Source organism: Ambystoma mexicanum, chromosome 7p, assembly GCF_040938575.1.
Source record: "Ambystoma mexicanum isolate Mex_15411 chromosome 7p, UKY_AmexF1_1, whole genome shotgun sequence".
Classification (NCBI taxonomy): domain Eukaryota; kingdom Metazoa; phylum Chordata; class Amphibia; order Caudata; family Ambystomatidae; genus Ambystoma; species Ambystoma mexicanum.
Window position 1 is genome coordinate 74,711,168 of NC_090939.1, and position 72,089 is coordinate 74,783,256.

At 47.7% G+C, this 72,089-nt stretch overlaps 1 protein-coding gene across 1 annotated transcript; it reads left to right on the top strand.

The window, feature by feature from the left end:
- The first annotated feature begins 7,352 nt into the window (after window positions 1–7,352).
- On the top strand, window positions 7,353–52,169 carry LOC138525705 (cystatin-B-like). The gene is made up of 3 exons (XM_069635812.1): window positions 7,353–7,512; window positions 36,853–36,954; window positions 51,847–52,169. Exons 1-3 carry the CDS (start codon window positions 7,447–7,449, stop codon window positions 51,973–51,975), a joined length of 297 nt encoding a protein of 98 aa, XP_069491913.1. The 5' UTR covers window positions 7,353–7,446; the 3' UTR covers window positions 51,976–52,169.
- The last annotated feature ends 19,920 nt before the right edge of the window (window positions 52,170–72,089 follow it).

Sequence of the window (72,089 nt, forward strand, 5' to 3'; positions counted from 1 at the left end):
AGAATTTCAGTCTTCTCCCCATTAAGACAGAGGCCATTGATTGTCATCCAAGCTTGGATAGTGGTATAGATGTTGTGAAGGGCCATGGCGATGTCGGGGGGAAATTCTGCCGGGGTCGGTCGGGCCGTCCGCAGACCTCCGGGCAGGGAGGCCCCAACTCCTCCCGTATATCCCAAAAGAGATAGAGTATGAGACACACACAAGAAGCAAGGTGACTCTGCTGTTTATTAAACACAAACGGCAGGGATGGGTCAAGGATCATACGCGTCTGACCTGACACACACACAATCATGGGGCTCGCAGGCCCTTTTTACTGTAGTATGACGCGCTACTTGCGTCACTTTAGAAAGTTAACAAAAAACCTATTGCCACTCTTAATTGGTTGCTCGAGTGGTAGGGTTAGTATAGCATACGTATAGAGGATAATATGAGTGGACGAGGTTTAGTCAGGTGATATATCTGGGTTGTCCCTACAATTAGATACATGAGAATTGTTACATGAAGACTCCTAATGATTGGTTAATGTTACTGGCGTCAGTGATAAGAGCCCCATGTTCTGATTGGTGCGCCCGTGAGCTTCCCAGCCTGGGACCATCGCTGTTCCCAGCTCTCGGTGTACCTGTAATTTGCAACAATGTTTCACTATGGGTACATGCAGACAATGTGAAGACTTATTCATGAGCTGGATGGCCGACTACTCCTACTGTCGCAGATGTCCATTGATCCTTTCAAGTGTATCTGCCTGTGTCTCGTAACGAGGGATCCAGACGCCTCTTTCCTCCTGGGCTTGGCATCTCGTCAGGTTCGGCTTGGTCACGTGAGGTGGGACCGTGTTTGAGGCAGAATTCTGCACAATTAATATTGTTTTTCCACTGTGTGCCTGATTTAATTGCAGGTGCGACTTTGATGTTGGTGCACGGCGTGCGAGGTTGCAACATCGTGCCCTTGATGGTCTGCTTTTGGAATGTGGGTTTGCAACATTACGACCTTGGCTGTCTGCTTTCGCCAGGCTCATTCTGCAGGATCAGCAACCTGACTCTTGTTCTGTTAATGTCCACGGGAGCTCTTGCTTGCGGCCTACTTAGGCCTGGTGTATTGGTGGAACCGTTTGGTGCACAGGCGCTTTAGGTTATAGTCTCATACTGTCTTATGACCAGTATCGTGTCTTCGTTATAATTCTCATTATGGCACCTAGGTTTAGAGGAAGCGTAAGCAAGCTCTTTAGATGAGTTCATGGTGCGTCTTGCGTTTCTGCATTTTGAGAGCCTATGTGGAAAATAATAAAGATGCACGTCTGTGAGTATGCCTGTCGCCTACGTCATAGCACTGAGTATATTCTTCGTGTAGATTGGTGCGGGAGTGTCCAGTGTGTATGTTGGCACAGGTGTGCTACCCGTTGGCTAGGTCGTCATGGCATCTCTAACGACGTATAGTTTTAGTCCAGTTGATCCATGCCGCAGGCATCGGCATGGGCAGGGCGGGCTGCTGGGCAGGCAGATGGACACATCCTTATGTTCCTGTACCAGGGTATCTGGTCGTCTGGTAGATGGGCAAACTCTTCTCGTGGCGGGTGCTTGGGCCGTGTACCTTTAGGCCAGGCGCAAGAGGGGGAAGATGGGAGCCTGTTTTTCCATTTTCCCACTTCAGCGACTTGGTGATAGTAGGGGTAAAAGTACTTGAGTATCTGCATAGTTTGTATATGCAACACCCATGGGGTCAAGTAGGTCGAAGAGGGGTTTTGTGAAGAGGTTATAGAGGGTGGGGGCTGTACAAGATCCTTGGGGGACACTGCAGTTTATATTGGTAGGGTCTGCGTTAGCTGTGTCGGAGTAGACCTTCATGGCTCTTCCTTGGGTGAGGTGGGTGGTGAGTGTTTGGTGATCTACCAGGTCAAAAGCAGCTGATAGATCGAGGAGGAGGAGCAAGGCAGGTTTGCCTTGTCCATGATCTGTGAGATTTGATTTTTTAGGTCTAATAAGGCAGATTCTGTTCCATGCCCGACACGGAAGCCAGATTGTCTTTTGCCTAGTATGGAGTTAGCTTCTATGTATGATTGGATATGGATGTGAGCTGCTTTGTCCAGGATTTTTAGGAGGAACGGGACTGTCATTATCGGTCTGTAGTTGTTGGATTGCGCTGGGTCTTTTTTTAGAAGTGGCCGCACCCAGGCTTCCTTGAGATTTTTTGGGACAGTTCCTTTTTGGAAAGATGCGTTAATGAAGGCAGTAATCGGGGGTGCTAGGTCATTGACGCATTCCTTGATGATTTTGGGAGGGCAAATGTCTGCTTTGCAGAGGGATGGTTTGAGGTTTTTGATGAGATTAAGGACCTCAGGTTCAGTGACGATCCCCTAATTGCCCAAAACACTCCCTCCTCAGATCTCTTTGAACTAGCTCTATCATCACGTAACAATAAACCATGGGCTTTTATTGGGATGCCTGGTTATCTCTAAGCAGTCTTCTGAAAGGTTATGCTTTAATTATAGCTTCAAACCAGCTCCTGATTGAATAAAAATGTGCTTTTATAGCCATTATCTCGGCATTTGACAGGCACTGCTATCATAGGTCCAGACACTCCCACCATTTGCCATTTTATGGCAAGGTTCTACTATTATTGCAGTGTTTGGCCAACTTCTATCCGGTGGGACTCAAAGGCCAAAACTGTTGGCTTTGTCAATGCTTGTTGAAAATGTACCCTGGTGCTCCAATGCCCAGAATTGATCCTTTCTTTCAGCCTAAAGTTCTGTGGAAATGTCACCAGGCTTGGGAGATGTTACTGGTCTTACTTCCTGATCTCTTCTCTCCTGAGAAAGAGGGTTAGTATTGGCTAGGTGTCCGGAGGGCAGTGCTGGCATATTTGGAAGGGTCTTCCTGGGTTCTACGGTCTGACAGACTTTTCAGCACTTTTGGTCCAGTTGGTCAGGGTAACAAGCCATCAGTGCCCTCCATCAGTTGTTGGATCAAGTAAAACATTTCCTTCACCTATGAGGTTGACAGCTCCCAGATCCCTGGTCGTCTTTAAGGGAGATTGATATGGGGATGAGGCAAAAGAGGTTCCTTTACAGGACATGTGACGGGCAGCCACTTGGCAGATCCCATTAACTCTATCAGGCACTATCCTCCGAATGCGAGCTAGCACTACCCTCCGAATGTGAGCTATCTGGCTTCTTGGGTACCGATGACCTGAGCTGAGTCTCTCACTAAGAGTGTTGGATTCTGTTGTTCCTGCAGTAAATGGTGCTGGGGTGTTCTGGTAGCACACTTGTGAGCTGTGTGGTTTATGACATAGGACTCCCCCTTCACTGCTTTTGGTATTTCTCAAAAGTAGGTACTGGGACAAGTAAGACTGACATAGAGGTATTGCCTGGATCATTTATCTTAATCGTCATTACTCCTGGATCTATTCTTTCTCATCACAGTACTTATGATATGATCGGTTATTTATAACGCGCTTAATACCCAGAGGTTTCTAAGTGTGGACCCGGGGATCGAACCTGTGGTGCTCTGTGTCGTCTTGTTTCCAAGGCGAGCATGTTGCCCCTGAGCTATCCTCTCGAGACTGGCCTCTCCCGCCCTCCTCTGGATGATTTAACTGAGGGATTTTGGAAGATGGAGGTATTGTTACTCGTTAACAAATAAATAAATTGTATCTCCAGGGTCGGAGGCAGGCAGAAAGAGAATTAGCAACAGAAAAGGGTTCCTATCATGGAGAGCAATATCTCAAAAGTAAGCACAGCGATGAGAAAGAGTACAATTAGAAGTAATGAAGGAGACTGGTAAATTATCCAGGCAGAACCCTCTTATGCAGGGATTTGCAACCTTTGCCTATTCAGATCTTATGGACTACAACTCCATTCAGCCCTAGTCAACATAGTCAATGGGGAGGGATCATGGGAGTTATAGACCAAAAATGTTGGTGAGCCACAGGTTGCAGACCTTTACTCTAGTGGATGCATTGGTACACAGCGTTATAGATGCTGCTACCATGAGCGGCACCAGCCCCTGGCTAGGGAGGGCTGAAGCCCTCCCACATTAAGCAGAAGGCAGCTCTCTCCTGTGACGCCCAGACCGGGGTTCCAATGGCAAAGGGTGCGACCGCAAGAGCCTGTCAAATTTCTCCCTGCACAGAGCTGTGCCTTTACTTGCATTAAAAAAATCATTAAAGCGGTAGCAGGAGCCAGTGCCATGTCCAGGGAGTGGCACATGCTACCCCAGGTGCCAACCCAATTTCCTAAACTATGATCATTATGTGTGTGCGCTCGTACTTCTTGCCACCCCTGCATAACTCAGTGCCCCACTTGGGCCAATCCAGAGGCTGGGCACGCCGACGGCAGGAGCTTAGGTACAGAGGTATAGGACAAAAGCTTGGCCAGGTGATATCAATATACCTCCAATGATGAAGCCAAACACTTAACTGCAGGCCTCAGCTTTTACATGGCCCATCCCTGGTCGCATTCAAGGGAGATTGATCTGAAAGGTAAGAGGGTGGGGTTGGTTAGTAGGTTATCAATTGTGTATGGGCGCGCTATGAATAAAATATATCATATCATGCCTCGAATTATTAGCCTCGCTTTCCAAGATGCCTCCTGTGCTCAGAGGAAGGAAGAGCGGAGGATGGGTTGGGGGGGGCGAAAGAGCGGTTCTATGTTCTTTCATCGTCAGTCATTTTTATGACTGCCTTTTTAACGAGTAACAAATTACGAAAAAGGTCATTGAATTTTTTTTGTTGGGGCCCCCCCCACAAACTTACCTCCCCATCTCCTAGTTTTAACTATTTCTGACCCTCCAACCCCTTATCTACACTTTCCCACCCCCCAAAAAAATTCGATAACCTTTTACGTAATTTTGTACTCGTTTAAAAGGCAGTCGTAAAAATGACTGACGATGAAACAACATTATACCGTAAGAGCAATAGATTCAATGTCTCCACTCACTAGTTTTAGAACTGTCATACAGCCCCTCAAAAATATATTAGGCTGTCTCTGCCCCTGTCTGCTTGATGGATAGATTGAGTTTAGTAATGGCACAAAATTCTCTAAACAAGTGTGGTGTAATGGCAGCATTTTTGTTTTTAAAAATGGGTGTCTCCTGCCTAAATCGGGAGGGTTGGCATGTATGTTAATATTAAAGGATATTTGTACCCTTTGTGTACTTTCACCACCGGAGTGCTCCCCATGCGCTCTGGCGGATCTGAAAGGTAAGAGGGTGGGGTGGGTTAGTAGGTTATAGCGGGAAAAGGTAGAGCAATAGTTGTGATGTCCTGTTGACAGCTTTAGTTCGGTTAACACCTTTCTCTGAGCATGGATGTGATTTTCGTATCGGTAGACTCCCATGTGCTGTTGTGCGTGACTATGGGCCTCATTACACGGATGGCGGTAAGGGATTACCGGCACCGGTAAGGGCACCAGTGCCGGTAATCCCTTACTGCCCTACTACGAGGTCCCTTTGCTGGTCCCTACCTTAACGGCTGGTTTTACCAGCCGTTAAGGACGGGACCCGCAAAGGGACCTTGGAGGCAATTACGGTACCGCAATTTGCGGTACCGTAATTACCGCTTTCCCCATTCCCATTGAGCCCTATGGTGGCTCAAATGGGAATGGGGAAGGGCCAATGCTGAATGGGGAATTTTGGCCCAGCCAACCTTGGAATGGGGCGGTAATTCCGCCATTCACCATGGCGGGATCAGTACATTACCGGCGGCAACCATGGCGCTAATAGCGCCATGGTTACCGCCTTCCGTGTAATGAGGCTCTATGTGTGATTTGCCTTGTGGTGTGCTGAAGTGCATGCAGAATGCTGTGCAGAGATGTGGTTGTGTTTGTTCAATGTTTGACATGTGTATGCAGAGAAATTAGGTTTTTAGTGGGTGTGGATAATGGGCTTTCCTTGCCTTGTTGCTTCGGACTTCAGTGTTAGGTGTCTCTGCCCGTGCTATGTCCTTTTGGCCTTCCATATAGGTTACTCGCTGGGTTCTGTGCATAGTGGTGCATGACTCTGCAACTGTCCAGTGGTCTGTGTGCCAGAGGGTGGTGAGTGGCTCCCCCCTACCCCCGTGTCGGGTTTGGTTGGGTGTTCTCTCATAGGTCGTTAAAGGGGTGTGCCTGCCATTGCTACCTGGAATTCTAGGGTGGGGGAGGTCCCCTCCCTCCAAACCTTATGGTTCCCTGGTCTTGTGGGCGCTGGTTGTAGGTTGTTCTCCTTTGTCTGTAACCAGGGTGTCTGAACCTATGGCAGTGCTTAATGTGGGGGTAAAGGCTTGGGTGGGTGTGTTCTGTTCCCAGTCGTGTATTCGTGGATTTTTTTGGTGTCGTTTTCATCTGGTTCTGAGGTGAAGAGCAAGGTTTTTAGTCATTTTCTGAATTTAAGGTGTTCTTTCGTATTGCATATTTCTATTGGGAGGACGTTCCAGGTTTTTGCTGCCAGGTGGGAGAATGAGGATCCTCCAACTTTTTTTCTTGATATGATTGTTGTTGTTTTTTTGCATTAAGAAAGTGCAATGCCCAGAGAGCCGTTTTTTTAAATAGCTAATAAAACCTCTGTTAGAAAATGCTCCGATGGGAGACAGAGGACGAAATCTGCTTTATATGCAGAAGTGAAAAGCAGAACCTAACCCACCAGGCGCTAAATCCTACGCACACACTGAACACATGATTCCAGCCACACCTCAGAGAGCGTGTGATGTATGACTAACCTCCCTCAGGTTGGGGTAAACCATCCTACAGCAAGAGGAGGGGGGATTAGGATTATAACCCACTTTAAATGAAAAGCCTCTGCTGTTGCAACTCATTTTAAATAGATTGCAAACAGCTAGATTTTGAGACTCGTGTGTGTGTGTGTGTGTGTGTGTGTGTGTGTGTGTGGTGTATGTATCTGCGAGCGTGTCCGTCCTCCTAAACATTTCGACCACAGTGGAGAGGAACAGTCCGGTGCAATTCAAGTAAGAATGAAGCGCTTTACAACCGAGCCCACCCTCTGCTGAATTACCTGGATTCCACATTGTAGAAAACAACAATATCTTAAGCACGACACTAGCCCAGACGCTCGAGTAAAATACACATTCCGACGAAATGCCGTACTATTATTTTGATAATGTTAGATATGGCCTTATTATTGCACATCTTTAATATTAGACGTATATGTTTGACATATGTTTTCTAATTTGATAAAATGTGTCCGTCATTTTAAGACGCTATGTTTGCTTATTGTGCAATTGTTAATGTCAGAATCTGCCCTTTTTGTGGCGCTCACCCTTCAGATTCGTGCAGAAAGGTCTGTTCTAAGATGTCCGCCCTGCGTCCCCGCCTGCCTCCGCGCGCCACGCCTCCTAACCGTGTCCTCTTCTATGTCGACGGATGGCGTTTAAATGCCCTGATGGAGCGCTTCCTCGTTCAGTCTTAGTTTCATCTGACAGTGCTTTCTTCTCGAGGTTAACTTTCCAGTCATCATCATGCTGTGCGGAGGGACAGGACCCAGCCAGGCAGCCACCCCTGAGGTGCAGGAGATGTGCAATCAGGTGAGTAGGACATTCCTGGCTGGGCAGAGGGAGATCAGTGGAATGCGGTGGGGCAGAAGGAGATCAGAAGAGGTCTGGGCAGTGGGAGATCAGTGGAATGCGGTGGGGCAGAAGGAGATCAGAAGAGGTCTGGGCAGAGGGAGATCAGTGGAATGCGGTGGGGCAGAAGGAGATCAGAAGAGGTCTGGGCAGAGGGAGATCAGTGGAATGCGGTGGGGCCGAAGGACATCAGAAGAGGTCTGGGTACAGTGGGCAGAGGGAGATCAGAGGAATGTGGTGGGGCAGAAGGAGATCAGAAGAGGTCTGGGCAGAGGGAGATCAGTGGAATGCGGTGGGGCAGAAGGAGATCAGTGGAATGCGGTGGGGCAGAAGGAGATCAGTGGAATGTGGTGGGGCAGAAGGAGATCAGAAGAGGGCTGGGCAGAGGGAGATCAGTGGAATGCGGTGGGGCAGAAGGAGATCAGTGGAATGCGGTGGGGCAGAAGGAGATCAGAAGACGTCTGTGCAGAGGGAGATCAGTGGAATGCGGTGGGGCAGAAGGAGATCAGAAGAGGTCTGGGTACAGTGGGCAGAGGGAGATCAGTGGAATGTAGTGGGGCAGAAGGAGATCAGAAGAGGGCTGGGCAGATGGAGATCAGTGGAATTCGTTGGGGCAGAAGGAGATCAGAAGAGGTCTGGGCACAGTGGGCAGAGGGAGACCAGGGGAATGCGGTGGGGCAGAGGGAGATCAGTGGAATGCGGTGGGGCAGAAGAAGATCAGAAGAGGTCTGGGCAGAGGGAGATCAGTGGAATTCGGTGGGGCAGAAGGAGATCAGAAGAGGTCTGGGCAGAGGGAGATCAGTGGAATTCGGTGGGGCAGAAGGAGATCAGAAGAGGTCTGGGCAGAGGGAGATCAATGGAATTCTGTGGAGCAGAAGGAGATCAGAAGAGGTCTGGGCAGAGGGAGATCAGTGGAATGTGGTGGGGTAGAAGGAGATCAGAACAGGTCTGGGCAGAGGGAGATCACTGGAATTCAGTGGGGCAGATGGAGATCAGAAGAGGTCTGGGCAGAGGGAGATCAGTGGAATGTGGTGGGGTAGAAGGAGATCAGAAGAGGTCTGGGCACAGTGGGCAGAGTGAGATCAGTGGAATGCGGTGGGGCAGAAGGAGATCAGAAGAGGTCTGGGCAGAGAGAGTTCAGTGGAATGCGGTGCGGCAGAAGGAGACCAGAAGAGGTCTGGGCAGATGGACATCAGTGGAATGCGGTGGGGTAGAAGGAGATCAGAAGAGGTCTGGGCAGAGGGAGATCAGTGGAATGCGGTGGGGCAGAAGGAGATCAGAAGAGGTCTGGGCAGAGGGAGATCAGTGGAATTTGGTGGGGCAGAAGGAGATCAGAAGAGGGCTGGGCAGATGGAGATCAGTGGAATGCAGTGGGGCAGAAGGAGATCAGAAGAGGGCTGGGCAGATGGAGATCAGTGGGATGCGATGGGGTAGGAGATCAGAAGAGGGCTTGGAACAGTGGGCAGAGGGAGATCAGTGAAATGCAGTGGTGCAGAAGGAGATCAGAAGAGGGCTGGGCAGAGGGAGATCAGTGGGATGCGATGGGGTAGGAGATCAGAAGAGGGCTGGGCAGATGGACATCAGTGGTCACAGGAGCAGATGGTTGGTTGCTCGCTAGGGTTCATGGGCATCTAGTGGGGTAATTCCTGCAGCCAGCATCCCGTTTTCAGCTGCCCAGTGAGACCCATCTGGCAGGCGGAGGGCTGCGCTACTCTGTTGCAGGTTGGCCAGTGACTTCTCCTCAAGGCGTCCAGACTAGAGTCCCTGAGACAATGCTGGTCTGGGCACTTCGGAGTTGGGGAAGAAAAACATTTAATGAGAGATCCAGACGAAGTGAGGGGTGGAAGTGGTCATCGAGTCACTCCTTCAACCCCCCCCCCCTCCCACATTCTGGAGAGAGTAGTTTTGTTCACTGAAAGGACTGTCCGTTACTGTGTCCCTCTCTCTTCCCCTCATTCAAGTGAGACGTTGTTGTCTTTTCGCTTTTCCACGCAATATATTCTCTCGTTCCGCTTGGAGGCAAATGCAATCAGTAGAAGTCTTTAAGTGACTTCTAGGTGCTGCGGGCAAGACTGTTAATTTTATTGAACACACGGACCTACGGACCTAGCTCAAGAGCAGCGCAGCACTGTACAGGGTGTGGGTAGACAGCGTTTGGGCTGGCATCTTTTAACAGTAGCGCATTCTAGACTAAGGGTATTCAAAAAAATGTATGCAGAGTCCCCCCTTCCCCTTGAGTAAAAAAAAGTGTTGTGAGGGACCCCCAGATGCCATATCTGCTTATATATTCTATTGCACACAGTCACTTTACTCCATATTTAAAGAGCATCGCGACTCCCTGGTCATTCCTTGGGCACACCGTTTTAAGAACACTGGCCTAGACTGTTGGCTAGAGGGAAGATTGCATCTGAGGAGGGATGCAGGATCCCATCTTTGTCGCCAATGTTGCCATGGGCATCCGGCAGCCTCCCATGGTGCTACTGAAATCATCACGAGACAGGCCCAGTGCCTGTGGGGGTTGAGGTCTGCCCTGGCCATCCGGCAGGCCCCATGGTACTACAGGACACCAGCACCATTGGGGGTGGGGGCACAACCAGCCATGCCCCTGACCATGCGGACCTCTGCCACCGTGCTGGCACGAGGGTCCCACGCCATCAGGGCATGCAGGTCCGTGCCTCCCACATGAGATGAGACAGACTCAGTCGCTCCTCTTCTGGAGTCGGCAGCCATTCTGGTTGGCGTGTCTGCAGAGGCTCTTTGCATTAGCTTGGGCCATGACAGTCATTGCCCATGTTAAAAGGGCAACACACAGTTGAGGGACACATTCCCTTAAAGGGGCAAACACACTGGGGAGGGTCCCACACCACACTTATGTGCCCACCCATTCTACTGTCCGGGTCATTTTAGCACTTATGTGGATCCCACACAAGCCACATCCCGCAACAACCTTGCTGCCAGGTTGTGGGCTGGGTACTGGGAGTAACAGGCGTGGGGTGGGGGGTCGTCCTTTTATTCTTATTGGTGGTTTTCATATAAAATCCATGCCTTACACAACATTCCCGCCATTTGCAGCGTATCCTGCCTGAGTAGGAATGCATTGCTTTAAAAAAGGAGGGTGCAGCAAACTTTCTCATGTATCCCATTAAACTAATTAAAGTGGGTGTCTGCGCACAATACTTGTCCTGACTCCTCCCGTTTGTCAGCACCCCTCCAACATGCCCCACCCTAGGCGTTTCACGAGGTCTACAAGTCTAAAAACGCTTGATCACCCCAGTAAATGGTAACACGCCTTGACAGGATGAACGCATACACTGTGCCGCACAGGGATTCAAACGTGTGGCCCGCAGATGTAGTTCTCCTCTGCTGGAGGTGCATTAACCCACTGACCTATCTTAGTGCCCAGACTTCCATAACACCCTTTTTTGTTAGGGAGTCGCTTTGTTTCCTCGGTTGTCCAGTCCAAATCCAATGCTAGGCACGGGTCAGTGCTACCCAGTGCTGGAAATGGCGGGGGAAATGTATTGGGGGAACCCTCTACTCCTTCGAGGGGTGGGGTCACGGGGGTGGAGTGGGCGGGGCCCAAGGGCGTGCTACCAGGCCAGATCACACAATACGGTATCTCTTCATAGAACCAAATCCTCGCAATTTGCCTAACAGCAAAGAGTATTGTGGGAACATAAGTCTGTCCGGTATTGTATTTTTGAAACATGTCTCATTGTGATTTAGTAAGAACCCCTCTTGGGAGAATAATGGAAGTTGGGGTCTGCAATTATAACTGGACACTTGACTCATCCTAAGAATATACATGTCTTCACATTGCAGGGCATGTATTGTAGTCTAGTAAGCATCACCCACAAATGCATCCACCTCTCAGCCCCAGCGTACGTATCCCAGAGAATCCACCCGGCCGCCTCTACAAGACCCACCGGGACACCCTATGCCAATATGCTCTCCGTACCCAGGGTAAAAAGCGCTAGAGCAGGTGGCGCCAGCTTCCCCTACCTTGCTGCTTTACATTGGAACACCCTTCCCACTTCTCTGCGAGCTGAACCCTCATTAATTGCTTTCCGCAAAGCCATGAAAACTACCTTGTTCACCTAACCAACCCCATATGTTTTAACTCTCATGACTAACATGTATGATGTATTATGGTGTATGATACTCCTTATCGCTTAACACAGGATCTTGCCTTACTGTAACCCATGGCACAACCTGTACCTGTAACTATGTTCCCCTACAAGTAACAGCGCCACAATACCTCTGGGCTGCCTGCGCGCTATATAAATGTAATAAATAATACAAGAAGTATGCGAGGCTTGGCTGTTTCTGTATTCAGTTGCCCGTGCAGCGTTTGTCTGTTGCAACGTGGGTTGCTCGCGCATGTGATAACTCGGCTTCAGGGCGGATCTCGCTGGGAGTATCCTGTTCTGAAGCGGAGTTGACGCACACTCGCACAAGCAACCCATTCTTTATGAGCAGACTGTTTTCAGAAGACTCAGCAGTGCTGCACAGTCTTCTGAAGCCTGCTCGTTAAAGCGTGAGTGTTGTGGGCACGCCCCCGAGTCTGCGAACAAAGCGTGTTGCTGGAGCCCCACTCCACCCTGTTCAGGCACATTCCCTGCACTGGTGCTGCAGGAGCGATTGCCCCCCATTTTGGAATTCCTATGGGCTGGCGGGGTTGGGAGGTCAGTTCGAAGAGTTGGTAGGCTGTAGACAAACCTTCCATTAAATTATACTGCTCTTCAGAAAGTGCGCCCCTTATTTCCCGACGGATGTGAACGTTGTGCCAGTTGCCCTATGACTTGGCACAGGCATCTGGTGTGAGATGGCACCAGCTACCGGAGTTCAGAGTTCATGCAGAGGCTGAAGTGTTAGGGAAAACAGCAGGGATGCGTTTCAGATCGGAGGTTTGAGGTATAGCTGCCAATGCTAGGTCAGCTGCACTTGCATCTGGGACTTCTAGGTTAATGGGTAGAAGAGGTTAATGGGTAGAGGAGGAATGTTCTCTAAAGTGTGGCTGGCTGAAGCTGTGACACTGGCACTGTCTCGCCTGGACTTGCAGCTCTTCCTCCCACTGTCTGGTCACTACTTGCCCTGTAGTTCTGGTGGTTGAAGTCCATAATTCAGGGAGTTTAGTCCAAATCGTTGGTGCCCTGCACGGCCGAACTGCCCCCCTCCCCCTTTGACCTCCCTGATTGAGGCCAGATTCAATCTCGGGGGTACAAGAAAGAGTTTCTGGAGTAAAACTTGAAGGGGTGAGGGGAGTAAAAAGCCTGAGTCTAATAGTGCCTTGCCATGGATACATTTGTGGACCCCAGTGGCCCCTTTAAACTTCACCCTGGTAGAAACCAGCAGCCAATGTAGCTGATGCAGAATAGGGGTCACGTGGGCTCTGAAAGGCACATTAGCAATTAACCTGGCAGTGGTCTTTTGCAGCAGTTGGTAGTTATTGGTAGACAGGTTTAGGAAAGTCATTATAAAAGGAACAGCTCTGCTCGGGGTATAGCTTTTGCCACGTTTGTAATTGCAGAATGCTCAAGCATGGAAGGGGGGGAAGTTGAGAAATCTGGAGTGCTTTTGGGAAAAGCAAAACTGTCTTGTGCAAGGCCACTGATGCACTCTAGATGCCAAATGCAAGCGCAACAAGGTCACTGGTGCACTCTAGATGCCTAATGCAAGCGCAACAAGGCCACTGATGCACTCTAGATGCCTAATGCAAGCGCAACAAGGTCACTGATGCACTCTAGATGCCTAATGCAAGCGCAACAAGGCCACTGATGCACTCTAGATGCCTAATGCAAGCGCAGCAAGGTCACTGATGCACTCTAGATGCCAAATGCAAGCGCAACAAGGTCACTGATGCACTCTAGATGCCTAATGCAAGCGCAGCAAGGCCACTGATGCACTCTAGACGGCCAATGCAAATCGCAACAAGGCCCCTGATGCACTCTAGATGCCAAATGCAAGCGCAACAAGGTCACTGGTGCACTCTAGATGCCTAATGCAAGCGCAACAAGGCCACTGATGCACTCTAGATGCCTAATGCAAGCGCAACAAGGTCACTGATGCACTCTAGATGCCTAATGCAAGCGCAGCAAGGCCACTGATGCACTCTAGACGGCCAATGCAAATCGCAACAAGGCCACTGATGCACTCTAGATGCCCAATGCAAGCGCAACAAGGTCACTGGTGCACTCTAGATGCCTAATGCAAGCGCAACAAGGCCACTGATGCACTCTAGATGCCTAATGCAAGCGCAACAAGGTCACTGATGCACTCTAGATGCCTAATGCAAGCGCAACAAGGCCACTGATGCACTCTAGATGCCTAATGCAAGCGCAACAAGGTCACTGATGCACTCTAGATGCCTAATGCAAGCGCAGCAAGGTCACTGATGCACTCTAGATGCCAAATGCAAGCGCAACAAGGTCACTGATGCACTCTAGATGCCTAATGCAAGCGCAGCAAGGCCACTGATGCACTCTAGACGGCCAATGCAAATCGCAACAAGGCCCCTGATGCACTCTAGATGCCAAATGCAAGCGCAACAAGGTCACTGGTGCACTCTAGATGCCTAATGCAAGCGCAACAAGGCCACTGATGCACTCTAGATGCCTAATGCAAGCGCAACAAGGTCACTGATGCACTCTAGATGCCTAATGCAAGCGCAGCAAGGCCACTGATGCACTCTAGACGGCCAATGCAAATCGCAACAAGGCCACTGATGCACTCTAGATGCCCAATGCAAGCGCAACAAGGTCACTGATGCACTCCTAGATGCCTAATGCAAGCGCAAAAAGGTCATAGATGCCTAATGCAAATCTCAACAAGGCCACTGATGCACTCTAGACGGCTAAAGCAAATCGCAACAAGGTCACTGATGCACTCTAAATGCCTAATGCAAGCGCAACAAGGTCACTGATGCACTCTAGATTCCTAATGCAAGCGCAACAAGGCCACTGATGCACTCTAGATGATGCCTAATGCAAGCGCAACAAGGTCACTGATGCACTCTAGATGCCTAATGCAAGCGCAACAAGGCCACTGATGCACTCTAGATGCCTAATGCAAGCGCAACAAGGTCACTGATGCACTCTAGATGCCTAATGCAAGCGCAACAAGGCCACTGATGCACTCTAGATGCCTAATGCAAGCGCAACAAGGTCACTGATGCACTCTAGATGGCCAATGCAAATCGCAACAAGGCCCCTGATGCACTCTAGATGCCTAATGCAAGCGCAACAAGGTCACTGATGCACTCTAGATGCCTAATGCACATCGCAACAAGGCCCCATATGCATTCTAGATGGCCAATGCACATCGCAACAAGGCCCCTGATGCACTCTAGACGGCCAATGCACATCGCAACAAGGCCCCTGATGCATTCTAGACGGCCAATGCACATCGCAACAAGGCCCCTGATGCATTCTAGACGGCCAATGCACATCGCAACAAGGCCCCTGATGCATTCTAGACGGCCAATGCACATCGCAACAAGGCCCCTGATGCATTCTAGACGGCGAATGCACATCGCAACAAGGCCCCTGATGCATTCTAGACAGCCAATGCACATCGCAACAAGGCCCCTGATGCATTCTAGACGGCCAATGCACATCGCAACAAGGCCCTGATGCATTCTAGACGGCCAATGCACATCGCAACAAGGCCCCTGATGCATTCTAGACGGCCAATGCACATTGCAACAAGGCCCCATATCCATTCTAGACGGCCAATGCACATCGCAACAAGGCCGCATATCCATTCTAGACGGCCAATGCACATCGCAACAAGGCCCCATATCCATTCTAGATGGCCAATGCACATCGCAACAAGGCCCCTGATACAATCTTCTACTCAAACCACGGGCCACCCAACTCTGCTGAAATGGACCATTTGATCCATTCGTTGCCTGCATTTGGTATAATGCTGATCTGCAGGTTTTTGCTTCTTTGAAGGCCTGCATTGCAGTATGTAACCAACATTGTAATCTAGGACATGCATACGATTGACAGGGAGACACGGGGGCAGCGTGGGGGGGGGGAGGTGGCTGTGAGAAGACTACTGAGCTTGGGGTGCGAGTCGGGTCTACTTTTTAGAAGTAAAACCGGCCAGTGGGTCCATTCACTGTTTGGAAATCTGTGTAGACTGCTGTGGCTCAGCCAACTTAAAGCCCATGGATAGGTAGGGTTACAGCTACGTTTGGGGGGGCGGAGAGGGGAGAGGGTCATATGTGCTGGAGAACTAGGCGACGCTTGCTTTTCATCCAGCACGATGCCCTTTTTCTGAAGCAAGTGGACACAGGAGTATGCAGAAATCTCCTCTGCTTGTGGACGTGGCCCAGAAGGTTGTTTAGGCCGGGCACTGTAGGCCTGGTGAGGCCTCGGGGCAGCTTGGTGAAGAATTCTGTACTATCTGCGCCTCAGAAGTTCAATAGAAAGCAGTATAGAGCTGTGGCTGCCCCGTCTGAAGTGAGGCGTTGACGGGCTGATGTTTAAGACTAGTCGAATCCCCGTCCCCCTTTATATTTAGCACTGCTGAGTGACTTTCACCATAGCCTCTCTCTCTCTCGAGTCTACGACCAGGCCACACCCTTGATGCGCAGAACTCGCTGTGGCTGTTCAGTGCGGTCCCACACGCTCCATAATGTGTGTATTTGGCTCACGACTTCCCTATAAAGCTTGGCGATGTGGCGGGCGCATTCGCTCTCCCGGCGGGCTGAGGACTGGCTTCTTTATCTGGCGTGGCGCTGCTGCTTTGGAGGGTGGCCGGGGAGGGAGGGGGGCGGTTGGTTCGTGGAGGCTTTTCGGTCCACTTGCCGCAGTTGTCCACTTGGTTTAGTTTGAGCTGCCATACTGCCATGTTTGGGCCTTGATGGCAGGCTTTCTGTACCTCGAATCGGCACCATACTGCCATGTTTGGGCCTTGATGGCAGGCTTTCTGTACCTCGAATCGGCACCATACTGCCATGTTTGGGCCTTGATGGCAGGCTTTCTGTACCTCGAATCGGCACCATACTGCCATGTTTGGGCCTTGATGGCAGGCTTTCTGTACCTTGAATGGGCACTTGGAATGTTCCAAAGAAGATGGAACTTTGTACAGCTCCGTGTAGTGGGCATGTGGTGTTTGTCTTAAATATGCCGCCATCTACTGCATTTATTAGTTATTAGGATGACCTATTTAAGCAACCCGCAATATCCTGGTGTGGGTAGATCCGTCTCCGCCGGGATATTACTGTCGGAAGTGCTGCTATCCCTGCACAAATAGCGCGCCCCGTTGGCCGTGTCCTCGTGGTGCGGCGCCACAACAGCCAGCGCCAAATCGGCTGCACCCGAATGTCTGGATTTGGCCACGATTAGCTTGTGCACTCCTCCTAATTCCGAAGTCTCCTCACATGTAGCCTGGGTGAGACCTGCTGGTTTAAAGGGGGTGTTGACATTTCGGTTGTGAATGTCATGGACTTTCTTGTGGGGTGGGGGTGGGGTGGGGGGCCAATGGCTCGTTTGTGTGGAGTTTGCCCCTCATCATTGGCTTTCCCCATATTGATAGACTTCACCTGCACAGCTGTCTAGCCTAATGGTTCACCACCTGCCTGTTTCCTGAAGCCACTGTTGCTTGTTTGCAGTGCCCATCGAGTAGGGATCTTTTGCTGAATAGCCTCCTGAGCTCATTGTGTTGGCTTGGATGCAGCACCCTTGACTTGTGGCCACTGGACTGAATGTTATTCAGAGTGGGGTCGCCTTTGCTCATGGTGTGTTGACATGCAATGCAGTGCACGTGTGTATTTTTGGCTAAGTACATTTTTGCGATGAGCATGAGGGATGGGTGTTGGGGAAAGATTTCATCAATGTGTAATTTTGCCTCCATTTGTGTACTCCCCACCCCCCAAAACTTTTTGCTTTTGTGTGGCTATCCTATCCAATTTTTTTCAGGGGAGTTCAGCCTTCTGCTGCGCTCCCCTGGGATTTTGCTTGTTATGGGGAAATGGCACGTCCTTAAGACTGTAGTACTGGGAAACTGTTTCCCTTAGTCGTCGACTATGTTGCCATTTCTTGGTAACTTTTTAACAGTGCACAATGTACCTTCCAGTACCATGTGCTGGGGTCTTTTTGTTTTATGGCAGTAGACTCCCTCCAAGGATATATATTTGTTTGGGGTGGGGGGTTGTACAATTGTGCATAGGACGAACTGGTGCCAGCAGTTGGTGTTTTACTTCTTTTCAAGGAATCACATACTCTTGGCCGCGTTTGGTAAAGACTGTGGCCAGGTCCGAAAATGGCAGAGTCACAGTTTTTTGTCCCTTGCCTTCAGCCAGGTCGAGTAACCAAAGTTTTCCTTAGTTGGCCATGCAACCTGCCGTGTAAAATCTTTCACAGACTTCTGCATGTCACGTGTGTTCCCAGGAAGCGGGTTGGGACTGTGGTCCCAATCCACACTACTGGTGCCAGGATGTCTGGAGTGCCTCAGTGACTGAGACCACTGTGGGCCGTGATTGGTCCACGACTGGGATGCCTGCATGAGAGCAGATCTTCGATTGGAAGTCCTCGCTTTTTGGCTTGAAGCTAATCTTGGATAAGAGAAGGGGCTCTGCATCCTTTCCAGGTTGATTACCTGAGTTCATCCTGAACTACAGAAGGAGCCAAGTATCCTACAATGAAGAAACAGACTCGTGAATCTGCCGGAGACCCGGCACACTTCACCCTATGTTGTCTTTTTTTTTTTAATGTTTATTTAATTGTATTTGGTTAGAAAAACCTTTTTACAATATCTCTTCAAAACTGTAGAATTAATAAAACAAGAAATACAATCCACACTAGATTCACATAAAACATACAAGGTCAAATAAGCCATAAAAGAAAACTCAAGGCCATCATCACCCATTGAATCACAGCCCCAAGAGGCAGAATAAATAAAAAAAAAAGGAAAGGGGAGGGGGTAGAGATGAGGATGGTAGAGGTCAAGCAAAAGGCTAATAAAGATCACAACTGGTAGAAGAAAACAAATCTATTTCCAAGCTCTACAAGATCATAACACTCAACCCTGGTAATGACTACCAATAGGGCCAGTCCCCGATTTGGATTGCTAATAGATTTCTAGAACACAATATTACTTTTTTCCAACACCTGGACCCCTGCTATTGTTGGGTTCTGATAGTACCCAGAGATCAAACTGTCCCAAAACATGTCCGGGACATATTTCTCGGTCCCCACACCAAATCTTGCAAACAATACTGATCTTGCTGGCCACTTACCCTCACAGTCCATTAATAGATGTTTCAGGGATTGTTTCTCTGGGTTTTTGTACACATTACAAAGGATAATAGAGTTACCTTCCATCCCTCATTGAGACAGAATTTCCCCAGTGTGGACAACATTTAGGTGCATTGTGAGAACGTTTTTCCTAATTGTACTGTCCGGAAACTTCACCAGATAGTTAGCAATACACCCTTGCTTTTTGTTGACTTTCAAAAATAGGTTTTCACATGCCAGACTGAGAAGTAGTTCTATAGTTGTTGTCCAGGCCATTTCAACCCAAGCCTTTTTTGCCTTGGTTGGATTCTCAAATAGAGTTTTACAGTCTGAATCTGCTGTATTTAATCCTTCTGTTGCCCAGGCTTCCAGATTTAAGAGCATCTTGGAGCTGCTTTTTTTCCAAATGGGATTTTATATCTGCAAACAAGGACCCCTCATTAGATGTCATTATGAGCCGATAAAGGGAAATCAATTTCCAACCAGCGTGGGCTTTAAGTGATCGAAGGCCTAGTTCGAATCTGAGGCTTGATAGCGGGAGGCCAAGAACACTCTTCCAAATGAGCCCTTCCCATCTGTGCCAATCTCCACTCCACAGAAGGGGCTTTGCCTCCAACCCATATAGGACTACCGGAACCACCATTGCCTTGTAATATTTAATCAAAGAGATGAGCGAGAAACCGCAGCATTTCGTTAATACCTTTTTCATCTGAGGGATGAGCTGAATGATCTTACTATGGATATCCCGCTCCACCTTGCAGATTGCTAGAGAGGCCAAGATTTTGTAGCCTAAGTGTGTCAGATCTTCGACTCTTGGAATGAGCTGATCTCCCAGTGTGAATAGATGACCCTTTTGTTCCTGTGCCTAAACACCAGGATTCTTGACTTTTTGGGGTTCAATTTAAGTCCATTCTCTTTGGCATAACAGTCAAGGCTAATCAAAAGGCATTGAAGCCCAACTGCCGTATTGTCCAAGAGGACCAAGTCGTCGGCATAGGCAAGCCGGTGAACTCTAGATCCGTTGATCTCTGGGCTTGCCAATGCCGACGACTTGAGGAACTCCCCCACATCTGCCAGATATAAATTGAAAAAAAGGCGGGCTCCCAAACAGCCCTGTCGGACCCCTCTCTCTACTCTATTGTGATCAGAAAGGTACCCCTCCTGATCTAGTCAAACTCTGATTGTGGTTTCTCTATGAAGCTCAACCAACATGGCCAGTAGCCCTTCTGGGATCCCCCAGGATCTTAACTTCGACCACAGGCAGTTTCTATCTACCTGGTCAAATGCCCTCGAGAAATCCATCCAAGCCCCAAAAAGTGAGCGTACACCCTTCTTTCCTGTCTGTTCACTCACAATGTTTAATGCTACATCATTAAGAGCATTCGAGAGCCCTTTTCTAAACCCTGTCTGGTACTTTGATAATATTTTAGCCTCCTTCACCCAATCTTCCAGTTCCCTCAGGAGAATTCTCATAAATATCTTACTATCAATGTCAAGGAGGGCGATCCGACGGTAATTCATTGGTGCTGTCCGGTCGCCCCCCTTGAACAGTGGTATTATAATTGCTGATTTCCACGACAAAGGAAACCTCTGTCTTACCAGAATATCTTGAAACAACCAAGTCAATAGTTTTGCCCAAAGGTGGGAGTTGTTTCTCAAAACCTGGTACGTTAGTCCACTAGGACCCGCAGCCTTTGATGTTGAGCTATTCATGATCATGTCCGTTATGATCTGTTCATTAAAGGAGAGACCCCATTTCGTTGGCTCAATAGTGGGAGGAGGGGACTTAATGGCAGCTTTAAAGACCTCCGACAGGTATTCAATCCACCCTTTCTCCGGTACTAAGTTGCACTATGTGCTACTTGAGTTGCCCAACAATTGTTGTATAACTGGCCAAAAGTTTCTCGAGTCCCCTTTCCCAATTAACTTTAACATGAGTTCCCCATCCTGTTGAAGACGCAACATCTTTCTGCTCTTTGACCAATGCTTATATTTTTGCCGGACGCATCTTGATTCTGTTTTGTAATCTTCCTCTTTCTGACCCAATCTTTTGAGCTGTCTCAGACTCCAATTTAATTGCTTTTTTCTCTGTCGTGTTTCTTCATCAAATGAGGGACGATGGACCTGTTTTTTCCCACCCCCTCCAACACTTGGTGGGCAAGTGGTCCAAACAAACCTGGTGAAGAAATGAGATTTACAATGATCCTGTTGGACCCTTTTAGCAATTTCCATAAGGCAACCATTTAATGCTCTCCCCTCCGACTTGTACTTAATTAGGCGTATTCTACCTCTCCTGTTGTCTATATCATGACACTGTCTATCCTGTGTTCTGTAGATAATATCGGCGATTGAGCGCTCTCACCGCGAGTGCTCCCTCCCCCGTCTTGCATGATGTTATGTAATGTAGGCTGTGTAAAAAGATCGGACATGAAGATGTAGTCGAGAGTAGATTCAGATGAACCTTTTTGGGTTCGCAGGGATGTTTCCCGGCAGCCTTCCATTTGCCATCTTCAACCCCCATCCCATTAGGAACTCCACCCATGATCTACCCTTCCCAGTTACCCTGCGTGGACAATAATTGGCCATTTCTTTCAATAAAGGGGTACATTGTGAATTCAGGTCTCCTCCCAAAATTATCTGTGTGTTCCCCCCAAAGCAACTTAATCCTTTCCAGTGACGATGCAAGTTCTACTAGAAAATCCTGCAAGCTGGAACGGACAGGGTTCCAATATACATTGATGAAAATCATCACCTCTAAAGATTGTTTCTGGTGCTGAAAGAGCACTTTGCATACTTGAATTCCCATTTTGTGTTTAAGCAACAATATGGAATTTCCAATTGTTGCATTTTTAAGTGCCATCAGTAGCCCACCTGACGGCCTACCTTTGGCTTTTTTGGCAGGCTGGTTGTGAGAAGTCTGTATAACCTTCTATTTCGGTCGAATTGACCAGCCACGTTTCTTGTAACATTAAAACATCACATTTGCCAAATAGATGTTCTTTCATTTTTCGTGAGTTGAATGTATTTGGACCCTGCGTGTTCCAGCATACCACGGATAGCTCATTTTGTTTAAAGATGCTGTGTGCCCACCCCCAGTTTCTCGAAGACCTGCCTCAGCATATCTGGCAGTATAGATAATGTCTTTTCCTGCTGATTCTCTTCAGCAGTCTCTTTACCATTCTTGGCGAGTTATCAAGGGGCTGACTGATCCCTGAGCCTTCCCCCTGATCTCGATCGCCATTTTGGAGCGGGGCAGCTTGGCTTGGAAGGTTCCAATGGATAGGAGGTGGAGACAGCCAGCCCCTGACCCTCCAGTTCTCTTGCTGCCTTCATGATTGCTTCTTGACCGTCTCTTGTTGTTAGACCCACTTCCACCATATATGGGTTCTTTAAGTCTGGAAACCGAACAGATTTGATGTCTTATGAGTTCAAGAGGTAAAGGCTTGTTTTTTCTTTTTTTTTTTTTAAGAAGTGAAAGAATTTCACCTCTGCAAAGAGACTTTATTTTGTATTTATTTACAGTCAAAGTGAGCCAAATGCTTGGCATTTCAAAGATTGACTCCAATTCTTTCCGGGTTTCTTGTTCCTGCACCTGAGCTAGGACTTCTCCGGTTAAGGCAGGGGCAGGTTCTTTTCCCCTCTACTCCTGCTGCTTTCCCGCTCCATTGCAGAACATTTCCAGCATGCGCTGCTCGCCTTGTCCCAGTCTCACCTCTTCCACAGTTGATGTCAATTCAGGCTTTTTAGATGCAGAATTCATGAAAATTGGGGCAATTTTCATTTTCAGCGCAGTTGATGGTGCTGTGGCTCCGATGGAGCAGGACCATTCTTTTCCTTTTTTTGGCATTTATTCTTCAGGAAGATCGGCGCCCAAGCTGTTGACTGGCTATTAGTGACCGAGCGGACTTCGGAAAACTCCGCCGTGCATGCATCTTTCTGTGCCACAGTGGAACCGGTTATCTTATTTCCTTTTTAACTGCTCATTTGTGTTCTTGTCCTCCAAACCTAGCCCACACTTACATTGACAATTTTGATTCCATCCCTTTGCAACTCCTTCAAAAATTCCAGCTTGCCTTGAGAGTTCTTCTTCCTTTGCTGTGCCTCTTTTACTGTTTTTTCCCCTTGGTGTTTCTTTGCGACAATGGTGGAATTTAGGAAGTCCTCCTCTTCTCCAATAACTACTGAGGAGGATTTGCTTACTGACTTCAGAAAGCTTCGTATCTGTTTTTTAAAATGTATATATATATTTTTTTTTCATGTTCTTCCCGAGATGGGATAGAGATTTTATTCCTCCTCCTCCTCCTTTTCGCATCTCTCTTCCTCATTCTTCTTCCGCCTTTAGAGATGCAATGACCATTTTCAGCGCAGATTTGCTTGGTTGGGCCGAGATTTTGTTGTGATGGTTCTCCTGTCATCTGTATCTCCAGGATATCTCCCTCCTGAATTCCCTCCACCACATTGGCCATTCTTCGAAACTCTTCAAGAACTGATTCTGAGAGAGGTGTATCGTCAAAGTGGGAGTTTACTTCTACCACCTTGGCCCAATCTCCACTTTCCCCTTCACCACGAGTTACTGTTTTGAGTTGGGTTAGGAGATCCTGCATGAGTGTGTTTACTGAGGCTTCTTCTGACTTTTTTGTAGAGAGCAAAATGTGTACAGCTGACGGGTCCAACCCTTGTTTGGTTATGTCCACCCGGAGATCCTTCAGAACCAGGACTAGTGAGGAGTTTATAGCATTGCTACATCTCACTACCGAAGATTCAAGTCGTCCTATTTCCTTCGTAAGTTCCAACATGATCCCGGCCTGAGACTGGACCTCTGTTCTTAAGGTTTCAAACTCAGACACCAGGGAATTCAAGACAAATTCAAGTGCGGATAGGCCGTTCTCGTTAATCTGAGGGCAAACGGGGGTCTGTGAGGATCCCAATAAGGGGTTGCTTGCCTCATGTTCTTCAGTGTGACTCGATGTATCCATGGAATCTAGTTGGAAAAGATTCCCAGAAACCAGGTCCCTGTCGGGCATATTCACACCTTGTTCTTCCAAAAAAAAGGGATAATTCAGAAGAACAATCTCTTTCCTCACCAGTTGATCTTCTTTCTTCCCTTTGCTGCACCATGGTTTCAGAGTTAGCGAGTAACACCTCTTCCTCGTTCACACTCTTAACTTCTTTTTTTTCTCTTCCAAAGTGATCTGTTTTCCTTTGGATCTTTTTAGTTGTTAATGTGTATTCCAACCCACGTTTCCAGGAATGTAGGATGGTTTGCTGCCCTTGATCCATTCCCGACCCCGCTACAGGTGTTGGAGGGGATGGAATCAAATGCACTTGGGCCTGAATGAGTTTAATGGAAGGGACAATTAAGTTGGTATCTGCCGCCTGAGATTCCATTATAGTTTGCTGGCCTCCAACTACTAATGATCCTGTAACGGCATTTCCAGCACCATCATGTTCTAGAGATCTAAGGTCATCCTGTAATAATGTGCTGCAAAGCTTCATTCCTCTTGATGTCTCGGATATACTGGTCAATTGGCCCTTTTTACATTCCAATTAAATGGGGAATGGATTGGGCGAATAAGGGCGGTCAAAATCGGTGGTGAGAGGCAACCTAACTAATCTCAGAACCAGCCAATTAAACCAACTCCCCCAATACGTTAGTCTCAAAAGTGGCTTTATCCATAACCGTTCGCTACCAGTCGTGAGTTGCAAGTATTTCAATATGTGGCAGAGGAAAGGACCAGGGCGTTTAAGTGACGGAGCTTCACACACCCTCCTTTCCTCTTGGTGGACGAACGATCTTCCTCTCACAATGAGTGAGACGGCTCCACTTGCTGTATTTCTTTTGCTCCACACTGCTTTCCAACGACAGATGCAAAGTAGAGTCTAGGTTGAAGCAATCCCCAAGCGGGATCAAAGGGGATCTACCCCGACAGTCTCCCGCTCAAGCAACTGGCAATCCACAATTCACTCGCTAACTGCCGAGTAACACTGCTGGCTTGTTGCCAATTCTGTTAACGGTTTTAAAAGGGGCAAAACCATGAGGTTTTACGACCGGGATCCAGGGGGAGTTGCCCCAACAGTCTCCCGCTTGCACACCTAGAAGCCCACAGTCCACTCGTTCACAGGAATTCACAGGTGTTAGCTTTTAACTTCTTACCAGTTCTGTTTGGCAGAGGCTGCGGTCGGGACTGCTACGCTGACTCCACAAGGTTTTCCTTTTTTTTTCAATTGGGACGGTCCTATGCTCCAGCTGCTGACAGACCACGACAGACCATTACTCCTCCACTTCACCTCTGTACGCGCTGTCACTGGCGATCAGTATAGTCGAGCAGGCACAGCAGATGATAGCTCCGCCTCTTCACAGTTGACACCGATGAAAGACTCTGGTCTGACCACGACAGACCACTTACTCCTCCACTTCCCCTCTGCCCTCTGTTGTCCCGTCGGACCCCTGTTTTCTTCAGTGATCAAGAAGGCCTGCAAGGGCGCGTCGCCCCTTGAGTAGTGGGAACAACTACCTTTGGCGCCCCCTGCTTACCCACTCAAGGAGCCCTTTTTGGAAGTGTTCCTGGGCCATCCAGGGAACTGTCCAGCTCTACCTCTGTGTATCCCACAGAACCGCTACCGCCTCGAGTTGAAACTCTGGACATTGCTTGCTTGTGCTCCCGTGCCCTCCCACCAAATGTTTGTAGGCCTAGCTCCTCTGGGGTCCCAAATTAGGAGAGTGCTTAACGGTGTGGTGCACTCATCTGTGATTCCCACGTCACTACCTGTTGGTGACGGTCACTGTAGATGTCTTGCTGACCTGCTCTCCTGTGCCCTGAAACCTGCTGCACTGGAATTTTCTTGGTATCTCCTTCGGAAGCTAAGAAAAGGCAACTGTCATGGACGATCATTCTATCCTGCGGCCACTGAGAGCTGGAGCGTTGTGAAACTGCAGGACTCGAACCTACTACTAGCGACATCGACTAAACTGGCAATGTTTGGTCCAGACAATGCCGAGGGTCGGTGAGTACTTGCATAACTTATCAGTTGTGACAGGGGGCCACCGGTATTAGATTTTTAATTATTTTTTTATAAACGCACGAAGATCCCTAAAAAGGTATTTGCTTTGGGCAGGGATAGCCTGCGCTCCCTAGCTATTCTCACCTTTTGGAAACTGCTCAGGTGCCAAGGGCAGACCCTATTGGAATAGTGAGAACCAATTATTCATCACCTCCCAGCCCTTTCCTGACTTCCTACAGCCCTCTAAAGAAGACTTGCTTTTTATTCCATCTGCACAATCGTATGTTTTTATGCACAACTGTACTGTTGAGCACAAGTCTCCCCAGTTCTTAGGGCTGGACTTGAAAGAATTTTCTAGTGTTCCTTGTGTGTTAACCCACCCTTCTCTTTACAGGTTGTGGCTGTTTTTTACTCCTTTGTCGCATTAGAAAACCTACTTTTATATGTACTATCTATTATAGGAATTGGGTGGTAACTTTTAAAGTATACTTGTGTCAATTGGTAGATCCGTTTTGGTTCGTTACTGTGTGTGCTCATTGTGGACTTCCAATCACTCTTATCCTTCCTTGTATGATTGTTTATTTATAACACGCTTAATACCCACAGGTTTCTAAGCGTGGACCCAGGGATCTAACCTGTGTCTTGCTTCCAAGGCGAGCACGTTGCCCCTGATAACTTATCCTATTATACTAGAAAGGTTTGCCTTTGGGTTTCACTACCTGTGTAAGTGGGGGAGAGAGACCCGTCCTCCTGCTCCATCCTGACATGAGACGAGAATGAAAAACTCTTAAGACGCTCCTTGGCTCACCTACCCATGTTTTTCTTGTGTGGAAATAACTCTTGTGCTCGCTGCTCTAGTGCCTCGAGCTCCGCCTTCCATATGACTGTATGTCCGACAACCATATAGCCTGCAGCGTACCAGTTTGTCAACGGGGGAACACTTATGGCCTGATGTAACCAAGAGCTCGAACTGTGCGAAGTTGGCGGGAGTGCGGCTTTTACACACTTTGGAAAGTGTACTGACGTGACCCTGCCCTGATCATTGTTGTCATTAAACAAACTACCATAATTGCTGAGATTCTAAGGACTGTTTACAGCGAACACTGAGCAGTAGCGTGGTCACATCTCTTGTAATCATAGCCTATATTGGCAAGTACCTGCACTACTTTTTTTTTTTTTTTTTTTTTTGTCTTTCAATCCATGACTCTGCCCCTATCCCTTCTGTATAGCACCAAGCCCCCTGTCCCTGTAGAATCCCAAAGTATGTTTATTGTATTTCCAACACTGATTAAGTTTAATGGCACATAAAATAAACAAGCATTGCAATGCCTACAGTTTTGGCTTTTGCATAGGCATGGGAAATGCATTTTGCCAGCCACTGCCGTAGTGATATTAACTTGCTATTAATGGTAGCAGGTGCAAAATGGTGCGAGTACCTGAGCATATAACTGCAGTACCTGGCAAGTGCCCAATGCTTACACACGCCAAAAGTGTTGGCTTTGCCAATGCTCGTTTTTTGCTAATGGGTCAATAGCCCTTTTTAAAAAAACTGAAAAAATGATTTAGAAAGACCGCTCTGCACAGAGTGGTCTTTTTTTCTAAATCGAACTGTCAGCCCTTGCGACGCCCACGAATGTGCGCAGGGGCTGACCGGCACGGCAGGACCCAGAAGCGGCCAAGAGGGAGAACTGGTAAGTTGTGTGTTGGGTGTAACTGTTTGTGTGTGCATTTTTTGGGGGGCGGAGGGTGTGTTGGGAAGGGAGGGAGTAAGCAGGGCTGATGGCGGGGGGGGGGGGGGTTGGGGAGTGAATCCACCTCCCACCCCATTGAAGTAAAACTGGGAAGGGAGGGTCGGAGTTGGGTGGGGAAGAGGGGCAAAGAAATGTAATCATTCCCTTTTTGTAGGCTGCCTAAAATCTGTCTTTCTGTTAGGCGACCTACACAAATCGGATTAACGACATAGAACCAGTTTTTAACAGGACCTCCGTGAAGGACACGTATAATGCTTATAAAAGGAGTGGCTGAAGGCAGACCTGAAATGTTTTACATCAGTAAGGCGTGTACAGCCCTAAATATGTCATTTAATTCTCCTAAGACCAATAAAAAAAGAAGGCAGGCACTTCCAGCACAAAGTTGGATGGCAAGGCTGATATAGGTAGGCCAAAGGATCCCAGGCGGATGTGTTCTAGACTGGGAGGGTCTAGAAGTGGGAGGGAATGGCCATATGGATAAGCATGGCCGTTGCCATGGCCAGGCATTAAGTAAATGACCGAACGATGCCTGCACGCTTGTGTCCTTCCTCAGATGCCATTTCTCCCGAGCTGCACTCTGGCTTCTAGTTAAAACTGTAATTAGACTAGAAGGTTCATTTAAAACATGTCAGAGAGCAAGATCTCTCTTTCAGAGTGTAGGCACATAACAGCCAGCACTGCTGTGATTTGTGACTATTTCTGAAAGGTCTGTAGGCAATGGGCGTTGTTACTGGTGTGCATTATATGAACTCAAGAATGTCCCGGGATGATCCCATGCACGCTTGTCCTCTGCAGTCACTATAACTATAGGCACGTGCCAGTATAACCTTAAAAGAGAATGGCCCTAGTAGCATAGTTCTGCTGTTACATAAAAAAAGTATGAGCCCTATTGAGATGTGACAGAGTATCCTTGCAGAATGGCACTCAGAATGGGGCCGATTCGGTGTTGGTAATTCATTTTGTGCCAATGGGCACAATCTTGCTGCGAAAAACACTCAAACCGCCCACAGAAGTTACAGGCATGTTAGCTAGTCTGATTGACTGAAACATCCCATGAAAACTACTGCAATCCATTGAAGCAAATGGATTGCTTACCCGATGAGAACTAATGCACTATCCTATTGAAACTACTGTTCTGGGTCTGTCTACCATAACAAACATCTTGGTTATCGATATTCCAGTTAAGCCGCAACTCTCCCATCTGCAGTCGGGGATGGCTATGGTGGCGTTCAGGTCGTTCCGATTTCCCACCCTGTAAAGCTGGGAAAAACTGGAATATTTACAGCAGGGCTGAGCACAGATGACACAAGTTCAGAAGAATTCCTAGTGAGAGTAGACTTGGACAGACCACTGGCTCGGAGCTCTCCCAGCATGATGAGGCAGACAGCTCCGAGAGGCACGGGATGGCAGGCGTCCTGCTGACGTTCTGACACTGCTTGGACCTCAAGGTGCCCAGGGCAAAGTAGAGTGTCTGTTTCATGCCAGGCAGCACATCATGTCATCAAAGTGAAAGGGCTGTTAACACGCCCAACTTGGAGGATGCCACTCTGGGCCTCAGGCAGCCAGGCGTACTAAATCGGTAGGTTTGACAGGAAAATCCATAGGCAGCAGGACTGCTTAAAAAGCAGTAGCCTACTGCCTGGATCGTAGGTTTGGCAAGTATGCAGTAATGCTTGGGACAAGAGACTCGCTGTCTCGCTCAGTACCTTGATGGCGTGAGGTTCTTTGTTGGCCTTGGTCTGCGAGGTGGTTTGATGAACTCGTCCAGGGCAATCATGTATTTGAAGCAGTTGGCTTATTCCGATTGGTGCAGCTTGAAGTCTCAGTGATTGGTCCATTGAATGGAGACTTGTTGGTGCTGCTCAATGGAGCAAATTTCACTTTGGTTCTGACCCACTGCAGCGGTCATGCCACTGCTTGGATGCAGTGTTTTCCCCCTTCAAGACCTCCTGAATTACAAGTGGTGTGAGTCTTCCTACATGATTAGGTTTTTGGAGACTCCTCCAGCCCAAACTGCTAGGTCACATCCCTTCTGCATGAGACCACAAGCATCCACAGACATGTTTTGGCATCATTGGGTGTCATCAGTGAGGGCTAGCTTGGGTCTCGGCACAGAACCCACGTCTGGGCATACCCGTCCCACTTGGGGCGACTTCTGCAAACTGAAAGGGGTGATGGCTGGAAGGCTTAGAATTAATCTTAAACCTCTGGCAATTGCTTTGGGCCTCCACTAGTTTCTGAGTCCTTCATGGCTAATGGTGACAAAGCATGGCCTAGGGGAGCTAACCATTTATCCTCCTTCTCTGGAGACGCCTTCTTTGGCATGTGGCACAAATATCCTGTTAAATTCAAAACCTGAAAACCAAGAAATATTGCTTCTTATATCTGAATGTGCTTCTGTATGCACGATTCCCACCCATCCTCTGCTAGGAGGCAGTGGTCGTCTGACCAGGCCACTGGGATTCCTGCAGGGCAAGTGGACCATTTCTCTAGGCTAGGTACACCCCACTTCTGTTAGGGCACATGGTGTGTGTCCTTTAACTTTACAGATGTTTCAAACGACACCGCCCAATACTACTAGTCTGCGTAGTTGGTTGTGACGGATCATGGCAGTTCAAACCCTCAGAATAGACTGTTTGCAGAACCCTCTAGTGGTGGAATCCCAATTCTCCAGCATTGGATCTTTCATGGATTTGCATGCTTTGAATATTCCCCGCCGATAGGCTGGGAATCCTCCGTGACATTTTATTATAGCTTATAACATGGAGGAAAAACGGAAAGCTCTTTTAAAAGCATGCCACTCAAGTGGAATTAAAAATGTATATGAGGGAGACAAGTATTCTGAATGCATTTACTGTCTATTTCCAAATCGCATCCAGGAGGATTGTGAAATGTGAGCCACTTTTAGCACAAAACCCCTCAAGGATAGAGAAAGGAGACAAGCCCTTTAGCTGAATGAGGGGAGGTACCCCCCCCTCTTCGTAGGCTGAATCCTCTAGAAGTGTGGTGGAGGCCAAATCAGGCAGCCCAAAAACCATAAAGGGGCCAGGTTGGAGGAGAGAATGTCTTCTGTTACCTTTTAAAGGAAAGTCTGTCCGAGACCTGTGTCGAGGGCAAAAGCTGCAACGGAATCCATGGTAAGCACTCTGTCAACGGACGCAACAATCTCCCCCCCTCACCCCACCGTTGCCTGAAAACTACTTTGACGGCACCTCTTCGTCCACGACACACTCATCGTTAATGCCTGTCAAAGCATCGTCATCGTCGGTCAAGTGGCACAGCGAGTAGAGCGCTCGCTTTGACATCAGTGCAGAGCTTGCTAACGCAGGTTCGAATCCCGGCAGGGCCAAACTCAGCCTTTCATCCTTCCGAGGTCGATAAATGAGCACCACATACCGTGGGTAATAATAAGCAGCGCTCAGATACCTGAGGGTTTGTAGCTCTATATAAATGCGAAATTATTATTCTCGTTGACAAACATTAAACCGTTGATGGGAAACCAAGCAAAATCATTGTTGCAAATCATTGTTGCTTGACAATATCGTCTACACACCTGTTGACGACAACCATGCCCTTGAAGGCCTTGGAGCCAGCTGCTTCCCCCGACAACGGTTCCGTCCACGGAAAGTCACACAACGTCGACGGCAGCATTGACGGTACATGGAAAGTCGCCAAAACTTTTTCTGTCTGCGCTGTCAACCATGGGGGCGAAAAGGAAATTGCCACGTACTCGTCCACAGGAATGCAGAAAATATCAAATATCAGGAAAACTGAAGGAAAATTGGAAAAAAGACACAAGGCCTGGAAGTAAACACACACCAAGCAAAGCCAATAGAGTCTGCACCTGTACAACAAGGCCGAATGGTCATTAAAATACCTGTCCGGCCCCTGTACTCGCCCAATGTCGTAGATAACCAGGCCATAATAGCAGGAAGTGGGGGGGGGGTACTATGTTTGCCTCAACCACCAGAGGGAGGCACTGATCACCCTAGTGTCCAAAGGTCCAGCCCTCTCTCCAATCTTTTCAATTCTTCAAGACCGGATAGTGGAGCACCATATTGATTCATAATTTGAACAGGGGTGCACCCCTCCCCAGCACCCCCATTCATCTGAGGGAGACCCATCTTCGCCAGTGGACGAAACTGTGGAACCAAGGTTACATGAGTTGCCGGAACCGACACCAATGGCCCCGATTGCCTCTTCAAAGCCAATAGAACCTTTACTTGACCCACAATCCCTGTTATCAATACAGGGTTTATCTACTCTCCAGTTTCAACAACTGGATAATAGGCTACCAGTGAACCAACCACACCCCCAGGCATTCAGTGATGTACCAGGCCCTCCGGGGGAGCCCTGCAGGTCTGAAAGAACAGTGATGGTACAGGTCAATGAACCTAATGATAATATTCCCACCAGGCGTACAACCTCACCGCAAAGGCTGCCTATCCAGCCCATGAGGCACACGCGACTGCACAGGATCTGCAGCCCCACTAGAACACGAGGGTCTTCTGCAAGGCCACAACATTCCCCATACAGTCAGTAGAGAGAACTCAATCCTCTCCCTGTTGTTTCCCCCCATTGTTTGTGGTACTCGCCAAAGCTAGATAACTGAGAGGACACAGACTTGGGTCTTATCCAAGACTCTGAAGAACTGTCGCATCCTGGACTACATAACAGCATTCCACAATACAGTCCAGAAGGTTTGTGAAGAATTTGGCCTAATACCATCTGAGCAGAAAAAAGATTTTTCCTGTTCGATTTTAATGCACAAGCACAGAAAGTTGACAATGTCAACTCCCATTCTAGACCATGTTTGGGAAGAGGGGCTATTGAAACCCTTCTTGGAACCGGCATTAAAAGGACGCTTGGAGAAGAAATTTAAAGCGCCAACGGTGTGCCCCAAAATGCCTTGCATCCCAACTGACCACTGACACTATTGGCAGCAGCATGCTGGAAAGTTAATGTGCAAAGCCAAAAATGTGCCGTAACAATGACCATGACAGCAGGAAACAAGACTCATTTGCCAAGAAAGTTCTTGCCATAGGAGCAATGACAGTAAAAGCGGCAAATTCACTGGCAATACTCTCGAGATACGACTGGGAGATGTGGAACTGGATGGCTTTGCTTTAAGAGTACTTGCCAGAAGATAAAAGAAAGCAGGCCCTAGATAAGAAGGAGAAGGAGAAGGAGAAGGTGAAGTCAAAGACTCCTCCCATCATGCAATCGACATTGCAGAGACCAGGTTTAAACAAATCAATAACCGCACCGTCTGACGCAGACAGGAAAGGTTAAAGTGAGTGCACAGATTTCAGGGCAGATGTTCAGTCAAAGGTACTAACATGCCTTTCGAGGGAGTTTAATTGTCCGGTCCCAAAATTGACGATGCCCTAAAAGCAATAAAAACAGACACTGATACGGCGAGATTGCTTACCACACTAATGGTGAGACGCACTTTTCACTCCTTCTGAGGAGCCTCGGGTTGTTCCACAGCAACAAACAGAGCTGGAAAGGGATACCTTACAGGGAACCTCATATCCACAAATGTACTACCAGGGCTATCACCTGGTGTACCCCTACAAGAAGGTGACAATCAACATCCGCTTCTAGGGGCGGCAGCAAAAACCAGCGTGACTGTCATCAACCAGTTGCACCCATGGTCAAATTGCAGCAAGTGGGGGGGGTAATATGCAATACAGTGGTGACAATTAACTACAGATAAATGGGTGTTGGAGAAACCCCCCCCCCCCCACCCCTCCACTCCTTCGACACCAGCCGCATTTAAACATCTTAAAGATGCGAAGTGGAAAAACTTCTCCTAAAGAACGCAATCAAAGTTTCGAAACATCAGAGGGGCAAGAGCACCTACTCATGATTTTTCGTGGTAAACAAAATGACAAGCAGCGGAAATAGCAATCCAGCAGGTGTCCAACACCCTCCTACGTCTTGGCTTCACATTAAATTCAATCAAATTCTTCTTCAAATCAAAGCCACGGTATAACACAGAGGGCTGGTTACGTCCCTCCATAGAGAGGGCAGCATCCACACCCTGCCTAGTCAAGAAACTCTACCTGTGTACCAGGATCATTCAGAACCGTCATGCAACTCTTCGTCCTGCATTCCCCTAATACAACATTGCAGGTTGCAAAGGAGACCGCTACAAGAATTCCTAGGGGATCGGTGGTCACAGCTAACGGGATCATGGAACGACAAGCTAACAGTAACAAAGTAATTTAGACACCTTGCGGTGGTGGCTCACGCCATCTTACATCACCAAAAGAGGCCTTTTCAGGAAACTCTAATTGCGGAAGCCCCACTTACAGGGTGGGGGGGTGCACACACAAACCAGTTATCAGTAAAAGGCCATTAGTTCCTGACAGAAACACAATTCCACATCAACATACTGGAGCTAAAGGCAGTACCACATGGCGTTCACTCATTCCAACCAATGCTCTGAGAAAAAGTGGTGGTACACCTGTTCAGTCAACCTGACTACAATGTATTCTGTGTGAAAACTGGGAGTTAGGGCACATGGGTCAAGGGCACTCTCCAGAGAAGCCCATCAGCTGTGGCACTGGGCCATTGAAACCAACATGCAACTACAAGGTTTTCACCTTCCAGGGAAGGAAAACTAAACTACAGAGCCAATGACCAGTCACACGAATGGCAACTGGTGGACAGGAAGCTTCAACAAGTGGTGAAGGTGTCTGTGTGGTCTGTGCCCCACATGGCAGAATAAGAAATGCCTGTTCACAAGCCAATATCTGCAGCATCGATCACTAGGCGATAGTTCGCAATTTCATGGGAAGGAATATTCAGCTAGACGTTCTCTGAAAACACCAGATCCTATGAATAATTGTGACATACAAGTGCACGGTCATCCTCCTAGTGCCAACATGGGCGAGGCAACTGTGGTGCTTGGAGCTTCTTCACCTATCCCAGGACAGTCCAATCCCTCTGGGTCAAGACCCTGACCTGCTGACTATGTGCAACCAGCAGGTGCAACACCACAACCCAGGAGTGCTCAATTTAAAGCCCTGGCTCCTGACTTCGAGCTCGGACCAGTCCCACTCAAGCAGGAATGCAAAAAACGTCCCAAGGCCGCCAAGGCGGAGTCCACACACAAACAAAAAATATGCATACAAGTGGAATTGGTTTTGCACTTGGTGTTCTCAACAATTCGATCTGTTAGGTGTGGAAACTCTCCAAATCCTACCATACCTTTTACAATTAGCAAAAGATGTTTTTTCTCACTCGTGTATTTAGCGGCAATTTCCTAGGTACACTAGAAATCAAGGAAAGGCTCCCATTTTTGGAGCCTGCATTGTAAACCAATTAATGGGAGGTCTATTCCGCACCTATTCACCCCGCCCCAAAGAAAGTACCACCTCAGTGGAGCTTAAACACTTGCTGTCAGCCCTAACAAAAACTTTGTTGGCACTTACGGTGACTGCAGACAAAGTTTGTGTCCTGGAAGACTGCTTTTCTAGTTGCAATCACACCTTTCAGACGGGTGTCAGAAATACATGCGCTATCGGTTAAACCTCCATATCTATGGTTTCAAAATAACAAGGTCATCTTAAAAACTTACCCTACGTTACGTTTCCAAGGTGGTGTTCTACTTACACCTGCAGACTGAAGTAACCTTACCGGTTTTCTTTGCACATCTGTCCAAACCAAATGAACAAGCGCTACATTCACTAGACCTTCAAAGAGTCCTGAAATTCGACATAGACGGAACCAAAGTCTTTCGATGAATGTCTCAACTATTTGTAGCTTTGCCCCCCCCCCCAACAAAGGTTGGCCGATTTCAAAGCAAGATATTGCCAGACTGGTCTCCACAGCGCACACCCAGGCCAAGCGACAGCTACAAGGACCGGTCCATGCTCTTTCCACTAGAGCAATGGGGTCTTCGGCAGCACTATGAGCAGTGATCCTACTCCCCCCCCCCCCCCCCCCCCCGCCCCCTCTCCCAGACATATGGGGCAACCTGGGCAGTTCCGCACACCTTCGTCAAGCATTACTGCGTGGAGGGACAAGGAGAGGTTGAAGCAAGGGTCGGAAGAGCTGTCCTACAATGCTTGTTTCAATAAGGTATGCCTTCTCCCTTTACACCTATGACAAAATGTTAACTGCTGTGGCAATCTATTCAAGGCATGAGAATCCATGAAAGATCCAATGCTGGAGAAGGAGTATGTTGCTTACCTGTTACTCCTGTTCTCCAGCATTGGTATCTGTCATGGATTCACATGCGCCCACCTACCACCCCTAAGGGAGCAAGGCTACATTGTACCAACCCTCATCCTGCTGGGGTTAGACTCTGAAGATGGCCTCCTGGGTGTGGCTTGCCACTCGCTGTCCCATTGGCTGGGGTAGAATGCACCCAAAACGGCATGGATGGGCTACTAAAGTGAGCTTAATAGTTCTGTCATAAAATGTTACCAAGGATTCCCAGCCTGTCAGTGGGGAATATTCAAAGCATGTGAACCCATGAAAAATACCAATGCTGGAGAACAGACGTTACAGGTAAGCAACATACTCCTTCACTTCTTGTGAATGATGCACCAATCTGTGCCTGTGCTCCTCCCGTGCCTCTCTGTATCCATGCACTGGATTTTTGTAAACATGATTAAGGCTTGTGAGTGCAAAAGGGGCAATTACTCGAGTGAGAGTCCACTTTCATTTACAGAGTACAACACGCATGTTGCGACTTGCATCTTGTGTGCCCTGGTGCTGAAGGCTGGATGTGCCCATGTCTTGCCTTGCCCTTGCATGTATAAATGGCTTTTATCTTCAGACTACCAAACAAATGCTGGTGTTAACCCCCCCTCCACAGCTCTAAATCTGCTAGAATGGCAGTATATGGCCATCACCACATGGAACAAAGTTTGGCATGTGTGGGGGGAAGGGGTGGAAGCATGCTGTTAGCACTGTTGCCCGGTGTGCATTCATTTGATACAGGGTTGGACCTAAAGTGACATTTGCTGTTAATATTGGAAACTGCAGCCACATTTGAGGGTTTAGAGGATTAAAACGTGGTCCATATCCCATGTTGGTTGCCAGAAGGACTCCATTGGTGGTCTGGATGCGCTTCCTGTTTGATCGGAGTAACCTGCAGGCATAGATGTATGGCTCCAGGGGTTGGGAACTTACCACGCCAGCCTACTCCGCTACTGGGGTGCTCTGATCACCTGCCTGCTAGCGCTGCCTGGACTGCCCCGCTGTTGCCTGGTTAGTTGTGTTCCGTAACCCTTATCAACTTCTCATCATCCTGCTCTTTTTCTCCCCCCTTCCCCCTCTATTAGCTAAAGGCTGACATGGAGAAGAGCTGCGGGAAGTCCTTCACTGTGTTTGAGGTCATTGAGGTCAGGTCTCAAGTTGTTGCTGGGACAAACTATTTCATTAAGGTAAGCTCGAATGGGGGTTTATTGATGAGGCGGGGCGGGGGTGTGTTTTCGCTCGCGCCCCAAGGTAAAGTGGCACAGGCAATCATTGTGAACACTGTGGCATGGTTGGACCAGTTAATTTTGGGAATGTGGGTTGGGGGGTGGGGTGGCGGATGTAGACGGCCATTGGACACCGCATGTTGCCGGAGAGCCGCTTCATTACAGGAATGTAGTCTTGAAAGGCATCTGCTGAAGATCAACTGCTACTTCAGGGAAGCGGTTACCGGAAGTGGGGGGGAGACAGACAGGGGCCCAAGAACACTGCATTTTGTGGTACAGCTGCCCCATCTAGGACGATGAGAGGAAAAGGTATCCATTGTGGACCACATGTCCCTGCCGTGTAGCCGGCATATTGCAGGAAGTAGTAGGGCAAGCATCCATGATATGTCTCTACATGTATAGTACACGCTGCCTAGTGAAGTCCTCTGGAGACTGAGGGCGGTGCTGGCGTGGCAATGCAACCTGGGCATGGGCACGTTAGTGATTTGTAGACTACATTCATCGATCCGGGTTCAGGTCAGCCTTGGCAACTGGTACCTTAGGGCGCCCAAGTATACAAATAACTTTGACCCTCCTGCCAACCCTGTAACCTTTCCACCATGGCTGTGTTGGGAATATCTGAAAGTGGAAAAACCAGTTTGAATTGATTTTTGCCTAGGAATTGGGCGATGCAGTTGACACAATACCACTGCCCAACGCAAGATTTTTCGGACGTGGGCCAGCTTGGATGCTGTTCTGTGGGTCACCTTGATTAGACCAGCTAGAATTGTCATTGCGTTTGCAATCCCTGCAGAGATGCCCAACCGCCACTGTTCCACCTGATGTCAGAGTACACACAGTAGCCTGCAGTTTACAGTGGGGGAGGGCAGGACAATGTAGGTTAGGGAGGGCAAGAAAGCAGAATTGTGTAACAAAGTATCACCATTAGCTCAAATATCGACTCCAAGCCGGTTCTAACCAGATCTCGTCTCCTCGACCCACAGTCCAAATCTGTGAATCACCCAGGGAATACCTGTAACCTGTATTGGGCTGACCCAGAGCATTTGGCCCCAGACCAGCCCCGCAGCCCACCACCTCAGTGAGCCAAACCTAGTTGGCCTTCCAGCGGTCCTGCAGGAATAAGCTCTCGGGTACCAGACACTGCTCTCCAGTAACTCCCTCCACCCACAGGCTGGGTTTAGAGTCCAGTGAGTTCTCACGTGCCCCACATGTATGTTTTACTGACTGCTTTATACCTTGACCAACATGCACCCTCTTCTAAAAATGCCAAGCAAGCTGTATACAAAAAAAAAATCAAAGATAGGAGTAACTTAAGATACAGATACTTTAAAAGACCCACAATGTTTAGTTTCATCTGCATGGTGCTGGTTTGATATATGGCATTCAGAACGCGCCTGTACAGGGGTGATCCAGACTCCAGTATAGAGCCAGGGTAATGAGGTCTGTGCTAGATCGGTCACCCTCCTCATTAACCGGCCTCCCAGAACTTGTGAGCCAAGGGCAACTGCGTATCAAGCACGCCCACCCCCCCTGCCAACACATGCAAATAACTAGGGTTCCTCTCCGCTGTTCAGACGTGCCCCCTTACCACCACCCCTTCAGTTCACTCTACATCCTGGCATCTGTGGCGGGCATCATCCAGGCCTGGGGAGCGTCAGATGTAGGGCAAAGGGAGCCAGACTGACTGAGGCTGTGGAGTAGGTAGGTTGTGTAGGCGCAGATTAGGATTTAATCCTGTACACAATAAATATATGATAACGGCTCCACTCGTAGCTATTGATGGCAGGAATTGCTTTCCTTTGTTTTCTGCATCTTAGTCCCCATTTCGATTATGTCTTAGATAATTATCCCCTTTAGTGTCTCTGTCCAAATGTTTTAAATGTAGAGTATACATTAGTTTACGTATTTTAGTACTTGGTGTGCTATGCTTAGGCAACATGTGATTTGCACGCTTTTTTTGTTGTTGATGGGACTCGAATGAAAAACCAAATTGAACCATCACAAAAAAATTACATTTTTCGATCAGCCCCCCCCCCCCACGCCCCTTACCAGTTGCGTAGATCGAACATTTCTTAATACCCTTTTCATGGGATTGTAAATCTCTCACTCCAGGATCAAAAACCTCTTCCTGCCTGTTGGTGCAATTGCTGTACAGTCTTCCTGGCTAACATTCTGACCCAGATGGAAACCTACTTTGAGAGCCATTTAGTGGCTCATTTGAACTGTACTTCTTTGTATCTGCCAATTATCTTTCTCCACTTAGGCCGCTGAACCTATGCCTCATCTGTCTTGTCTTATCTCTGGGCTCTGAGACAAGCTGAGCGGAAATGGTGGTCTGCCTTTTGCTCCGTGGCTAAGCTGACCCAGTTTCAAATCTCCTCTCGTGATCCTAAAGCTGTCCACGAAGCCAAGTGTGCTCATCTTAGGCACCAGGTTGTAGTCTCTGTTAATCAACCTAAAGAACTCTTTAGAGTTGTACACTGTCTCATCTTCACCGTTTGACGTTATCCTGTCTTCTCAATCGCTGTGATTCCTTGTCTCAGTATTTTGTAGACAAAATTGAAACCATTCAGGCAACCTGTCCCGCTGGACTGCAGAGTCTTCCAGTGTGGCCCCCTATGTTCAATACTTCTCATGCGTGGTCTTCCTTTCTTGTTTTTACTTAACACGTTATCATTTCAGCCACTGCAATGTTTAATCTGTGAACCACCCCGATCGATCCTATCCTGATCACACCTCTGGTAACGCGGGCGTTCATTCAGTTTTGGCCATAGCCCTGCCATTCTAAAACATGTCCTGATCTTCCCACTGCTAAGAAACCTTCCCTGGATCCTTCATTCGCTCCATCTCTTTGCCCCGTTTTCTGATGAAGCTTTTGGAGTCAGTAGAACCCCCCCCCCCTGGTTTACTTCTGCAGACTTCCTCTTTCTTTGATCCTTCTTAGTTCAGTTTTCGTCCAGGTCGCGGCACCGAGCGAGTGCTGGCCTCAGTTGTTGATGACCTTGTGTGGCTGTAGGATCAGGGTGGTGTGGGAGCACTGCTTCTACTTGATCTCTCTGCCGCATTTGATTCCATTTGATCATGCCGTTGAGCATTTTGCCGGCCTCTCTGGAACCGTGTTAACCTGGTGCAGCACTTTTCTATCTGACTGGATTCAGAACTATTTGTCCCCCCCCCTGTTCCTTTCTTCTGTTCCTTTTTCCCTTACTTGTGGAGACCCACAAGGGGTCTGTGTTACAATGTGAGTGGAGGTCTTACCTGGAATGCTCGCTTTTGCATTCTACCCTTGCTGCTCACTTGTCTCTTCGTTTACTTGTGGAGCAGGTTCCACATTCAATGTATCAGCAGTTGGTTGGAGTTTGTTGGAGAGTCCTGTTGGGCTCAGGGTTTGCTGCAATAAAGGTTCTGCTCTATCCACCCAGTGTCTCTGTTATTACACTGGCGATGAGGGCAGCTTACCCTGGTTGGCCCATGTGTGCAGTGCCCAGGTTTGAAGCAGCCCAGCAGGCCCACAACCTCCTCGGATCCGCAACGCACCTTTCGCCTTTGCCTTCCCAAGAGCGAGGATCGGGAGGCCCACAGTGAACGAACAAACAGCCCAGCTTCTTGTGCGGACCCTGATCAGCTTTCAACGAGCCTGCGCTCCCCTGATGCTGAAGGGGTTGAGCGCGGCACCAGCTGCTGCAGCTCCGTGGGCTGCAGACCTGAGGGCAGAGCTGAACTGTCCCCCATCGCCTTGCGCAGCCTGCGCTTCCCCGATCTGGAGGGGGTCAAACGCGGCGGCGACGAAGAAGCAACAGTCTCCAGCTGCTGCGTTGAAGAGGACCGTGCCGCGCCCCCAGTGTTTCCAGGACAGGAAGGGATCCGAACGAGGCGGCAGCAGGAAGAAGAGCCGAGACGAGGACCGTGCTGCGCCCCAGTGTTTCCAGGACGGGAAGGGAGCTGAACGAGGCGGCGGCAGGAAGAAGAGCCGAGAAGAGCGGAGACCGCCTTTTGCTCCAGCCGCATGTTGGCCTGTGCTCCCCAGTTAGCATTTGGGTCGAGCCCGGCCGACACGCTGTGGAGGCAAGTGATCTCCTCCCTGTTGCCTCCATTCAGAGATTGTTTCCCCGTCATCTCCGGATCCAACTGGGCGGAGTCACAGCGTTCACGTGACTCCGCACCACACCTCCCACCTCCCCCCCCTCCTTCCAAATAGAACCTCACGTATTATGTAAGTGGCAAAGAGGTTGGACAAGGGGCGGAGCAGTGGAGGATACAAGATTTAAAGTGGAAAAGCATGGCAAGTCAGAAAGGGTGCAGAGAGTGACATTAATGCAATACCAGAAAGGGTGCAAACCGTGTTATTGTAGTGGCTTGGGGATGAACAAGCAGCCATAGAAATAGAAATTCGACCAGGGAAGGCTGTTTCTGTCCTAAGTGTGAGTGCTGATGGAAAACAGGACGAGGGACAAGTGTTGTCCACAGCGTACCTCAGAGGCTTGTCCCACGGTATTTACTTCGACTGTGGGAAAACTAAAGGGGTTTTTGCATAAGATAGTGCTCAAGAGGGGTGCTATGCCGAGTGTACACAAAGTGAGGAGAGTCCCATTGTTAGCCCGTGAAGGGCTTAAGGAAGAATTGGCAAAGCTCCAGGAAGCTGGCATAATTGAGGAGGTGGAGAGCTTTTGGCACGGAAGGCGGATGAGGATGTGGGTTGACCTGAGAGATCTGAATGCCAGCATATGGGTGGACAGACATCCCCTGCCCAACATAAACGAGTTACTTGCATTGGTAGGGAGGGCTTCATGTTTTCCCACCTTCGACTTATCTTCGGCGTATCACCAAATTGATCTTCACTTAGAATCCCGTCCCTTAACTTTCATTCGTGACCCCTTTCGGGGCTTTCTGGTTTTGTCGGATGCCATTTGGTTTAGCGTCAGCAGTGTTCCAAAGGATTATGCAGAAGTTTAGTGGCATTCCGGGAGTTGAGTATTTTCAGGATGACATTCTGGTGTGGGGGAGGAGCTGTAGTGAACATGATAGAAGAGTACTGGAGGTGATGGAAGTATTGAAGAGAAGTGGTCTCACTGTGAAATTGAGCAAATGCCACGTGGGTGTGTCCAGTGTCACCTACCTCGGGCACACTTTGGATGAGAATGGAATTCATCCCAAAGAGGATCTAGTTAGAGTGTTGAAAGATGCCCCTGCCCCACGAACAAAGAGCAACGTCTGGTCCGAGGAATGTCAAAGGGAATTTGATTGGAGGTTTACCAGGCTCCTCCTTTGGGTTCTTTCTCTCCCAGGAAAAAAACAGTGCTAACAGTTGATGCCAGCGAGGTAGGTTTCAAAGCAGTTCTAGAACAATGGGACGAAGGAAAGTACCACCCGATAGCATTTGCATCTAGGGTATTGAGGGAGGCGGAACAAAGGTATGCTGTCCTCGAGAGGGAGGCCTTAGCTGCTGTCTGGGCGTCAAAACATTTTAGAACCTTTTTGTAGGGCGTGCAGTACACTTTGCGCACTGATCACAAGCCGTTGGTTCACGTTCTGACCACCAAGGGTTTGTCCCATGCGTCGTCCAGGATTTTGAGATGGATGGCTGACATGCACGAGTTCAACTTTAAAGTGTAGTACATTCCAGGTAGAAAGAATGCTGTGGCCAACTGTTGTCGCGCTTTCCCTATGGTGAAGGAGTGATTGAGAAAGAGGAAGTTGATATGGACCAGTGCACCATGGTAGCCAATATAGTTCTGGCTATCGATGAGGAAGTGTGGAGCAAGGTGAAATTCCACCCTAATGTTCCAGACCGGCCTCGGGCGAGGCTGGTCTGGTGTCCACCTTGGCGGTCGTGCATTTTCTGTAGCAACTGCTAGACTTTAGAATTCCTTTCCTTCGACACTACGTTCTAAGGAGAACGATTTGCTATGTAGGCGATCTCTGAAGACCCATTACGTTTTTCTTCTTGGCTACCCCTCTACCTGCTTGCTGTTAGCGGCAAGGTGCCCTTTGGGCGAATGTTGCGCTTTATACATTTTTACAACACAATTGTTTTGAACTTATTTTATTATAGCATCAATTGATTTAAAGCAAAACCTTAGATGCAAGAAACAGACGCATAAAAATTCAAGTTTAAAAACCATCAAATCAATTAAATTATTAAAAAAGAAAGAAAAAAGAGTTGGTTAAGAAGTAGAATTTCACAATTCCGGAGTTTAGGAGATTAGAAAATTCAGAGTCTAGAGCTGTCGATGTTGAGTCCATTTGCTCCAGAATACCAAAGATCACCTTCACCAAATTCAGGAGCGCCAACGTCGGAGACAGGCGTCCACCCCACCTTAAGATTGGCCACCATTCTTCCACGGATCTGGTGGTTGATTCTTCAAAGAATTTTCCCAGGAACCTAGCTCTCATGTCTGTTAGTGGGTCACAGAACATGATTAGGTGCTTCAAAGTTTCCACACCTTTTCCGCAGATACAGCACATAAGGAACCTGACCTTTCTTCTTTCGACGATCTCCCTAGTAGGGAATAGATTTAAGCGGAGTCTCAAAGTTCTGCCTATCCACCTGTGATGGAAACCTCTCCAAATATGGTGGAACCGTTCCTCTTTTAAAGTGTTCTTCCAAACTTCCTGAACTTCCTGAACTTGTACAAAGCAATAAAAAAATTCTAGATATGAACTTGGTTGAAAAGGGTGCCTAAAACGTCTATTACCACTATCGCTCCTGCGGTTTCTCCCAACGCTTTCAAGGCACTGCACCCAATTTGAGGACTCTGTGCAGGTGCAACCCATCATGCCGGTCTCTCCAACCAGACCTTAGCCTTTTTAACTCTAAACACTTTGGCAAGTGTGTGACGTTCTATGATGTGTATTGGAACACAATGAAATGGGCCGCTAAAGAAAATGAATTCAATCGGCACAACACATCTACCTACATAAGAATGAAATCCTAGATCTTTTAGGATTGTTTGGGACCAAGCCAGGACTTCAGTCAGTTCCTAATATCAACACTTGGTGTCTGACAGCCTGTTACAGTTCCAAGTTAGATCAAGATCAATACTACCAGTGCTTGTCTGATTTTAAAAAAATTATAATAATAATTATATTGATATCGTGCATCATGCCGGAAACCAGCCTCTTTGCGCAGAGCGGGATTCCTACGGTGCCCTGCTTCCAAAACGTGTTGTCCCCGAGCTATCCTCTGACCCTAAGGCCTCATTTCTGAGTGCGGATTAAAACAAATATTAAATTCAAATGTTTGGAGTTTCTTACAATGCACCAATTGGGCTTGAGAGTGTACTAACTCAGAAAAAGAATGTTACTTCCAATTTCACAAATTAAGGAGTGCAATACTCTACTGAAAGTCCAGATCGGGTGCCCTGATGGTTGGATTAAAAGCAAGCATTGGCAATGCCAATAGTTTTGCCGTGTACTGATGTTATGTGCATGTTGCATGGCACCTGCAGAGTTTGATTTGATAAGGGCTGCAGAATGAGAAGGGTACTAGAGGAAGCCATTTTGATAGAGGGTGCCATTGATGACGAGTAAGAGGAAATCTGAGGGAGAATGGGCCAGAGAGAGGATACTAAATAAAGAGTTTATCAGAGGGCACAGGGATGGGGAGTTGGAGGGGGGGGGGGTCATGGGGCTGGAGGAATAGAGGGGGGAGGTAGAGTGGTTTAAGGTGGGGGAATAAACAAAGGGTTTAGGGTGGGTGGAGCCAGAGCAAGGGGGTACGGTACATGGTGAGGGGGGGTTAAATAGATGGGGTAAAATTGAGTATAGAAAGGGGTAGGATGGGTGGTGGCACAGACGGGCCGGGGGGTGCTGTGTTTCGCGTGGAATACTTGTACTTGTTTTTCTAAATTACAAATAAAAAAACAAGCCCGAATTGAAAGGTGCAAGAAACAGGACTGGGTGGCCGTCTCACTTGGGAGCCCTGTGTAGTTTCGAATTCAAAAAAGTGGGACAGAGCAATAAAAGTCCCCTTCATTTAAGGCTCTGCAGTGCCAAGTTATGTAGGAAGCATCTGAGCACTGTACAAACACGGGGGTGCAACAGAGCTGGGGGGTGGGGTGAGGGTCACAATAGTGGTTTAACTGGGCAAGGCTCGGTGGTAGAGCCTTCTCTGTTACCGCGACCATACTTTGGAACAGCCTCCCTGAACCTCTTAGGGCCACTGTTAACCATCTCGGATTCAGAAGAGCGTTGAAAACCAACCTGTTCTAAGCCGGACCACTCCACTGGTGTTCTCCGACTGGGTAGCTTCCTTCCAGCGCCATGATGCCTTTGGGCGAACGCGCGCTTTACAAATTTTAATAACATAACATAACAATAGGGGAGTTATGACACAATCGTTTTTGACATTATTTAAGATTGCACTTATAGTGACAGAGCCTTTCATATGCATGATGGGACATTTGCAACTGAAAGAGCTCGCAAACCACCAGTTGTTACCTTTCAAATCTGTGATGGTTAAAGTGAACAACAGGAAGCGCCCATTTACAGATGTGTTTATATCCATGATGTCCACTATCCTGACATGCAAAAAAATAAAGTCGGTTACTAATCAAATGTTTTCAACATCATGAATAAGGAGCTGGAAGTTTAACACAGAATCTGCACATCTGTTTGTTTATTACATTACATTTGTTATGTGCACTGTTGGCCCTCAGGCATAAAGGTGCAGACTAGACACTAAAGGACACAAACAAGAACCCCCAAGAGGTATTAACTGGGTCCCCCGCAGGACATCGTATCAAAACTGACTAAGAGTCGGCGTGGTGTTGAGTCCTGGTGAGTACCAGATTGAAAAGGTCTCAGGAAAAAAGAAGAGTTTTCAATTCTTTCGTTAAGACTTGAAGAGAATTTAGGCTCCTTAGTTTGACAGGCAGTTTATTGCAAAGGGAAGGCGCCTTCACATTCTGCCTTTGAGGTCTTACATCTGGGCTGAATTATCAGGTTTTGATTTCCTGATCTGAGAGTTCTTAGATTACATTTCTCTTTTATATGGTTTTGTAAATAAGCGGGCATTACTTGTAGCCTGCATTTGAATGCAATAACCGACACTCTAAAAGAGATCCGAGATCAATGGGAAGTGATGGGGTCGCCTGGCCTCTGTTACATGACTGTGCCTGGGAAGTCTCAGGACTACTCTGACCGCCAAGTTTCGAGCAACCTGCAGCCTATGCAGTTCTTGCTGACTAACGCCTAGCAGTAGACTGCAGCAATAATCCAGTTTAGCACGGATTATTGCCCTGGCAATTGTCTCAGCACTTTCTTGAGAAATCATGGGCCTCAAGTGAGCCAATAGTTTAAACATAATATGCTACACCCGCCACTACTGTTGAGACATGTGCCTTCATGCTCAGCGTCGGGTCCAGAGTTACCCCCAACATTTTTGTTTTGGGTAGAGGAGAGATAATGTCATCTCCCAATTTGAAAGAGCTGTAGGCTTGATTTAGTTTATTTAATGCCTTAGAGCTACGTACAATCAGCAGCTCTGTCTTGCTTCGGTTCAGGGCTAGGAAATTATCCAACTTTCAATCAATGAGAAGATTCTATTGGCCTCCAACTCCTTCTCATGATGTCCAGTTAATGAGATGCCACATTGGGTGTCATCTGCATAGTTTGAGAATCCGACCCTCTCCTCCTCTAACATAAAGAAGAAGGGCGCCATAAACAAGTTATAAAGGCAAGGCGACATGCTTGGCCCTTGTGGGACCCCATACAGCACTGATAATGGAGTGGCTTCAACAGACGCTGAGCAGACTCTGCTACTTCTGTGCAACCCACTGGGCTGCCGAGTCAGAGAGGATAGTTACCTCCTGCAATCTTACACACCTTATTTTATTAAATGTCTTAAATCACTGACGGTACAGAGTGGGGGGGTAGCTAGATTGTTCAGGTTGCCATTATCTTGCATTCTTGGACATAGTTTTGTTTGGCATAACATGTTGCTATAAGGATTTACATGTCATGTGGCTTTCTTATGCACTTTGTGTGTAAGTAAACTCTATAAGACAATATTGCTGTAGACCAAGAAATCCAAAGGTTTTGTGATCCTGGTCGCCCCCAACCTGTCCGACCACCCCCGTCCCTCCTTTATGGATGCAGCCAGAGTACCACTAGTTCCTTTTGTCCACTTCCACCACTGCTCACAGCACACCATTGTAGCCGTTGCCATGGCCTACAGTTATTTGGTAATATGGAGCGTGCTGTACGTTTTGCACTTTGTGGCTCTGTGGGCGTTCAGTGTTATAAGCAACCGAAAGCACTGGCTTTCTTGACATGCTGAAAGCGCTGTGTTGATAAAAGCACGTAATCTGGGGGTTACTCTGCAGCAGGTGCATTAACCTGCTGACATAGATACGTGCTTGACTGGGATGTGGGAGATGGGCAATGCAGTTATGCGAGTCCTTTGGAGGGCTAACCCCATTTCCAATTAGGCTGTTGGTTAGACAGGCTCTCAACCATGGCCCTGTTTATTTATGCGGCTATCAGACAACATACATGTCTGCCATTCTGCGAGATACAGCACGTTGGTATGTTTAGCAATTGCCTCATGTACACAGGTTTGGATTGGCCATTCGGCATTTCGGGCGTGGCTGGGCTGAAATCGTCCCTTGGGAGTGGGGGCCGGTTTCTGGCCATGCCTGGGCCAGTTTTTAAAACAATGTAGTATTCTTCCCATTTTTATTTTCAAAAAGCCTTTCATCCTTCTTAGGTCGCTAAATGAGTACCAGCACAGGTGGGGTGATATTGTATGCATATTTGCTCTATAAAAAAGAGCTTAAGCGTTGGACTCACAGTAATTTAGTGTACATAGGAACAATGCTATTTCATGCCACTTCCTGTTTTGTCAAGGGGTGAAAGGTCGTGTTTCATCGCTTCCCGGGATGTCACTTTGGGGTGGGGGTTATCACTTCGGGTAATGTCATCAGAGGTCAAGGGTCGTGGGGCGGGCCACTTTTTTTTTGGGTGACCGGGCCGATTTCTTGTCCCAGTCCGACCCTGCATGTACATGTGATGTGATGTGAGCACACCTAGACACCAGGTCCACAAGCTGTAAAGTCCAGAGCACAGTCAGCTGCCCAGCCCCCTCGGCAATAACCCTCTCCCCACTAATCGCACATTATATTATGTACTGTGTAGCATAAGGATAGAGCAGGGGTTGGCTCCTCCTACATCAGATTTCTCCCCCAGCCCCTCCAAAGGTTGCTTTTCTTATAGTACTTGAAGCTGAGGCGGGGAAGCAGCTCCTTCAGGGACGCTGCAAGTCTTGCCAGGCACAGAGCGTGTGTAGAGCCAGGAACAGCCAGCCCCCAGTCAGCACCAGAAGAGGCCCCGAGCTGCAGGAACTCCCGGACATAGTCTCCTGGTGGTAGGGGGGGGGGGCGGGGGGTCTAAATCACTGAAGATTCACTCAAAATATATCCTGAGTGAAAGTCGTGCAACCTCGAGGGCAGTCGTAACGCCTGTCGCCTTCCCCTCTCCACCGGTTGCCGGTCACAGGCAGCCCCCTTACCGTGCCCACGTCCGCCAGCAGCGCAGTGACCAGCAGGCTCCAGGCAGTCTGGTGCAGCCCCATATCACGGTTTGCCGATGTCTTGGCGCAGTCACAGATTAGTACTGATCTTCGTCCTATAACAAACACGTTATTTCTACTAGTGGCCACTGGTCAATTGCAATCCAACATGCTGGACCGTGGTAAGTGCGGCTTGCTTATTCTTTTAGATCTATAGGCGGCCTTCGATTTTAATTGATCACTAAAGGATTCTAATTATGTTGGAATCAGCTAGCAAATGTTCCCCTTGTGCCATCCATGGATTCACTCCTTCCTAATGGATCTGATATCCGCTAGTCACTGGGGCGATAAAACCTCATTGCATGTGGGGGTCCCTCAGGGAGCTTGCTTATCTCCCAACACTGTTTATGAAACCATAACATACTGTATTAACATCACTATCACCAATTATGCAGATGATACGCAGGTGCTCATTGAAGCAACTGGAGACTGTGGCCATGATACCCGTAACATCAATTCTATCTATGGGACTATAAAGCAATGGATGCAAGAGCACTGGATGTGCTTAAATGGGACCAGAATTGCCCTTCCCATTAAGAGCCAAATTAGACCCAAGATATGTCCGTTTGTGTATCGATGATTGCATAGTTGAAACCCAAACCAGAGTAAAACTCTGGGCACCCACTTGGACTATTCCATCAGTAGCGTGACTCAAGTAAAAGCTCCAATCATCTAAAACTCTTTAGAAAAATCTCGGATAAGAATTGTGAAACCCTCACAAGGGCTATTCTACTATCCAGAATGGTTTACTGCAACTCTGCGGAGCCCAAAAGAACGAACTGCAGACCTTGTAGACTGTCATGAAGAAGGTACCTCGTGGCGAACACATCACCGACCACAGGAGGAATCTACATTGGTTACCCCCTAAAGCTAGAATTATATTTAAGATTCACCCATAAGGTTATTTTTGCTAATGCCCCAGTCTACCTTAAAGAGAGAACTACCCTCTATTGGCCAAACAGGGAATTAAGATCTTTCAATTCCATGCCCCTTAATGTCCTCGCCCACACAAAATGAAAGGCAGTGGTAGAGCCATCGGGCATCGAATGCATGGAACTCTCTTCCAATGGATTTACGGCTCAAACAGCCTGCTCTCCTTCTCATAAAAGTTTTAAAACATAACTATTTGAATAAGTACCTGAACCTTATTTTGTGTCTCCCATCCTAGCTTTTCTATCTCATGATCTTTTCTTAGTTTCTGCAGGTGAACCATGCCATGATGCCCGTAGGGTTATCGGCGTGTATCAAAACACATAGAATCTAGGAAGGATGCTGCACGTTGCACCGCTGTGAAAACAAAATGGAGGCGCGCCTCCGTCTCCTTTCAGATCACTCTGCAGCTCCAGCGAAGTCACAGAGACGCGTGACATGTGACCGTACTCCTGATTGGTCCAAAATATGTTAAACAAGCCACTATTGGATTCCATCCATCTACTTCTACGTAAATGAGCGCTTTGTGCCTCGGTGATTGTATGGAACTGCATTTCCAGTTGTCATGCCAAGCAGCAAGACTGCTTCTTGGAACCCCCTCTATTCTTGTAGAAATGTTTGGGTGAAATTCGGTGGCTTATGTCACCAAAAAAGCGGGGGCGGCGGCGCAGTCCTCCTGGCTGAAGCAGGTGCACAAGGATGGGCGCCTCCTTTGCGTAACCTTCTGATGTGCGAATGGACGTTTGCTCTACGTGGGGGAAACTCCAGAGCAAGTTGCGCTTTTGGACAGAGTGCACACTGCATGTTTGCTGTGCAATCAAAGCAAGAGTGTAAATAGTCGTCGGCTGCAGTAAGGAAAGGGTTGGTACCTTTCTGGGGTATGAAACTGCATCAAAGCATTTTTGTTGTTTGCCTGCTGTGCAGAGTATCACTTTGTGACAGTTGTACCCTTCGCACTGGCCGCATAGTCGTGTGTTTTTTTTTCCCCTTTGAACATCGCTCTGTATTGCATGCGTTCCTTTTGCATTTTCATGGCATGCCAGCTTAACTCTGTGCTCTGCACTACGCATTCTCTTGGGTTCCTTGGGCGACATCTTACATTGGTACCCGCATTTGCACACGATGCCATCCATTTCCTCAAAGCAGTTTAACATTTAGAAATGAAATGCTTGGCAGTATTGAGTGATGCAGGAAAGGAGCTCTGAAGAAGTTTACATGTTTAGGCTTGGAGTGTTCCGGCTGAAACGTATCAACCACACTAGCACCGCCCTTGGCCAATTGCGTATCTGCACAACGCTTGTCCATTTCTTTCGCGTGGAATGTCGCAAAAGCCAATTTCTCCCAAATTATACACAAAACGACGCATAGCAGATGAAGGTACTTAGGTGGGAGTATTTTACACTTTACTTTTTTACTGCCAACTATAAAATACAGTAAATCCTGTACCCACTGGGCGTATTCTCTACGTGAGTAAAAATATTGTAAAACTATTTTTTTTATGCTAAATATTTCTTTACATCAACCTATTGATGCACATAAAAAGAAAAGCTTTTTACCTGCGATCCGGCAATAGTTTCTTCCTCTGCCATTATGTGTACTACTGGTCTAAGCATATCAGCGGAGCTAGCTGTGTACTACTGGTCTAAGCATATCCGTGGAGCTAGCTGTGTACGACTGGACTAAGCATATCCGTGGAGCTAGCTGTGTACGACTGGTCTAAACATATCCATGGAGCTAGCTGTGTACGACTGAACATATCCATGGAGCTAGCTGTGTACTACTGGTCTAAACATATCCGTGGAGCTAGCTGTGTACTACTGGACTAAGCATATCAGTGGAGCTAGCTGTGTACTACTGGTCTAAACATATCCATGGAGCTAGCTGTGTACGACTGGTCTAAGCATATCCATGCAGCTAGCTGTGTACTACTGGTCTAAGCATATCCATGGAGCTAGCTGTGTGGGTGAAAGCAGGGGCACAAGCTCCTATGTCTCTCTCTTGTGTTTTGTTGGGGGTATTTTTACTCCCTATGTTCTTAGGGAGTTAAGGTGGCTGATAATTATCTGTGGGGCTGGGTACTGTAGCATGCTGTATTTTTCCTTTGCACCCTGTATTGGTTCCCCATAAGCTCGAGCCACTAAAACCTACAACCTCCTTCTGATCCACTCGCCAACCCATGTCTGTTCCCTACCTACCTTGGGAGTGGCTAGCCTAAGATAAATGGTGTGGAGTGGGGTGCCCTCTTTTGGAGCATTGCTCTTTGTTTTGCTGGAATTACTGTTATTTGACTGTAAATTGTTAAGAGGTGATCTGTTAATTAACTTGTCTCCCTTCTGCCCCCCTTTCTTTTATAGATCCGTTGCGGCGACGAAGAGTTTGTGCATGCACGCGTGTTTAAACCCCTTCCTCACACAAATCAGCCGCCCCAACTGCACAGCTGCCAAGCCCCAAAATCCAAGCATGATGAGCTGGCCTACTTCTAAAGCTCTGCCCCCTCTAAACCTGTAGTTCCTGTGCGTCCCCTGGGGGTGATGATTGCTACTGCAGTTAGTCCATTCGTAGAATGGAAGGTTCACGCCCGCCGTCCTTTATCCTGTGCCTCGAATCAAGTGGAACCAAATCATGCATTTTGCACGCTTTTATTTTGTATTGTATTAAAAGCTCATTTTGAAAAGTGTCTTTTATTGTGGTGTGTAGCTGTTCCCAGATGAAAGTAGCCTTTGTTCTGCGTTGGTGGGGTGGGGGGAGAGAACTGCAGTTCTGCTGGGTTCTGGATCCAGCGAGCGGGTTACCCAACCCTTCTGATGCAGAGTACAAGCACTCAAGTGAGTTTCCGTGGCAGTTTATGGTACAGCCCCAATGATCAGAGGTGGGCAAGGGGTGGAGTGCAGTGGGGAGGGGTGGGGAGGGGTTGTGCCCCGTGTTTGTAACCTAGTAACAAAAGATCTGGGCCTAGGTCAGCATGATTTGTCTAATGCCACCCCTTCACCCCCCAATTCAGCACAACTTTGAATGTTGTGAGCTAATAATCTCTAACGTACTACCCTTGCAAGCAACTTCTGTAACAAACTTTATTAAAAAAAGCGCCTAGATGACTCTGGGTTATGTGTGCTATACAAAGGACAAAAAGCGCCGATGTGTGCTGCGTTCCTATGGCATCTATGCCGAGGCTTGCTGCGTACCCCCAAACCTCCCCCATCCCCCCACCCAGAGTCTATGCAGAATTGCCTTGCTGCTGAAAACCTGAAAACCAAGTGGATTAATACCTGGAGGCTTTTGCCTGGGTAAATGTAGAAGGTGCTTTCCACGCCATTGTTGTGGATTTACGCGTTGGATCGAATACACGCGGGCGACTGTGAAGAACTAATCACTTTCTGGTATATGTAGTCCTGCATTTATAAAATGTACAGGCATGGCATGGGATGGGGTGCAACGGTGCCCAGTTATCCCCAACCACACCGTATGAGTCTAAAGAGCCCTGCAGTGCTAAGCCCACCTCCGAAACTCGTACCGCAACTTACTCCGCCCTCAGGCCGAGTAATTCCGCCTTGCTAACTCCACAATAAACTGGTCCCATGTTCCCGCCACGCCTCTCATTGGATTGCATGTGCCCTGTGTACCATCATGACAGAATGCCTGCTGATGGTAATGCCTGGGAACTGCTCTTGATGACGCCTTTGATTACGTTGCCAGAGTACCGCCACAATCACAGCTATGTACCCACTCAAACTAGCTCCTCATCTATGGTAATATCACACTGCTAATACTGTTATTGCCATATTAACATTACCACTTTCATCGAAAAACTATTTGCATACACTGTGAAAGTGCACACAGGCAGACTATGTAAATGATACTCGCCTTTACTGTTACATATGCACATAACTGCTTCACATAGCATTGTAGCCTATACTGTGAAAATCGAATTTTGGTATACCATAAAGTGACCTATTTCCTACTGTTGAAATTGCATTCAGCCACCTGCATACTGCATCTTAGCTTATATTGTGATGGCTGAATCTAGGCGAACCCCTACTGTTGAAATTGCATTCAGCCACCTGCACACTGCATCTTAGCTTATATTGTGATGGCTGAATCTAGGTGAACTCATACTGCTGAAATTGCATTCAGCCACCTGCACACTGCATTTTAGCTTATATTGTGATAGCTGAATCTAGGTGAACCCTTACTGTTGAAATTGCTTTCTGCCACCAGTATATAACATTTCAACCTACACAGCGAAATTGAACCTAGGTACAGTACACAAATGGCCATGCCTCCTACTATTGAAAATGCATCTAGCACATAACCTCTTAGACACTACTGCGGAGATTGAACCTAGACATAGCCCCTTAGCGACACCCTACTGCTAATTGCAACTAACCGATAGCTCTAGCTAAAGCACCTGCTGTTCACAACCAACCTGACTAACATGAGTGAAAACCAAATTACCCAGACCCTCCTACTCACGCTTGGCCTGCTCACAATCATGGCCCTTGCTATTTCTAGAACAAGCCCACCCAAAGACAGAAACCTGAGACTCAGGTCAAGACTACCTTGCATTCATGAACTTAAAAGAAACAAAATAAGTAGTACCATTGGACTATTCTCCACCCAACACAATGACCTCCTGGCTAAGAGAGCACAGGCAACCAAAATAGATACCCTAAACTCCGTTCCTGCCCATACCTACACGAAGAAGCACATGAACCAAAATATACACGCAACTAAACCTCCTCACAATTCTAAACCCAAGAGTACCCTGATGTTAACTGGGTCGCTCATCAATGCTAGATCTACGGTAGCCCATGCCACTGAAATTGCAGACATCCTAAGTAACGACAGCCTGGACCTACTCGCCATAACGGATACCTGGATCCACGAGGATAGCAGGACCTACCCTGATATCTGTACCTGACAGCCACCAGATTCTCACAGTAGATCGACCCAACGCCAAAGGCGGTGAACTAGCCATCATCTCTAAAACTACCCTGCCCATTAGGCTTGTCAACTCGCCTCCGTTCTCATCCTGTGAAATCCATCTATACTGCTCGCTATCCAACAAGTGCACGCTGACCATCCACCTGATCTACAGGACCACTAGGAACATTCGAAGACAATACTAAAGACCACTCGCAAACCCTGTTGATGGGTAATTTCAATATTGGCTTCAACGATACAGACAACAAACATGCCCAATCCATAGAAGCCCTACTTAATGATCACGGGCTCACCCAAAAAGTCCTCTCCCCCACCCATATCAAGGGCAGGACCCTCGACTGGATATCCGATCTTAACTGCAACATCGCCATCACCGACACCACTCCGCAACTCTGGACAGACCACTACTTAATAACCTTCACTGTTACACTTGATCTCCTCAGCCCTAAAACCATCAGTATGGTACCCCCCCTCCCTACCAGAAGCAACAAAGACATTACTGCTGAAAAACTCGCCCCCCTCCTCTTTCACGCTATCAATGGCTTGGAAAATAACGCCAATCCAGACACTCTAGTAGACACCTTCAACAACGCCATGACCACAGCACTAGACGCTATCGCAGCAATTAAACTGCGCAAAGGTAAGCAGGAAGCACACTTGAATGCCTGGTTCACACCAACTCAAGGATCTAAGAAAACAGAAAAGAAAGCTTCAAGCTATCTGGCGCAACTCCCCTACTGACAATAACAAAGATAAATTAGCCCAACTCTATCATCAGCACTAAAAAAATATATTCAATGACAGAATCACAAAAGCCAAATCAAACCCTAAGGAACTCTTCTCCATCCTCCGGGAAATGGAATCCCCCATCCAACTGTTAGACACTGTCCCCAAGGACAAGATATGGTGCACTAACATACAAAATGCCCTATCGAATAAAATCTCCACTCTCCAACTCAAAATAGCCAACAAAAAGGACTTGCTGCCCCTCTCTGATCAACAACTACCACTGCCCACCAAGTCCAAAACCATACCGCCCTTCAGTTTCAAGACTATCTAAATCATTGACACAGAAAAAGTAATTCTCTCCCTCAAACCATCCAATTGTAAGGGTGACAGCTGCGCAGCGCAAATAATAAAGGATGCAGCTAGGGACTTGGCCCCCTTCATCTCAAAGCTCAAACTCCTCCTTTAAATCAAACACAGTACCCACCAACTTGAAAGAATCCTGGGTCCTTCCCTTACTTAAAAAACAAACCCTCGATCCATCCATCCCAGCCAACTATAGACCTATCACCACCATGCCTTTCCTACTCAAAATTATCGACCGTGTTGCCTACTTACAAATTCAGGACTACCTGGAAGCCAATCACCTGCTTGGCCCGCGGCAATCGGGCTTCCGCCTCCTCCATGGTACCGAAACAGCCTTGCTAGACCTCAAGACACAAATTGAGGAGCTAAAGGATAGCGGAAAAACAGCTTTGCTACTCCTACTGGACTTGTTAGCAGCCTTCGACCTGGTGGATCATGCAGTTTTATTCAGCCATCTCAGGCTTGCTGCCAACTTCACAGGGGAAGCTATAGCCTGGGTCCAATCGTTTCTAGCTAACCGAACCATGAGTTTTTTTTTTTTCTTTTTTTTTTTTCCATTTCAGCCTTCGCTGATCCCATCCAAATAACATGCAGAGTCCCAAAGGGGTCCTGTGTCTCACCTACCATGTATAACATTTTCATCAAGCCGTTGTTCGACAAGTTGGACAAACTGGGCGTCACCTATCTAATTATGCAGATGACACCCAGATCCTCATACCCCTTTCGGCCAACTACGAAGCGGACTTGGCCTTGGTGAACAAGATATACATCCTCATTCAGGCATGGATGGCGACCCATGGCCTCTGCCTGAACGACGATAAAACTGAGGGACTGCTCCTCGGCTCTGACAGCAATCTAAAAAAACAAACGCCAAACTACGCATCCTTCAACATTGATAATAATATCATCAAGGTTTTGCCTGTGGTAAAAACTTTGATTCTATCTGGACTCCTCTCACCCTTAAGAAGCAAGTCAACTCCCCTGCCTCCACAACAGCCTACACTTGCAAACTAATCCAAGCCTACAGACCATTCCTCTCCAGTGCCAGCTGCGTCACCCTGGCCAATGGTCTTATTATGTCCAGACTAGACTATTGCAACACTCTGTACTCAGGAGCCAAAAAGTATGCCACTGACAAACTCCAAAGATTGCAAAACAATGCCTAAGAGCAGCGCTGAACATCCCCTATAGAGAGCACATCACTAAATTCAGAAAAGAGACTCACTGGCTAAAAATAAAGGCTAAAATCTTCCTCAAAACAATCTCTCACCTCTAAATGTCTTAACTCCCTACTTGTCGGAATAAATCTCTAGGAGAACCACTACCTGACTCACAAGATCTGCCAATACTTCTATGCTTGAAATTCCCAGATTTAAACTGACCACGGCGGGAAGAACTAGTTTCCCAGTTAAAGCTGCGCAATCGTGGAATACACTCCCACTTGACCTCAGACAACTCCAACCTTATGCCAAATTTAGACACAATGCTCTCAAATGACTCATAACCGCCTCCACCCCTCCCTACTGCCGCTCTACCCTCCTGACATAACCTCGACAACCACCTGACCTTGTACTCCTTGGCTGCGTAATGTTGAGCACAGTTATGTCATAAACTCATCCATATCCTCTATGCTCCTTGACCTGCAAATATCTACATTGTATTATATGTATGTATGCACATGTATGTACCCGCCTGCGACGCACTGTAACCAAGCTTCGAGATTTCTTGTACTTCTGCGCCCAGCTACCCAAGGGTTTGCTGCGCATTATCAAATCAATCAATAAACGAACAAACCAGCATGCGCATGTAAGCGCTGCTCTTGAGGTAAGTAAGCCATGTGGCGGGCGTGTGTCTGCATTACCCTCAGCAGACTTCAGAATTGTTATATCCAACAGTTACTGCAAAGATTGTAATGTCCTGTGGAACAGGAGGACAACATTGCATACGCTTGAATTCGGGCAGGGCGGACTCTCATAATTCTGTAGTGGGAGACAGGTAGCACATCTTGCCATGCATTTACAATATTGGCGGGCGACTGGTACTTGATGTGATTGCCCGTGACAAGTCTTCCCAGTAAGGGGGAATGTTAAAGTGTTTCTCAGAGCAGTGGATGCAGCTGCACGCGTGCCATTTAGCAAGCTAATTTGTCAAAACCACCAATGTAGTCATAACATGAAACCCCCCATCTCTTTTTATCTAATTATTTTATTTTCATAATATCTGCTTATTAGACATTTAAAAGTACAGTTTTTTTTCCCCCGCAAGCTGCCTTATCAATACAACAAGCAGGTTCCCTTGGTGCACAGTTTCTTTTGATGTGTGTCTTGAATGTACAGTAGTAAAACTCCCTTTGCCCCCAAAAGTATTTCCGCCCCCACCCGTACAAGGAAAGTAGACATTTAGTGGAATTGTATTTTTAGCCAGTTAAGTTGGGTGCGCTCTAAACAAAATGCTCTCCTAAATGATAATGTATCATGTTTTGTTTTGGGGGATCACTGGTACTAATCCCACATGTATAACGTGCAGGCCCACCCTTGCAAGGAGTCTTGGCTATGCCGCTATCTATATGAACATGTGACATTTTTAATGAAGACTTTCGGGCCTAGTAAAACGCCCATTGATGTTTTAGACTGCACGTTAGCAGTGAAGTGGAGCTTTCTAATTCTGTTATAATTAACCATTTCTGTCAGGATTGGTGATCCGTATGACCAATAAAATCAACGGGACACTAACATTTAGGTAGGACTGCAATTAGAACCTCTGCGTTTTGGTTCGTGGGCGGTGGAGGGGCAGATTTTGGGGGCTTTCCTGAAGGCCAGGTGATCCTTTGAGGCGGAGCGCAGCAGTTCCAGAAGGTGGGTGCGGGGACAGAGAAACGGGCACCTCTTAATCTGGATAACTTGAGGGGAGGGACTACCAGGAGGTGTGCGGAACCTGATCTGAGGATAGGATTCTGGGGGGGCGATAGAATGTGAGCTTGTTGAGGAGGAATTCTGAGCCTTTCTTGTGAATTGGCGGGGGAAATTCTGCCGGGGTCGGCCGGGCCGTCCGCAGACCTCCGGGCAGGGAGGCCCCAACTCCTCCCGTATATCCCAAAAGAGATGGAGTATGAGACACACGCAAGAAGCAAGGTGACTGCTGTTTATTAGACAAAACGGCAGGGATGGGTCAAGGATCGTACGCGTCCGTCCTGACACACACACAATCGTGGGGCTCGCAGGCCCTTTTTACCTTAGTATGACGCGCTACTTGCGTCACCTTGGAAAGTTAGCCAAAAACCTATCGCCACTCTTAATTGGTTGCTCGAGTGGTAGGGTTAGTATAGCATACGTATAGAGAACAGTGTTAGTGGTCGAGGGTTAGTCAGGTGATATACCTGGGTTGTCCCTACAATTAGATACATGAGAATTGTTACATGAAGACCCCTGATGATTGGTTAATGTTAATGGCGTCAGTGATAAGAGCCCCATGTTCTGATTGGTGCGCTTGCGAGCCTCCCAGTCTGGGACCATCGCTGTTCCCAGCTCGGGGTGCACCTGTCATTTGCAACAATGTTTCACTATGAGTACGTGCAGACAATGTGAGGACTTACTCATAAGCTGGAAGGCCGACTACTCCCATTGTCGCAGATGTCCATTGAGCCTTTTAGTTGTATCTACCTGTGTCTTGTAACGAGGGATCCAGACGCCTCTTCTGGCCTTGGCATGGTTCGGCTTGGTCACGTGAGGTGGGACCGTGTTTGAGGCAGAATTCTGCACAATTAATATTGTTTTTCCACTGTGTCTGGTTTAATTTGCAGGTGTGACTTTGACGTTGGTGTGCGGCGTGCGAGGTTGCAACATCGTGCCCTTGATTGTCTGCTTTCGGAATGTGGGTTTGCAACATTGCGACCTTGGCTGTCTGCTTTCGCCGGGCTCATTCTGCAGGATCAGCAACCTGACTCTTGTTCTTTTAACGTCCATGGAAGCTCTTGCTTGCGGCCTACTTGGGCCTGGTGTATAGGTGGAACCGTTTGGTGCACAGGCGCTTTAGGTTATAGTATCATATTGTCTTATCCCCAGTATCGTGTCTTCGTTATATTTCTCATTATGGCACCTGGTTTTAGGAGAAGCGTAAGCAAGCTCTTTAGATGAGTTCATGATGCGTCTTGCGTTTCTGCATTTTGAGAGCCTATGTGGAAAATAATAAAGATGCACGTCCGTGAGTATATCTGTCGCCTACGTCATAGCACTGAGTATATTCTTTGTGTAGATTGGTGCGGGAGTGTCCGGTGTGTATATTTGCACAGGTGTGCTGACCGTTGGCTAGGTCGTCATGGCATCTTTAACGACGTGTAGGTTTTAGTCTAGTTGATCCGTGCCGCAGGTGTCGGCATGGACAGGGCGGGCTGCTGGGCAGGCAGATGGACAGATCCATATGTTCCTGTACCAGGGTATTTGGTCGTCTGGTAGATGGGCAAACTCTTCTCGTGGCGGGTTCCTGGGCCGTGATCCTTTAGGCCAAGCGCGAGAGGGGAAGGGCGGGAGCCTGGTCTTCCATTCTCCCACTTCAGTCCAGGCTCTGGTCGACTTGTCGACCACAAACATATCCTTTTCGTTATCTCCTCTTACTCTCCATATCTTAGTTATTCCTCCTAAATGTCCATAGTGGTTAACATGATCTTCAAATGACCAATACATATATTCACAGGTTCCTCCAGGAGTACAGTATACCCATTTCCCTATGTAGCTCCTGGGGTTTCTTGGGTTCTCGATCTTCACAGATGGTGGGTCCAGGTGGTTGGTGATGATCTGGTTGCGCAACTTCTCTCTCTCTTGTATGATTGTGCCTGTGTGTTGGCCGTCATCTGCTGGCATCAAGGGGTGCATACCGGCCATTTCAAGCAACTCGTCTGTGGTGCGTGCCTTCCGGGCCTTCCAAAATCTTATTATGATCAGTGTAGCTCCAGCCAAAATAGTACAACCAACTATAATTTTCAGTCCATCTGACAGCCAAGATGGCATCCATGACCATAATATTGAAAACCAGCTCTCATCCTTTTTCACACCTTTACTTTCATCCATCATTTTGGAGTGCATCTGGGCCAATTGTGAAACTGCTTCTGTCAGTGTACCATTGTCAGCATCGTTGGCAGGAATGAACGTGCAGCATGATTGTCCTATCTTTGCGCAGACTCCTCCTTCCATGGCTGTGAGGAGGTCCAATACATATCTGTTCTGAAGTGCTACCATCCTTACAGCTCGCAGCTCCTCTTTTATTGCGTTAAATCCATTTACTGTAGAATTGATGGTCATCATTAGTTCCCATCTAGTTATCTGGAGCCATTTGGCGTTTGCGTAAGCCTGCAGTCCGGATGTATTATTGAGGAGAAGAACATTGCTGCTCTGCTGAATAGTCTGTGTTCTGGCGGAATTGAAGTGAGTGCCGTTTCCGACCTTCCCCATAGGTAATTTCCTGTCAGAGGTTCTCCTTGTCTTTTCCTTCTATTTAGGACAGTATTATTGCCGTTGTTCCTGTTCCCTGGCCCCTTCTGAGGTTGTGCAGATCTCTTCTTCCTCTTGTCCCCTTCATCCATTTTGGGGAAGTTCGCCACATTCACATGTTTCTGGCGTACCACTAGTGATGGTACATTGACGTGCACCATCGTGCATACACCATTCCACAGAGGGGGCAGTGTGTGGTATGCCTTTTCTCCACAGGCTCAGTAATGGTCCATTATCACTGCTGTTCCTGCTCCCCCCTCAGGTAACTCCATCACGCTTGCACAGTTGGTGTTGTATCCTACGGCCACCTCTCCTTTATGTTGGTAGCATACCTTAGGCGCAGTCAGCGGCAGTATTGTTATTGGGTCTTCATCCTTCTCTATCCACGTGAGCATGGGTACGTACTTGATCCAAGTCGTCCAACATGTGTGGTTGTGTGCATCGATAGTTGAAATAGTTTCTTTTGTTACCATGTTGCTGCCAACCACTCCTATCTCCCATTTGTTGTCCATGTACACCTTCCCCGTTATCGTCACCAGTGGCCTCTCCCAACATCCTGTTTTACCAGGAACTTCAGTGGCGTACCAATCACATGGTAAATACTGCAGTGTTACTTTCTTTGTTTCCCCTTTTTCAGGACCACTTGTTATGTATCTGAATGCTTCAGCATGTAAACTGCTCTTGTGGTAACTCAAATAAGTCTTGAGGAAGTTGTTTTCATATGGATATGTGTCTCGTGTTTTCCACACCAGTTGCACCACTGTCCCTTGAAATCTTACTTTCGTTTGGAACAGTGCCAAGTATATTATGCATCGTGCTGTCTTTTCATCTATTTCTGTGGCAACGAATGTTCGAGAAGCGCTCATGGCGTATGGTATTAATGAGCAAACGTAGCAGCTGTCTTCTGTTGTCTGCTTACCGATGGGGGTCATGTGTTGGTACCATATGTTGTTTGAGATGTGTGCTGAATCTTGTATATAATTGTCAATACCTTTTATTATCCGAGTATGTGCTGCGTTGGACTCTATTTTGCTTGTGTGCAATTTTACTAGTATCACCTGACGTAACACCTGTTGCAGCTGGGGGTGGGGGCGTGTTAGGTTTGGGTACAGCAATAAGATTGATAGCATAGCTGTACTGCCATACAGAGGCAGCCAAGAACCCGGTGATCATCAAAATCCCTATCATTTTTATTACAAATGCTAATTTCACTGGCATTTTGCTCTTACCTTGCTGCAGTCTGGCAGCGTATTATTGCGACGTTAAAGTTGCCCGCCTGAAAATTCTCAATATGCTGGTTATTAATGTTAGTTGTTGTTTTTTAAGCTCTCCCTATCAAATAGTCATTCAGTGCCCAGGCGAAGAGCTGTTCCCATGCTAATCTAAGTGATCTATCTCTTAGGACAGGCAAGTATGGGTGGAGGTGGGGCATTGAATATTCTATGGCCAAGAGGAATGCTGTGTAGTAGACACGTACCCTCCTTCTTTTCAGGTACGTTGGCTTTTTTATTTCATGTACAAATTGGTGTGACAATTCTTCTGGGTAGTTATCGTCTGAGGGTACCATCTACTCCTGGGCAGTGAATTTGTTAGTTATCTATTTTCTTAGCAGTACAATAATACACAGTTCGTGGATGTGCGAGAGAAAAGAAAAGAGAGCATTCACGTGTTTACATGTGTACGTGTGCAAGACAATGTCCTTCAGTTCAGTTATTACTGCAGTGGGGGTAGGGTCAATGGGCAGGGGGTTTGGGGCTCAACTGGCGGAAGTATCTTTACTCTTTGAGCGTGTGACCATGGGGTGGGCAGTATGGGGATCACCCCTTTCTTCTTCAGTTATTGTCTCTGGGGAATCTGGGGAGTGACAGGGTATGGAAACACTTAGGCCGTTAGCTGTGGTAGAACTCTCTTCCTCCGTTGGTGATGTTGTTGTTGTTCTCCCAATGGACCTGTCGGTGGCGCTGGGGCGGGTCTGGAGTTTGTAGATCTTTACGTCGTGTAGGTGGTTCCAGGCACGCTTGTCCTGTAGCTTTACTGCTCTTGTTGATACCTCCTCTACCAGATGGGGGCCAGTGAATCGTGGACTGTTCCACTTCCTGTTGAAATTGCGAAGTAGTACGTGGTCACCTTTAGCAACTTTACACAGTCTTTCCTTTTCCAATTCTTTATCCACGTCTTCTTGTTGGTTGCTGTTAGACCCGCCCCGCGTGCGCTCGAGCTGTTGAGACACAAACACTACACTAGTAATCAAAGAAGACACATATTGGTACATTTCATCACCAAGAACACTCGCAGTACTCTCGTGGTCGGTAAATGCTCTTGATGTTGGCGTTAGGGGAAGGCGCATTTGACGTCCGGTAACCACCTCGTGAGGGGTGAGGTGGTGGTCGGACCCTGGTCTATTCCTTAGCTCAAATAGGGCTAATGGAAGGCAATATAACCAACTCTTCTTTGTCGTTTGCTGTATCTTTGCAATTGCCTCCTTTAATAGGCCATTCAGGCGTTCACATACCGTTGGCCTGTGGGTGGTATGCACATGCAAATTTATGCTTGATGTTCAGCAAGGATGTGATGTGCTGGAACATTTCGTTTGCGAAATGTGGGCCATTGTCTGACCTTAACACCTCGCACACTCCCCAACTGGGGAAGACCTCCCTCACTAGGAATTTAGCTGCTCTAAATGCATCTGGGTGTGAACAGGGCCCTGCTTCAATCCACCTCGAGAATGGGCATACTACTACAATCATATACCTATTTCCTTGACATACGTTGATCATATCAACATAGTCAATATGGAGATGCCGGAAAGGTCCCTCTGGCCGGGGTATAGTACCTCTTATCACCTTCAGAGTGTGGCCGGCCGTATACTGTTGACATGTGAGACAATTGCTGATAAAATTTGACACATGAGAATTTAACTCGGGGCAGAACCAGTCTTCCCTAATTCGTGCTGCAATTACTTCCTTGCCTGTGTGGGCTGGGTAATGTAGTTGGCTCAGGGCGGTGTTCAAAAGTGCCAATGGTATTACAACCTTTCCAGTGTCACCCTGGCGCCATAGTGTGTCGGTTGGTGACATTGTGCATCCTCTTTTTACCCATATTTCTTTTTCGGCCATTGGTGCAGCCGCTTGTAGCTCCATAATCTGTGTGGCTGGGAGATGGGTGTACCCTTCTCTTATCAACATCTCCTTAGCCATTCCCCTCCCTCTCCCTCTCTGTGACTCTGGGGAGTTCCATATCTCACCAAAGTATGCAGCATACTTCGCATGTGCGTCTGCTGCTGCATTCCCTTTTGAGATGTGGTCTTCACCATTGGTGTGTGCGGTGCATTTTACTAAAGCTAATTCTTGGGGGTCATTTATTACTTCAATTAGTTCAGCCAATAGGAGGGCATGTTGCACTGGAGTGCCATCAGCTCTCCTAAACCCTCTTCTTCTCCATTTCGACAGCCCTGAGTGGACAGTGGATGTAACATACGCGCTGTCGGAGTATATGGTCACTCGTTTGTCAAAGCTTTCCTTCAACGCCAAGATCAGTGCAACTAATTCCGCTGTTTGAGCGGAGTAATGCTGTGGTAATTGTACACATTTCATGGCCACACACCGGTACCTCCATCATTTTTACCACTGCTGCCCCAGTCCTCCTTATACCATCCCTTTGGTCGATGGTTGATGACCCATCAATGAACAGGAGCTCACCTCCCTCTAGTGCGTTTTCTTCAACCTTTCTAGTACATGAGTACATTTCAGTTATTTGCGTACAATCGTGGGCATAATCTCCTTCCTCAAGTACTTCTGCCAGGAACCTTGCAGGGTTGACCGTGCTACATCTAACAATTGATAGTTCAGCTCTGGATAGGATGATCTCATAACCTGATGCCCTCTGCGTGGTTAGGGTGGACTTAGGTTTATTCAATATTGCAAATAGTGCATGCTCCACAAACAGTGTAGTTGGGCACCCCATGGTTATTGCTGATGCTTTTTCTACCGCAAAAGCAGCTGCGGCGAGACTTTGTTCGCAAAGGAAATGACCTAACATCACAGGATCTAAGTGGCCACTGTAAAATGCTACTGGTTTGTAGCCCATGCTTGTTTTTTGAGCCAACACTGCTTTCATTACTGCTGAGTCGCAATGTGAAAATATAAAAAATTGTCGCTCATAGTCTGGGGATGCCAGTACCGGAGCAGTTGATATCGCATCTTTCAATTCATCAAAAACCTCTTTCATTTCCATCGTCCACCCCAGCTTTTTCTCCCCTTTATTAGCTTCCCTTAAAGCCTCAAGCAGGGGTCCTATGTATGAACTGTAATCAAATACCCATGCTCTACAGTAGTTGCACAGTCCCAGGAACTGCTGCAGTTCCCTCACTGTTTGTGGCATTGGAGTGTTTGAAATGGCCTGTGCTCTTTGTGGTGCAATCTTTCTTCCATGTTGGGATATAAGCTGACCAATGTAAAGTACCTGTTCTTGACAGTACTGTAGCTTTTCCATGTCTACCTTGTAACCTTTCTGAGCCAATATTGTCAACATCTTTAAGGAGTCCTCTCTGCATGTTCTTTCGTTTGTACTGCAAATTATTATGTCATCCACATACTGCAACACTGTGCTTTCCACTTCAATGTTACCCAAATCCATCTGTATTACTCTGTTGAAAATTGAGGGTGATTCGCAATACCCTTGTGGCAATCTGGTGTGCTTCCACTTTGTGTTTCTGTAAGTGAAGCTTGTCAGATCTTGTGAGTCTGGGTGCAATGGTATTGAGAAAAAAGCATTTTTAAGGTCGATCACTGTAAATCGTGATGCTTCTGCTGGAATGCCACACAATATTGTGGCCGGGTTTGCTGCTATGGGATATTCTGCTTCTACTATGTTGTTCAAGGGCCTGAGATCCTGTATGAAGCGCCAAGACCCCCCTTTAGCCTTGCGCACTGGGTATACAGCCGTGTTACATGGTGATTCTGAGGGGACCAATATGCCATTATTTATAAGGCCTGTTATGGTTTCATATATGCCCTCATCTGCCTCTTTTGATAGTGGGTACTGTTTCACTCTGGGGAGTATTGCACCTTTTTTCAATTTTATCCTTACGACCCCTATACTTTTTATACACCCCACGTCATAGGGGCTAGTAGTCCACAATGATGTGGGTACCTTTGACATATCCTCCTTAAAGAAGGGGACTGGGGTGCATGCGGGTGCCTCAAGTGCCATTGCAATTTTCTGTGCTACTTGTTTGTAAGCTACTCTTAGCCATATTTCCACACTCATCATAAACACCATTTCACCTTCCTCCTTTTCTTCTGAGAACAGCTCCTCATCTGACACCTGGGTGAGCCTACATCCTTCTGCTAGTGCTATCACTGCCCTCCATGCTCTTCCTTCTCTGTCTTGGGCATGTACAGCAATGTAATCAGCTGTTGCAATAATGCTCTCAATGTCCACTGGAACCACCTTTCCTTCTGGTTCATTAACAGGTGTTTCTGGTCTGAACAGATAGGCTGCTGGCCTCCTCCATATTTTTCCTTCTATCCCTGGCATCCATGCAAATGCCATATCTGTCCCGTACTGGAATAGTTCGCCATCTACTGACTCCGCCCTAATCGCTGTCTGTCCGCAGTATGCTTGCATAATCTGTCGTGCTGTGAGCATGTTAATCCCTGGAGTAGAGCAAATTATGCCGTCCTCAGTAAAGGAGATCGTCATATTCAACCTGTTCATTATGTCTCTCCCCAGTATATTTACTGGTGAGGCACTATAATATAGAAGTGGAACTGACAGGTCATAATCTCCAATAGATAAGGGAATGTTATCAGTAAAAGGAACCAACCCTCTAGCCCCAGAGAATCCTTGGGTGTTCATGGCTTCGCCTGACATCTTAAATTTACCTTCCCTTATGCAAGACCGGGTCGCTCCGGTGTCAACAAGGAATGATAATTTTTTTGTCACCTATCGTTACCTCTATGCGTGGTTCCTCCGCACTATTAGGTGTTACTGACAGGATGGGACACACCAAGGCCGTCTGTGGGCTGTCCTATTGAGGGTACAACGATTGGCCATTTCCTGTGTAAGGGTTGTGTCCCAAGACCGTCACCCTACCCAGTTGTGTTTGTTGTGCTTGGGGCTGTTGTGTTATCGCTACCTGTTGTTGTGGCAGTGAATATGTCTGTGGTTGTTGTTGCGTTATTAGTTGTTGTTCATTTCCCTGTTGCAACGTCTGCTGTTGCTGTATGCCTTGCTGTTCCTGTGAGGGCCTTGGTTGTCCCTGTTCACTCCATGATGGTGTTCCTGGTCTAACTCTACACGTGCGTGACATGTGCCCTAATAATCCACAACTCCAACACACCGGTGGTTCCCTACTCTGCCATGGAAAGCTCCCTGTGTTGTCCTGGTATACTGGTTGCCCTGTGGGGTAGGAATTTCTAAGTCCTCCCACCTGCTGTTGGGTGTTATATCCGCATCCTCTCCCTCTCATAATTCCTCCTCTCCCCCTGTTATAATTATAATACCCAGCTCCTGGCATTGGGTGTCCTCCTCCCATGTTGGTCGTGTATGGTTGGAGTGGCGGCACCTGTTGTGTTATAGTCTGTGAAGGTGGTATTTGGGAGGAATCTTGTGCAGCCACTACTTGTGTGGGGCTTTGGGTCATTGTTGTAGGAGTAGTTATTAGTGCCCCTTCCATTGTGTATTTAGTAAGCTTTTTCTGTACTAGTTTAGCCTCTTCCGTTTTCCTGTCCTCTTCCTTTTGTTTCATTTTTCCTTGCCATGTCCTGCAATGATGCACTATAGTCAGTTGTATTTCTGGCCATGCTTTTGCTTCCATTCCCACTACTTTCTTTAGTTGTTTCTGAACTCCTTCTGGGAGCCCTTGTACTAGTATATGATAAAATATTGCTGGTGTTTTATCCCATTGTTCTCTAGTTTCCATGCGCCACTTCTCTTGGATTTCCTGGATATAATCAACAGGATCTTCGTTCTCGCGCATCTTGCGGGAGGTAATTGCTCCTATGTCTGATGTGTCTGGGTACTGTACCCTCAGTGCCTGCCATAGTGCATGTCTGCAGTTTGCGAATGGTGCCCCATCATGCGATGTGTTTGTTATTGTTACCCCAGGGAATCCCGCTCTCTTCCAAATGTCATCCGCTGTATCCCCTAATATCGATATTAGAAGGCCCTTTACATCTCCTACTGCCAGTTTCTGTCCTGCGGTGTGTTTTTCCATTTCATATATCCACTTACCCGCACCTCCACTTAATGATGGGAGCCTGCATTTTATATTTTATTTATCTGTATGCTTCCAAGGGACATACTGTGGTCTAACCCCTCCTCTCTCCAGAAGTGGCATTAAGTTATGTCTCGTTTTACCCTTTGTGTTCCATAAGATCGAGTCCTCACACCCTTCCTCCTCTTCCCTTTCTTCTACATCGTCAATTTCATCCGTATTTCCCCTGCTCGTAACTCTTTCTTCTCCATCTTTTCGCCTTCTTCCATCATTTCCTGTATTTAATGTGGGCATGTGTATTCGTCTTTCCTGCCTGCGTCTAGGGAAGTCCCTAAGCCGACATGCATAGGGTGTCAGTTCGTCTGTGAAGGGCGCAAGTTTTATTGTGCGTAACGAGCGTGAGGTGGTTGAGCATGTAGGGTGCGATGGGAGAGGGCGTGATGGGGACGGTGCGGCCTCATGTGTCTGTCTTTCCGCTATTCCTTCCTCTCCCTCCTCACTTCTCTCCAGCTCATCCTTTCTCCTACTGATCCATGGTGAGTCTGTGTTGGTCCGGGTGATGTATAGTTTATCTAGGCTTTCCCTTTCACTGTTTCTTCCTTCCTTCTCCACTCCTTCTTCTTCCTCACTACAAAAGTTAGTCATAAACGGCACCCCCCACTCGGTCTTTTTCCCCTTGATTGTTACTGTTTGTAAGTCTATTAGGTCCAGTTCTCCTTTTTCTCCTTTATCAACTGCTCCCCTTTGTGCTGATGTTGTTGCTACTTCTGTGTCTCTATATACATCCCCCCATACTTCACTCTCCCTTCTCCTATCTTCTCTTTCTCCTTCATTTCTCTCCTCCATCTCCCTACCATTTTCCTCCCTTTTCCTTTTTAATTCCTCCATTACTTCACTACTCATCTGTTCCAGTATTCTTTCATCATCTTTCTTCCTTTCCCGTTTCACCCTTTCCCTTTCTAATATACTCTCTATTACCTCCCTTCTTCGTATTTCTTAGTCGTTTCTGATAGTAATCTCCTCTTCCACATTGCCATTTCTCTTTCTTTCTCTTCTTCTTCCCTTTTCTTTTCTCGCAGCACTACTCTTGATACCCTTTCTGCTGCTGCTTTTACCCTTTCAGCTTCTCTCCTTTGCTGCTCAGTTCGTTCCCTTATTTTTTCCAATTCGTTCTTACCTTCTTTCCTTTTCCTCGCTCTCTCTCTTTCCTCCCTCTCGAGCTGTTTGATCAATTCATTCTGCTCATCCCTTAACTCTGCTAGTCGTTCCTCCAAAATCTCTTCCTTTTGTCGTAACAGCTCTTCCCCCCTCATTTCCCTCTCCCTGGTATTATCCTCGTCTGTTTTCTTTACTACCTCCTTCTCTTCTCCTGTTAATGAACCTCGTAATTTTAATAATATCTGTGCAGCTACCCACTCATCATTTCCTATTTCCACAGTTTGTTCTTCTCCAGTCCTCCCCTGCTGGCATCTCCTATGAGCCACATATGGTGGAGGGCTGTATGCCGGGTTCGAGTACCCCTCAGCCGCCCTTAACTGTCCTCTTTCTATTTCTCCTAATTCTCTTAAAGGGTACAATCCCCCTCCCTCTGTTTTCACTCCCTTTGCTAGGGGTATATCGTTGCTCGGTTCCTTTTTTATTTCATCTGATGTATTATTCTTTTCTCCTCTCTCTGTTTTCACTCCCTTTGCTAGGGGTATATCGTTGCTCGGTTCCTTTTTTATTTCATCTGATGTATTATCCTTTTCTCCTCCCTCTCGTCCGTTCCCCGTGTTCTTTGGGTCTTCACTCCCCTTTTTCCCATCCTCTCCTTCCTCCTTAATCTCTTTTTCTTCCGGTATTTCCCCCACAGTGAACATTCCATTTGGTCCTGGTGGGGACCCTTGGAACATCCTCCATAAGTTAAACACTTCCACGTGGTTTGCCAACTTCTTCCCTTTATATGTATTGTGCAGATGGTTTAATAGTGAATGTTGGGCATATGGATCAAAGCTACCATTAGGCGGCCACGGTGTTATCATTTTGTTATCCGTCCCCTGGGTCCATTCTATGCTATACTTAATCAGTTTCTCCCTATGGGGTGGCAGTGTTGTACATATGCAGGGGAGTTGCTAGGCCTGGAAAAGACCCGGGGCTAAGCTGATGTCGGAACTGTTGGGACTAGGGGCTAGCTAGTGTTTTGGCTGTAGCACCTGAGATTCTATCCGGGGTTACAACCAAAAGATATGGGGCTATAGCCCCCTTAGCCCCCCCCTAGCAACGCCCCTGTACATATGTGTTGTAGTGGGGTAGTGAGGGTGTTCCCCCACCCTCCCGAAACTGTCCCGTATGACATAGTAGCGCTCCACTTGTTACCCTTCCCCTATCTGGTAGCGGTTATCTCACTAGCAGTTTACAATATACAGCCTTATATCGTTACCTGGCCCCGTAAGTTTGGGGACTTGCGATAGTCCGCTAAGGAAAATTATAAAAATATAGTATTTTACATTTGTATATTTTCTTCTGTCTTTCTTTCTGTACACGACACCCTTACGGCCCCCTGCGGCCGAGGCGCACGTAGCCCCCTGTGGCTGCGTACCCCCTATGACGTTCTTATACAGTCGTCCTATTTTCACTTGCTCCTCCTCCTTCTTCTACACTTGCCGTGGCCGGCGTTCTCCGTGCGCAGCCAGGTCCCCCGTTTCACCTTTCCCCGATCAGCTCATTTACCGTTTATCTCCGTTTCCACTCCCTTACCACAGTTCTCTTCCACACCACTCTCATAAAGGAAGATGCCTTGTGCTCGGGATATCCTATGAAAGCCCTACTGGTGACGTCACCGATCTCTTCGAGCTACTGGTAAGTTCTTCATATATTCTTTAAGTTCAAAATACACTTGCAATCTACCCCCGTTAACCTTACAGCTGTCTTCCTGTCACTCCTGGAACAAGGTAATCAATAATATAATCGGACTGCGCACGCTGCGTCGCCTCGCGTGTGATACGCCCCTCAGGAGGGATTAACCAGCCAATTATCTTCCGTATTGGGCAACTAACTAGCTACCGTCTACAGGGAAACGTCATCTACCTATCGAGTTTCTTGCTCGAACAATAGGGATCCTCATCTACTCATTGATCAATAAATGCCAAATCGTAGGAAACCACACACACACACACCCACCCTTACACGCAGTCGCGACCTAGGCCAATCAGTGTCTACGAGCGGCCGCACGTGATGTTTTCGTGCTCGACCCCCCCCTCTCTCGCGCAACGTAGCCGACTGCTCTCGCACTTGTTCGGCTACCATTCATTCCCTTGCCAACACTAAATTGCCGAACCTTCGCCGCGCACCTGTGCAACACCTCCCACCTCCCGTATTGAATTCCTCCCCCCTCCCTCACAATCTCACATTGCTTGTTGTGCGTGGCATGCTCACCAAGTTCTCTTGATGCGGGGCCGCTCGACTGCGTGCACGCCTCTAAGCGGCTCGCCACCTCCCCTCGTCTGGACCACGTCTGGACACTCGCCAACCGCGGGCGGGATACTTCTCAACCGGCTCCCGAGGGCCAATATCCGGATTGCGCTGTCCGGTCTTCTCGCAGCTCCGCGATGGTCCTGTAGTCCTCAGAAGGGGCCAACGGCAGAGGGGGCTGCGCCGCCGGGCCTCCTCGCAACGCGATTACCTGGAAAAAGTAAAAATAAAAAAGCAGATCTTACACAGATCTCAGCAGTGCCTCCAACTTGTCGGGGGGAAATTCTGCCGGTGTCGGCCGGGCCATCCGCAGACCTCCGGGCAGGGAGGCCCCAACTCCTCCCGTATATCCCAAAAGAGAGAGAGTATGAGACACACGCAAGAAGTAAGGTGACTCTGCTGTTCATTAGAC

Excerpts from the sequence above, each read along its gene's own strand:
- LOC138525705 (XM_069635812.1), top strand. The coding sequence starts at position 7,447 with ATGCTGTGCGGAGGGACAGGACCCAGCCAGGCAGCCACCCCTGAGGTG. Across the intron at positions 7,513-36,852 it reads TGCAGGAGATGTGCAATCAG|CTAAAGGCTGACATGGAGAA; the intron begins GTGAGTAGGACA and ends CCCCTCTATTAG. Across the intron at positions 36,955-51,846 it reads GGACAAACTATTTCATTAAG|ATCCGTTGCGGCGACGAAGA; the intron begins GTAAGCTCGAAT and ends TTTCTTTTATAG.